General features: G+C 41.6%; 1 protein-coding gene and 1 pseudogene across 2 annotated transcripts; both read right to left on the minus strand.

The window, feature by feature from the left end:
* Positions 1-22,501: 22,501 nt before the first annotated feature.
* On the minus strand, positions 22,502-50,238 carry LOC148003441 (disks large homolog 5-like). 2 transcript variants are annotated; one of them, XM_087568753.1, is made up of 6 exons: positions 50,058-50,238; positions 32,332-32,548; positions 29,689-29,848; positions 28,228-28,359; positions 27,382-27,565; positions 22,502-23,284 (listed from the first exon to the last, which is right to left on the minus strand). In XM_087568753.1, exons 2-6 carry the CDS (start codon positions 32,390-32,392, stop codon positions 23,279-23,281), a joined length of 543 nt encoding a protein of 180 aa, XP_087424879.1. In that variant the 5' UTR covers positions 32,393-32,548; positions 50,058-50,238; the 3' UTR covers positions 22,502-23,278. The 2 variants fall into 2 exon arrangements, with proteins under 2 accessions (XP_087424879.1, XP_087424878.1); XM_087568752.1 differs by lacking the exons at positions 32,332-32,548; positions 50,058-50,238 and adding an exon at positions 30,565-30,785.
* LOC148003442 (reticulocalbin-1 pseudogene) lies at positions 38,420-39,311 on the minus strand (annotated as a pseudogene).
* Positions 50,239-72,089: the final 21,851 nt, after the last annotated feature.

Here is a 72,089-nt window from a genome sequence, read left to right on the forward strand (position 1 = left end):
GAGAGAGGAGTCAGCTTGGGCTTCGGCGCCCCGGCTGCCCGCACCTGCGGAAGGAAAACTCGCCCAGGCACACGCGCTGCTGCGGGCGCCAAATATAACGCGAGCGCCCCGCCCCCTCAGGCCCCGCGCTCACCCACGAGCTCCGCGTGCCCTGAGGCCCGGCTCGGGCGCGGTCGAGCTGCGGGGTGGGAAGGACACGTGTGCCCACTCCGTGGCGCAGACAACACCGGGAGGCAGGACACGGGGAGGCGTGTGGTGTGGAGCTCAGGGCTCTGCTCAGGCCCGTCAGTCCCCTCTCAGGGCTTGGCGGAGGCCGGGGCGGCTTCTTTGGGCCTCCAGGCCCACCGTGACCAACCCGCGGCCATCACCTCTGGAGCTTCCAGGTGCCCCAGGCTGGAGGCTTGGGCATGTCGATTGTGGTTGCCACTCTCCTAGGCTGGCTCAGCAGGGCACAAGCCACCACCTGCTGTCCTCACCTGAAGGCATCTTGATGGGGCTGAGAGCCCACATCCAGCAGGCGAGCCTCAGGGCAGGGGGCCATGGTCTTGGCTCTGCACCTTGTTGCCAGCCCCTCACACATATGGCAGCATCACACATATGGCTCCTTCTACCAACCGCCACTAATCACCATTTGGACATTCCATCACAGTGTTCTCAAGAAGAAAGATGCAAACAAACACGAAAAGAATGAAATTTAGAATCTTTTTTATCAGGCTGGAGAGATGGCTTGGTGGTTAAAGCGCTGCTTCTCCATTGCTCCCAAGTTCAATTCCCAGCAACCACATTGTGACCTACAACTATCTGTAGTGGGATCCAATGCCCTCTTCTGTCTGAAGCTCTCTTCTGACATGCAGGCACACTGGCAAACAGAGTGGTCATGCACATAAATAAATAAATCTTTAAAAATAAAACCTTCTAATCAGTTAATGTATCTACATCTAGAAGCTAGAAAAAGGGTCACAGCAATATTAAAAATTATTCAGAAATGGTAAAGGGATGTACGAGAGTCACAAAATTCACTGGGCAACATGGTGTATGCCTGGAATCCCAACACTCACAAGGCTGAGGTAGGTGGATTGCCTTGATTTCAAGACTAAAGTGTGAGACCTTATATTAGAAAACAAAACAGTTGTGGAGGGGATGGAGAGAGAGACAGAGAGACAGAGAGACAGAAGAGACAGAGAGGGAGACAGAGACAGAGAGGGAGACAGAGACAGAGATACAGAGATAGAGAGAGGCAGAAACAGAGAGAGAGAGACCTCGATGTCATTTCCTGCACTGATGACAAGCTACTGAAGAATGTGAATGTCTCCTACCAAGCACAGAGAGTGCTAATGACAGAATGGGTTTCTTATTAAGATATCATAAGGGGGTTGGGGATTTAGCTCAGTGGTAGGGCGCTTGCCTAGCAAGGGCAAGGCCCTGGGTTCAGTCCCCAGGTCCGAAAAAAAAAAAAAAAAGAAAAAAGAAAAAAAAGATATCATAAACTGTAGATGGAAAAGTAAAGGAATGTATAATAATTAAAAGAGAAATCAGACATTGGAAATCCTAAATTTAGAAGACTGTATATGTTGAAGTCATAGGGGAGGGGATGAGACGATGTGGGGGAGAGAATAATCAGAATAAATTATATATGCGTACAAAAATGTTAACTAAGAGCCACCAATTAAAAGAGAAAAGCAGGTTTATTTTACGATGAAATTGAGTTCCCATATGACACTATGTAACATTTTGTAAATTGATTATATGAATTATCTGCAATAAAAAATCAATTGTTTTTAAAGTTGTGGTTGTGTTCATATTAATTAGAAATGTTTTAAATTCTTTTTATTTATTTGCTTATTTATTGATTTTTTTTAAGATAGGGTTTTCCTATATAGACCAGGTTGACCTCAAAAAACAGATCCACCTTCTTATGCCTTCAAAGAGTTAGAATCAAAAGTGTATACTCCCACATGAAAGTTACATTCTTGAAGTGATAAAAAAGAAAGTACAGTTATCAACTTGGTACAATTATTGAACAGTGATCAAGTGAATGGAAATATCAGAAACACATTTAAGGCATTAGGTCACTGTTGTTAAAAGGATCTTAAGCAGCATATATAATTCAAATCATCCAGGAGACACATTTCGAAAAAAAACCAAGAAACTGGGTAAAGATGATTTAAATTTTTCAATCTATTAAAAATTTTAAAGTGCATTCGATATGAAAGCTGTAAGTGATATACTTCACATTTTTGCTTATATACCATCTTCAATTTTATGTGCATTCTGCAAATATTGTCCATGTTTATTCAGGCTCTTAATATTTCCCCATGACTGATAACATTCACAGAAATCATATTGAGTACACTGTATATGTTGACGTATAATAGAATTGTATTCTACACAGTATAGCATAGAAATATGTATATATAACTTCCCATATATGTGTGTATATACATATGTAAATGGCTCAAGAAAATGAGTATCACTTTATCATTGTAGTATTATTTTCATCAAAATCCTGAGAACATTGAAATGGCATCAAATACTGACCAGATTGGCAAAAAAAAAAAAAGAAAAAAAAAAAGAAAAAAAAAACTCCAAAAAATAAAACTCTTATAAAGAATCTAATGATACTAGCAAAAGATGCAAAAATATTAAAGTCTCAATGAAAAAAAAAAGCCCAGATGAAATACTGTATATTTTCTCAACTCTAGGATAATGTATTTTTGTACAACTATCAATAAAAGGCCTGAATTTTGAAGAATTCAAAAGTAGTGCAGTATAATTATGCAGTGCTCAATACTGTTGCATACCATTTTACATAACTGCATACACTCTCATTCTTTTGTTCCGTGGTCTAGCAACGAACTCGGGTAGATTTATGGGAAACTCGGGTAGATTTATGGGGAACCATTGCACTGCAGACTTAAACTGGATTAATTTGGGGATGAGTAAGTCATATTTTGTTAAAGTTGCTTTAAAAATAAACCTTTGGATATTAGTACGGCAAGTAATTCTCCCTGAAGGAAAAACCAGACACCAAGAACCTAGACCACTGCTGTCCAGAAGAAATTTCTAGATGATAGAAATATTCTGTATCTGCTGTGTTTCTGGCTATGGATTCTGGTTGGCTGTTTGCCTCCTGGTTTGCCTGCTGTGACTAAAGAGGCAGATTTTAGTTCTAAGTTTAGTTCATCTCAAATAGCCATGTGTGACCAGTGGGTGCTATTTGGACAGTGTAGCCACCGAAAACTGAAGCAGTGTAACCAAAGACTCACCTAGGAGTCAGTTGACCTCCTAGAAGATGACTTGGGAAAACGTTGGCAATGATAGCCTCTTGGGGAGCTCACCTTCACCAAAAGCAAACTGTGAATCCTTACTCTTCTGCAATAGTCATAATGCAACTGGTCTCAAACCCACCCCAACCCTCACCAAAGACACTTGAGAGTGAGCTGAACCCACTGTGTGCTTTAGATTTAGTGTAGAAAGCACTTCCTTCAAAGTGGAGCAGACTGAGATTGCCAAGTCCTTTGTGGGGCTCTAGGGACTTGGGCCTGACCTTGGGTGAGGAGGAAATGAAGAATGACATTGGACATACATACATGGGGAAGGCTGGGTCCGTGGGCTGGAGAAAATGCAGCATCCCAGAAGCTCAGCATGTTTATTATATAGAGTTGGCCAGGAAGCAGGGCTGTTGCACAGGGAAGCAAGGAGGTGGGCATTACATGCAGATAAACAAGGTGGGGAGGACTATGCATATGTAACTGACAAGGGGCAGATTTAGCTAATCTCAGTAGGAGCAGTCTCTGCAGGGAGCAGTCTTCAGGCTGTAAATATACAGATGGGGCCACAGAGAAAGGTCGAGTAGACTTTTTCTGCACACACTATCAATGCCATCCTGAGAAGGCGTTGTCATGTCTCTGAGCCTCAAGGGGTATGGGGGTCTTTGCCTTTTCCCCATGGATAAATAGCTTTGGTTCCATGGCATGGTCATATCATGTTTACAACACACATCCACTTAGGGCTGCACTTCCTCAGGGCTTCCTCTGCTCCCACAGTGAGTTCTCAAAAGAAAAACAGAAACAAAACAAACAAAAAATGTGCTCAGTGAACTGGCTAATTCCCTAAAGTATATGGATCCAGTGTCCTAAGTCTAGGACTTCCTCAAAGGCTACAGAAAATCCTGTGGACCTAAAATAAGCAAGAAAAAAAAAAAAAAGAAAAAAAGAAAAAAAAAAAAAACAAAACAAAGACCCTTGTCCCCAACACAAAAAATGAATGGGAGAAAAAATTATTAAAGGTTTTCATAGAAAATTGTTTAAGAAAAACACACGGGAATTGTACTTAATAGAATTAGTGTGCTGAGATGTGAGGCCCACTCACAGCATGCAGGATTTGGAATTCTCAGACAACTTAACAGAAGAGGACTCCTAATTATTCTTTGTGTCCACTCTCCACATACTACTCACAGCTTAATACTAACCTTCATAATTGAGTTGGGGACAGTATTCTCCATAGCAGATAATTGAAGCATTAGTGCACACAGACACAGACACACACACACACACACACACATGCACACAAAACACACACACTCACACACACACTCACACACATACACACAGACACACACATGCACACAAAACACACACACTCACACACACACATTCACACACAGACACACAGACATACACACATGCACACAAAACACACACACTCACACACACACTCACACACATACACACACACTCGCACATACACACACACAAAACATACACAAAACACACACACTCAGGAGCACACACAAGAGAAATGCATATTCTATAAAGTTTCTTTGCATATTTTTATTTGTAAGACTCAATGCTGGAGTATTCTTGGTTTTGCATAAAGTGGGGGGGAAAGTGTAGCTTCATTTTCCCCCTTTTGAAATGACAGGTATCTGTGTGTTAAACATACTCTCATGGCTGTCCAGGCTGCCTCGGCCTATTTGACAGCATCCAGGTCACCTTGATAAGGACAGTGGTTGCTCTTCTTATTGGTAACTGGTGTGCATCACAAGAGTTTTCCACATCCTTACCAATGTTAGAAGTTTGGTGACACAAGCAGCTTGAGAAACAGTAAAATTATAGTGGTTTTGCCTTTCTGGAGGACATTAAAATTTACATGTTTTGCATATGGCTTTTTTTCTTAGCATTTAGTCCTGCTTTAGTGCTGTTCAAATGTGGCCAGGCAGCCAGCATCCCTTTGCTCCAGGCAGTCAGAAGCCCATTCCTGTCACTGATCTGATGCATACTTGGTCCCAGAGATGGATAGCAGAGGGATTTGACACACAGCGTCCACTCTGCTCCACTGCTTTGCTTTTTGTAAATTCTTTACAATGGCTATTTCTTGATTTAGTATTACTATGACCAAGACTTGTCTTGATATTTTGAGATAGGATCTTATTACGCAGCCCAGCTTGGGCTTGATTTCCCAATTCTCTGGCCTTAGTCTTCCACCATTCCCTGATTCTCAGTTTGTTATTAGATGTAGTTGTATGGCCCCATTTCCAAATCAAATGTTCTTCTGGCTTTATTACTTTGCCCTTTCCACAGACTTTTATTAATTATGCAAAGTAGATGGTGTTTAATGTTTAAATAGTAGATATATTAACTCATCAGTCCCCAAGACAACCCTGTGAATTAAACACTCGTTATCATCCTCATTGTGCATATAAGGGAATTGAGTCACACAAAGGTACAATAACTTCTCCAGGGTTGAACATCCAATGGGTGTGAGAGCCAAGCTTTGAGTCCAACTACAAAGTAGATCGGCCTATAATGTGTCTGGTGCTGCTGTATATTCAAATGCTAAATTCTGTACCCTATGGTCTGGTTGCTCCAAGACAAGGAGATCCTCATGTATACCAGATTTTTTTGCCTCCTAAGTTATCCCTGATTGGTTAATAAAATCCCTACAACATGGGCTGGGCAGAAGAGAGGGGACAGAGCAAAGTTTCCCTGGGACTGGGGGCTCAGGCAGGGTCCATGAGGAGAGGGAAAGGACATGGGAGGAGAAGGAAGGAGACACCACCCCATAGGATAGGTGGATCGTGAGTGAATTGCCATGAGGGCGAGCCTGTCAGAACAGGAGTGACCCAGGCAGAGCATGGCAAGCAAAACCTCGTGGTTATTGACAGGGAAGCAGAAAAAATAGCACAGAGGGTTGATGTCTGCCCAGCTCTAGTACTTTAAGCCTTAATATAAATCTAAAAGTTTTGTGTCCTTTATTTGGGAACTAAATGGTCTAATGGTGGGGTAGAAACCCCCTAATAATATTTACTGTAGCAATGGCCACTCATTTATTGTGGTATTTTAAATATAACACACATTGAATTTCACAATTCAGATGCAAGGCTTTTTATATTTCCAATGTGACTGTACACCTGAGGGCATGTCTAGGTATAGAGACATAACATGGCAGAAATACCTAAAATATTTTAAGGTCATCACACTGACCACATGAAAGCCACAGGCTATACAGACTATGATGGATGAGGAGAAGGCTTAGTGCTCTCTGGGAGTCCCCTTCCCTAGTCTTGGGATAAGACTTCCAGTAAGTCAAGACCATATTCCTCTTTCATTTCTCAAGGAGCCAGGGGTAGACCCACATATATGATTTCTTTGCTTGCAGTGTTTTTTTATCCAAACGCTGCCCTGTTTGAGGACTAGTCAAGGGTAAGCACCATCAGAGGAAGGCCAGCATATGAATTCTGTGTAACTCTGCTCTGACAGCATGTAGCACATTCCTATCAAGTACTGGAAGGCTTGCTGGAAAGATTAATCAACCTCTAGGATCAAAAGGAAGCAACCCGAGGGCCACACGGCTGTAAATCAAGTCTGAAACCATAGCCCATTATGGAAGTTCATCCTTGGATCTTATGTCAAACAGCAGTAGCATCCAAAAAAAAAAACCAAAACTGAAATGGCAAGGTGACAGGTAATGACACCATGGCAAGGATATCTAAGTCATGTGGAAAGATCCCAGTGCAAAGACATCTAGCAAACATACATGTCCATGAAGCTTTCACCAAGAATCCCCATTCTGTGTTCTAAAACATTATACACACACACACACACACACACACACACACAAACACACACACACACACACACACACACACACACACACAGTGAATCCTCATTTATGGTCAGTTATAGGGATTGATTCTCTGGGAACCTGACTTTGAGATTGACATAGATGTATAAAAGTGTTTGACAAGTGCCCTTGGGGACAATGGCTGTGACTAAGAGGAGAGAAGGGGATTGGGCAGAGAGCACTCTGGCTCTAATGCAGTCACAAGGGTATGCAGGCAGTCCTGTGCGGGGCTCAGGAGCTGGCCTGACCCTGAAGTCTTAGCCTGCACTGGAACAAGCAGGAGGCCTGGCCTTGAAGTCCCCGTTGGCTAAGGACGAGGTTCCTGGTCAGAAACAAATTACCACATTGTAACCACATGGCCATCCCTTCTCCAATATCATTCTTCCTGAATTTCCACGTCCAATCATGAGGATATTTGGGGCTACACTCTGATCTTTTACTCAGAGCAAACATAAAACTCAGGCGGATGGGCAGGGTGTGGAATGGCCTAAGGTTAGGCTAAACCTCAATTTTAATGGGTCCATACGTTCAGGAGGGAGTCCATTTGGCATTGTCATCTGTGGCTTCTGTGTTCTTATCTTGGGTGTGGTGACTCTCTCCCGCGCTGTCTCTCGCCAGCAAGAATACACAGGAACCCTTCATGATAAAAGTCCTGGAAAGAATAGGAATTCAAGGCCCATACCTAAGCATAGTAAAAGCCATATACAGCAAACCAGTTGCTAACATTAAACTAAATGGAGAGAAACTTGAAGCAATCCCACTAAAATCAGGGACTAGACAAGGCTGCCTACTCTCTCCCTACTTATTCAATATAGTTCTTGAAGTTCTAGCCTGAGCAATCAGAAAACAAAAGGAGGTCAAAGGGATACAGATCGGAAAAGAAGAAGTCAAAATATCACTATTTGCAGATGATATGATAGTATATTTAAGTGATCCCAAAAGTTCCACCAGAGAACTACTAAAGCTGATAAACAACTTCAGCAAAGTGGCTGGGTATAAAATTAACTCAAATAAATCAGTAGCCTTCCTCTACACAAAAGAGAAACAAGCCGAGAAAGAAATCAGGGAAACGACACCCTTCATAATAGACCCAAATAATATAAAGTACCTCGCTGTGACTTTAACCAAACAAGTAAAAGATCTGTACAATAAGAACTTCAAGACTCTGAAGAAAGAAATTGAAGAAGACCTCAGAAGATGGAAAGATCTCCCATGCTCATGGATTGGGAGGATTAATATAGTAAAAATGGCCATTTTACCAAAAGCGATCTACAGATTCAATGCAATCCCCATCAAAATACCAATCCAATTCTTCAAAGAGTTAGACAGAACAATTTGCAAATTCATCTGGAATAACAAAAAACCCAGGATAGCTAAAACTATCCTCAGCAATAAAAGGACTTCAGGGGGAATCACTATCCCTGAACTTAAGCGGTATTACAGAGCAATAGTGATAAAAACTGCATTGTATTGGTACACAGACAGACAGACAGACCAATGGAACAGAATTGGACACCCAGAAATGAACCCACACACCTATGGGCACTTGATTTTTGACAAAGAAGCCAAAACCATCCAATGGAAAAAAGATAGCATTTTCAGCAAATGGTGCTGGTTCAACAGGAGGTCAACATGTAGAAGAATGCAGATCGATTCATGCTTATCACCCTGTACAAAGCTTAAGTCCAAGTGGATCAAGCATCTCCACATCAAACCAGACACACTCAAACTAATAGAAGAAAAACTAGGGAAGCATCTGGAACACATGGGCTCTGGAAAAAATTTCCTGAACAAAACACCAATGGCTTATGCTCTAAGATCAAGAATCGACAAATGGGATCTCATAAAACTGCAAAGCTTCTGTAAGGCAAAGGACACTGTGGTTAGGACAAAACGGCAACCAACAGATTCGGAAAAGGTCTTTACCAATCCTACAACAGATAGAGGGCTAATATCCAAAATATACAAAGAACTCATGAAGTTAGACCGCAGGGAGACAAGTAACCCTATTAAAAAATGGGGTTCGGAACTAAACAAAGAATTCACAGCTGAGGAATGCTGAATGGCTGAGAAACACCTAAAGAAATGTTCAACATCTTAGGCATAATGGAATTGCAAATCAAAACAACCCTGAGATTTCACCTCACACCAGTGAGAGTGGCTAAGATCAAAAACTCAGGTCACAGCAGATGCTGGTGAGGATGCGGAGAAAGAGGTACACTCCTCCATTGTTGGTGGGATTGCAGACTGGAAATCAGTCTGGAGGTTCCTCAGAAAATTGGACATTGAACTGCCTGAGGATCCAGCTATACCTCTCTTGGGCATATACCCAAAAGATGCCCCAACACATAAAAAAGACACGTGCTCCACTATGTTCATCGCAGTCTTATTTATAATAGCCAGAAGCTGGAAAGAACCCAGATGCCCTTCAACAGAGGAATGGATACAGAAAATGTGGTACATCTACACAATGGAATATTACTCAGCTATCAAACACAATGACTTTATGAAATTCGTAGGCAAATGGTCGGAACTGGAAAATATCATCCTGAGTGAGGTAACCCAATCACAGAAAAACACACATGGTATGTACTCATTGATAAGTGGCTATTAGCCCAAATGCTTGAATTACCCTAGATGCCTAGAACAAATGAAACTCAAGACGGTGATCAAAATGTGAATGCTTCACTCCTTCTTTAAAGGGGAACAAGAATACCCTTGGCAGGAAATAGAGAGGCAAAGATTAAAACAGACACAGAAGGAACACCCATTCAGAGCCTGCCCCACATGTGGCCCATACATATACAGCCATCCAATTAGACAAGATGGATGAAGCAAAGAAGTGCAGGCCGACAGGAGCAGGGTGTAGATCTCTCCCGAGAGACACAGCCAGAATACAGCAAACACAGAGGCGTATGCCAGCAGCAAACCCCTGAATTGAGAATAGGACCCCCGTTGAAGGAATCAGAGAAAGAACTGGAAGAGCTTGAAGGGGCTCGAGACCCCATATGTACAACAATGCCAAGCAACCAGAGCTTCCAGGGACTAAGCCACTACCTAAAGACTATACATGGACTGACCCTGGACTCTGACCTCATAGGTAGCAATGAATATCCTTGTAAGAGCACCAGTGGAAGGAGAAGCTCTGGGTCCTGCTAAGACTGAACCCCCAGTGAACTAGATTGTTGGGGGGAGGTCGGCAAGGGGGGGAGGATGGGGAGGGCCACACACGTAAAGAAGGGGAGGGAGGAGGGGGATGTTTGCCCGGAAACCGGGAAAGGGAGTAACACTCGAAATGTATATAAGAAATACTCAAGTTAATAAAAGAAAAAAAAAAAAGAATATGCAGGAACACACAAATCCTTCTGTAGCCAAAATGCTTATATTTATTAATAATAGAGGGCGGCGGGGTGCCAGCATGGCGCGGCTTATATATACCGTAGCGCGGCGCATCCACATCTGATTGGTTGCTTACCCATGATCTCACTAGGCACGCCCCAGAGTGGGCAAAGACCTGGCACAAAGGTACTCTTGCACATGAGCACACAGGTAACTTCCTGAAAGGAAGTCGGCTGGCGCCATCTTGTAATGGCGAAACTATCTCGGCCTTCCACATGGGGCACAGTGGAAGCCAACGCCATCTTGTGGTGGGGAATGTTATTGCGGCCCTCTACATCTACCCCTTATTATTTTATTAATTAATAATTAATTATTTTCTAGGCTGGTCTAGGTCTCTGCAGTTATGTCCATCTGCTGTGGCTCCTGTCTTAGGTTGTTCCTCTATGTCACAGCCTTATCTGTCGAAGGGTAACCCTATCGCCACCGGGCCCCGTGTACTGTGCATGAGGAACGTTGACCGTCTCTGGATACCATAGTGCTGTGTGACAGTAACTGTTAAGTGACCTAGGGCAAACTCTAAAAAGAGGCCAGCCAGAAAATGAGTTAGTGGGGAAGTCATGATCACCCTATCGCGTGCAATGAGGAAACCTCAGCGATGTGGAAGGGCTGATCAAAGAATCAATGAGTGTCTTTCATCCCAGTGCAATGGATCCACAGATCCATGGGGTGCAAGAGCAGAGAACTCAGATACCAACTAATTTTTGAAGATAGATAACCAAATTTCAGGTGGGGGGCCCTTGTTCAATGGCCACAAGTGCTTGAGTCGCAACGACCTTGTCACATTTCTGTTGAGATCTGAGTTTGCAAACCAACCATAGCATGAACACTAATCCACAGCATAGGGCTGCACCAAACAGAGCCACTTCAGATAAGTAGTGGGCACCTCATCTGGTTCACCTCAGCTGTTACCACCAAGGGCCGTAGTCAAGCCGCTCCTATAATAAAATTTAGAATTCCCAATTGTTAACAACTACTCCAGAAAGTTCACCCACTGTGCTTGTCTAACCATAGATTGGGGGAGGGTAACTCCAGACACTGTAGACACAATGGCTATAGCAATACATGGCTGCTACAATAGCAGCGAAAGTAACAAGGTCTTTCCTAGGACAGTTCAGGATCAGTCATTCTTCTCTGGAACAACCAGCAGGCAATGGAACCATGTCTGAGATCTGCAGAACCAGGACAGAGTTCCCCAGTCCACAGCAGCTTTACGCAGGTGGCATTCCTGTGAAGCTATAGACTGCAAGATGACAACACCAGTTAAGGCAGCAAGAGTCACCAGGGGAATGAGGGGGGCAGCAACGGCTGGAGTCCAGTCTTCTCCAGCAAGCAGCAGTGCACAGAGGGTCAGAGAGCAGGCCACAGTGGGACGGGACACACGCAGCGGTAACACTAACTGCAGCAACGCCAAAATCTCTGTGATGACAAATGATGAGGGGGAATCGTCCATCTTCTTCTCAGGGCAGAGGAATGACTCCAGGGACCCAAACCAGGAGAGCTGAATCTTTATGCAACCAGGATCAGCAAGTCTCACCAACCACCTCTGGCAGCTGGCACACTCTTGTAGCATCCTGTAGAAAAAACACAAACATTCCCTCTTCCCCATATAAAATATCTGGACAGGATCATGTCAATATGTGAATCTTCCTATTTCACCTAGGCAGAAGAATGCCTAGTTGTAGGGTGCCATAAAGTTTGGCATCCAAATTTTAAAATTGAAATAAAAGGAGCATTATTTAGCATACAGGGATAACTCCCCCTTTTTATTTATTAAGTTATAGTTAAGATATTATTTATTAAGGTAAGTCCTCGAGGATTGAATTGAGGACACTGAGCACTTGTATTTATAAATTGACTTGTATACCAAATTATTGTTTCTAGCATTTTTGTTTTGGATATATAAAGAATGAGATTTTTTGACTAATTGTTCCTATGTAAGGCCTATAATCTGTCTGGTATCATTGTCCTCCCTTGTTAAGGAGTCTAGGCAATCTAGTTTGAGTTCTTAAATGGTCTATTAAGGAACAGTACTTAGTGCTCTTAACCACTAAGCCATCTCTCCAGCCCCTCACCAGCTTTATTTACCTAAACATAAGCATTAATTAGAAATGTCAAAACCTGTAAATATTGTCTAGATTTAGTCGTACTAGTAATCCCTGAGCTGGCAGGGTGAGGCTGGAAATTGAAAGTAAGCAAATGGAGTCTTCTTCTTTTCATATTAACTCCATTACCATTTTCAAAGAGCTGGGTCTATGGTTTTGTTTAGTTGTCTGAGCCAGAGCACTGAAAGGACAGTGAGTTGTCAGACAATCACACTGAAATCACTCATTGATTTTATATAGAAAACCTGTCTCTAGTAAAGTATTAAGTAATTGAAATCAATTGTAAACCACAAGCCATACATTGGCTATCAGTATGTGAATTGAAAGCTTGATTTAAAAACAGTGGCTAAACCACGGAAATTAATAATCTGTGTTGAAGCAGCAGAAACTCAAGAGAATAAACAAGTGATCCAATCATACATGTAGCCTTTTCATTAGATGAACCACCTATAAACACAGTAAGCGCATTTCCTATGGGTTGTATGCACAAATATACATGAAGTACAAAAGCATGTAAAGAGTAAAATTATCAATTTTGCCTGAAAAATTTGTATATGTAATAGGCCAAATATCAGTATTTTGTAATAACCAATTTAACTGTTGTTTGGAATAAGATGTTTTACCAGGTTTCTTTTTAAAATACTTCCTTGACTCTAGCCTACAATTTTGTATTAACACAACTGAAGCTTTATCTCCAATGTGGATAACAAAGACCTAAGTCCTCTGGCAAGGTAAGGTACTTATCCAATTAACATATCCTTAGAAGCTTAAAATTAGTTTCAAATATTCTTTTCTGGAGGAGTGCAACAGCTACTCCCCAAATATTAAAGCTCATTTTGAGAGCAAAAGTTTGTAGTAAAAATTTCCATATACACTGAAAGATTTAAAGTTCTAACTTCTTACATTGAAGAAGCAACAAAATTACATAATATAAGGCTATTAGCCATTCTTTTGTAAAAATTTTTAATGATATCACTTTATGGGCTCTCTAAAATTATAAGCAAGCTCACGAAATGGAAACTCACAATCGCCAGGACGTAAATAAATTGCATAAAAACAATCCTCTGAATCAATCTTGAAATGGCAGTTGGAGTAAACAAACTGGCTGTAATGCTCTCACAAGTTTCAAAACCTCATCAATCCTTCGTAAATCTTGTAACAAGCTCTACCTGTTTGATTTTTTTCTTAATTACAAATAATTTTGAGTTAGTCAATGTAACACTGGCAATCCTTAATCACAATCTTTAAGTTCTCCTTGTAACACCAGAACACAGCCACAACTTTGGAAAGTCACCTGAGTCCTGAGTATGTGACTAGGCAGCTGTTCTTGGGGCAGTGGAATTAGCATCAAAATACAGATAACTTCAGGGCAAACCACAACTTTGGAAAGCAAAACTCAACTTCTAACAAACTAGCCTCTAAAATCCAGTCTCCAAAACACCGTTACAAAGTTTGACTGTCAATTCCTACAAATGAATGCACGATGGTGTGGTCTCCAATACCTGAACAAAGAGACATTGCCCTAAAATCTTTTAGAAGCCTGGTTTCTAGAATAAGAATTCCATAAAAATATTATCTCAATTTAGACCTGTTTCCCTAGGTTGGCCCATGTCACATGTGGTCTAGAATGACTTTATCCAAATTAGTTTTAAGCCAACTTTCTGTTACCAATGTTATACCTTTTTAACCATATCTAATAACTTGAAAGCCAATAGCCCATAACCAAGGCATGTAGAGCATATTTATACATTTAAAACCAATGAGAAACAAAATTGAAGTGGCTACACATATCTTAATATTTAGACCAAACACCATTTTTACCTTTTTAGCTATGATTTTAAGAGAAGCACCTTGTCACCTGTTGAGTCAAATAAGAAGTCAGGGATTTTTCTAAGAGAAACAGCTATCAGCTCTTGCACCAAAGAAGCTGAGGAGCTGCTGGCGCCTTTAAGATCAGCTAGTGCAGATGCTTAGCCCCTGGGCAGCTTCTCCAGCTGACCTAGACTCCTGGCTACAGGTGCAGGGCTTCAAAGGCCGATAGAAGCTGCTTTTTATTCATTTGTTCCTTTTTGAAACGAGTTAAAACCAAATCAAGATGTGAACGATTGACAGATAAAGTTTTCACCATTTTTTCCTTTGAACATGAAACATAAAACATTTAAGCAACAAGAAACAAAAACCACAGACATAAACTGACATACAGGGACAGCTTGGTGCACCAAGGACAGACAATACACAAAGAGGGAAAAAACCAGATGGTGTCAGCAGAGAGGTAGGATTTTCCCTTTCCCGCCACTTCCACGGTGACTATCCACTCGAGTGGAGTTGATATGGATGATGGATTGTCTCAATTCCTGGACTAGTCCATCAACGTGTTGAAACCAAATTCCGGTAAGATACTGAGATATATTACAGGATATCTAAGCAGCACGACTGACATTCACAAATGGTATGGAAGTGAAACACAGTCCTGAATATTTTTACTCACAACCCAATTACATTAACTCCATCAGTCTGTGCATGGGCGTTGAGATGTCCTTTTGTTTGATTCTCCTGAATAAATTTTCAGGCGGTCTACCTCTATCAAGTGTGATCAGTATGACTCTGTGAAGCTTCCAGAGCCTAATCACACTTTTTACAAGCACAAAGACAAAATTTTTCTCCCAAAATACTGTGTTCCTTTTATCTCCTCCTTTTTTCTCTCCCAGGGCGTTTTTTTCCCCAATCTCTCGCCTCCGCAGATCTGAAGTCTTCAGAGGGGACTGTCTGCTTATTATCTTTTTTCCTTGAGCTCTTTAAATTTTTTACCCAACCCTGTTTCTGACATGCCGCCTTGCACCTCCTCCAGCGCTCTCTGCTTTGCTATTACAGCTGGGCGGCTCCCATGCGACCTCTGACGCCATCTGGCAGTAGCTAGAAACTCAAAGGCCAATAAAGAAAGCCCGAGGGCTGCCAAAACGATAATAAAAACTTCCGCCCCATCTAGCAGGGGAGTGAAGTGGAACAAATCAAGACGCATGTCTCTCAGGGACTACCTTTTAAACACTACAGTTCTGGATTCCTTCCGCAGGCGGAAGACCCCCTCTTGGCGCCTGGCGATGGCGTGGCGTCCCGGGTTCTCGGCACCAAATGTCCCACGCTGTCTCTCACCAGCAAGAATACGCGGGAACACACGAATCCTTCTGTAGCCAAAATGCTTATATTTATTAATAATAGAGGGCGGCGGTGTGCCAGCATGGCGCGGCTTATATACACCCGAGCGCGGCGCATCCACACCTGATTGGTTGCTTACCCATGATCTCATTTGGCATGCCCTGGAGTGGGCAAAGAGCTGGCACGAAGGCACTCTTGCACATGCGCACACAGTTAACTTCCTGAAAGGAAGTCGGTTGGCGGGGCGGAGGCCAGCGCCATCTTATAATGGCGAAACTATCTCGGCCTTCCACGTGGGGCACAGTGGAAGCCAGCGCCATCTTGTGGTGGCGAATGTTATTGCGGCGCTCTACACTGACTCTGTGAAACGATGCCAACTAACCTCACATATGTCAGGGTGAAAATCATGTATGACTTTTCTGGGAAGAAATCTGCCTTTTCCTACCATCTGGAGTTATACAACATCACTATGTCAAGCTCAGAAGAGAGGGGTGGAGATTGTGGAGGCCATAGAAGTTGAGGATCTTTTCTGATTAAGGCACATATTTTTTCCTATGTAATTATTACTTTGCTCTTTCCCTAATGATGGTTGACTTCATTCCTGGCCTGAAGTAAACTGGATTCCAAGGTTTTGGATTAGGGAATCCCCTCTTTTTGAGATGACAGGCCCAGCAAGGGATCCCACTGCATACAGGTTCCTATTCCCAAGGAAGTTGTTGCTGCAGAATCACAGCCTGGGGGCAGCAGCACAGGATATCTCCCAGCTTTCTCTCCTGCAACTGCTGCAACTGTAATAAGGCTGTTTGTTTGTTTGTTTGTTTGTTTGTTTGCTTTTTATTGGAAATATCTACAAAGCTGAGCAGAGTCAATACATGCCTTTAATTTCAGGACCCACAAGGTATTTTTGTTATTGCTTTTGTTTTTGTTTTATTTCATTTGATTATCTGTAATTGTTTTTAGGATTCTTATTGTTTTCTTTGGTAATTCCCTCTAGCTCTTCACTCTGTACCTAGAATGTGAAGCCCATGCTCTGCATGGGCCTATTATTCATGTTAAGCATTTTATTCTTACCACCAACACCACAGATGATCACATTATTTACTTTCAAATCAGGAAAACAGGCAGAAAGAAGAGAACTATGTTGTTTGGTCTCAGGTAACCAGCCAATCAGGAGTGTAGGATGGCTTCCCAATGCTTTGGATTAGGTAAGCTTCTGTTATTGAGATGAAAGGCCTCTGCTGAAGCCTCCAGTTGAGTAACAGAGAGCCTGGAAAGACTGAAAGAGTGGTTGTGCCCTGAAGGTGAAGGCTGGCCCTTCAGTGCCTCTGCAGCCTGAGGCAGAGTTCTATTAAGAAAAGAAGAGCACTTGGCCAGAGATCATAGGGGACTGCATTTTGGTTGAGCCCTGAAACCTGGATGAGCAGAGGCCTCCACAGTCCTGATAAAGGGAAGCAGATCCACATAGATGTGAGGGAACAATGGATCTTTGAACTGCATGTTATCTACTTCATTTATCTTTGCTGTGTACATAGTATATGTAAATGACAAGGGCATCCTACTTTATCACATCTAGTCTCTCTAGATTTTCAAATGTGTGCAAGTTGAAACACAGTAGAGTTAGTTCAGCAATACATTGTGTCCCATTTTTTAAAGACTTTATTTTATTTCTATTTATATATTTTTTTCTTTTTCAATTTACATCTTGCTCACTGACTACTGATACCTAATTACTCTCTCCCACAATCCTTCCCCAATTCTCCTGGCACAGTCTTCTCTGACTGTATGTGGGCCAACTGTCTCAGTACCTCCCTTCTTTTAACAAAGCCTTTCCTGGGGGCATTGGTGAGGATGCTGGTTTTGAATGCCTTGGACTTGGCTTTCTTCATGCTCCAATTTGCTAGCTTTGGGAAATTTGTGAAGAACTGTCTGTGAACTTGGTACTTCATCCAGATGGTACACAGAGACAATGGTTTTGTTAATATTTCTGAGAGTATATTTCAATCAAACCTATCCTACTAATATCCTAACAATGACAAAGGTAATGGGAGGCTACACATCTATTCCATTAGTTTTCAGTTCTTCTCAGAGCAGCAGTGTAGAAGCCCACAAATCTGGCAAAGTAAAGTGAGGCCACGCAGGGGTCCTAAGAGCACAGTCCTACTATCTTAGAGTAACTCCTAGGAACTTACCAGATCCACACACCCAAAGCTCCATATTCACTGGACCCCAGGGAAGTGCTCAACATTCATTGCTTTTGTCACTCAGTTTGCCACAAATGTTAGAAATCTGAAAAGTTCAGGAAACTTGAAGGTGTGAATAAGTCCCAGTGACTGGAGTAGGCTCAAACAGTCTGTGACAACAAAGAAGTGATTGAGCATCCAAGAGACAAGATGCTCACCAGGATCATAGTTTTATTCCAGTAAGAAAAATTTAATATTAAGGCTTCAGGTGAAAAGATAAATTAGGAGGTCTAGGCCAAAAAGTTTTATCCTCTGGCCTCAGGGTTGCAGCCATTCTTTCAGCCTTTCCTGGCCCTCTGTCACAGGCTCAGATCCCAAATGGAAGCAGGAATATCTGGAAGGCACATAATACATATCCACAGACTACTCTTTAGGTACAATCTGATAGGCAATTTCAAGGCTTAACGTCATTCTCTCTGTCTCTCTCTCTCTCTCTCTCTCTCTCTCTCTCTCTCCCTCTCTCTGAATCTCTCTCTCTGAATCTCTCTCTGTCTCCCTCACTCTGTCTCTCTGTCTCTGTCTCTGTCTCTTTCTCTCTCTCTCTCTCTCTCTCTCTCACACACACACACACACACACACACACACACATTTTGTGGCTACACACACTCTGCATTCTTTTGTGCACTCTGCCTTTTTTATTGCAGTTTTCTTTTCTCAAACTCCCACAATCATGCACACGTCTGTTCATTACCCTTTCATTCTCACACACACTCTTCATACACACCTCATACATATCTCACACACACCACATGCACTCTCTTGTCACGCACACACACAGTCTTCATACACACCTCATACATATCTCACACACACCACATGCACTCTCCTGTCACGCACACACACAGTCTTCATACACACCTCACACATATCTCACACACACCACATGCACTCTCCTGTCACTCACACACACAATCTTCACACACCTCATACATATCTCACACACACCACATGCACTCTCCTGTCACGCACACACACAATCTTCATACACAACTCACATTCTCTCCTCACTCATTCTCACATGCTCTTCTCATGCTCTCTCCCTGGCTCTCACATTTGTTCTCACACTCGCTCTCTCATTAGCTCCCTCATTCACTCTTCACATTCTCTCTCCACTCACTCTTCACATGCTCTTCTCATGCTCTCTCATTCGCTCTCACATTTGTTCTTACATTAGCTCTGTCATTTACTCTCTCATTCACTCCCTCATGCTCTCTCTCATTTACTCTTCACATGTTCTGTAGCCTTTCTCTTGCCCCAGTCCTTTATTCATGATCCAAAAGCGGGTATAAAAAAGACATTTCATAATCATTGCCAAATCAAATGCAAAGAATGACTACATCCTACAAGGAACTAAGAATTACAACTGTTCCCCAAAGTTTCAGGCTTCCCCTATACTCAGGCCTGTAGCCAATATAATAATAATTGTAAACTTATCATTATTTAAACTTTAATTCCTTACTTTTATACTTCAGAGTCCAAAGCTCCGAGGTCAGCTAATTGCATTTTCCTGTGAAGCTCTAATGATAAATGACATAGGCAAAAGTGCCAGGCAGTGGCCAGAAAGAATCAAGGTTCTTTGCACACAATGACTCTCATAAGAGTTCCAGTAGTTTGACCTAGTTTACTTGTATATTATTTTACATATTCTATACTTCCTTAACCAGTCTGTAATATTATGTAAAACTTATTTCCTAAATTCAATAACTTTTTCCTTTCTTAGGGTCCCAATGTTGGCTCTAATTCATTTTCTCTTATTTTCTTCAAGCTGTCTTTGCAAGTCAAACCTTAATCTGGAACTACAATTGTGCAGTTATTACATTTTTTCCAAGATGAGAATACACAATATTCACCAGGGCAGTTAGAGCTGTGCTGTGCTGTGCCCCTATGCATCAATTTCCAATTGTCTAAAATCATAACATCAAGGAACATCTAGTTTCACAGAATTCACCAGAGCAGAAGGAGAAAGAAGTAGGAAAGTCAAATATAATAGAATAATTGTGCACACCAAGGCCAACTGATAGGCAGTCACACACTAATGAAATCTATACAGCCCTTGTCCAGTGATAAGGTTAGGGAAATGGAAACAACCAGTTTTTACAAAGAGCTACTGCGGGCTACTGAGATGTCTCCCTCCCGGACTGCTGCAGGCAGCCTCTTATTTCAGATGGTGGGTCCCGTGGAGAGATGTGTCTCCTGCTTCTCAGGGTTCCAGAAGTCACCCTACTTTACAAGGAGCTGCTGCAGGCTTCTGAGATGTCTCCATCCTGGCCCTCTGCTGGTTGTATGTTGTCCCCAGCATTAGCCAGAGCAATCAGACAACAAGAGGAGGTCAAAGGGATACAGATTGGAAAGGAAGAAGTCAAAATATCACTATTGCAGAGGATAGGATTGTATACATGAGACACCCCAAAAGTTACACCAGAGAACTCCTAAGCCTGATAAACAACTTCGACAAAGTGGCTGGGTATAAAATTAACTCACACAAATCAGTAGCCTTCCTCTACACAAAAGATAAACAAGCTGAGAAAGAAATTCGGGAAATGACACCTTTCATAATAGTCTCAAATTATATAAAAATACCTCAGTGTGACTTTTATGAAGCATGTGAAAGGTCTGTGTGACAAGAACTTCCAGTGTCTGAAGAAAGATATTGAAGGTCTCAGAAGATGGAAAGATCTCCCATGCTCATGGCTTGGCAGGATGAAGAGAGTAAAAATGGCCATTTTTCCAAAAGTGACGTACAGATTCAATGCAATCCCCATCAAAATACCAAATCAATTGTTCATAGTGTTAGAAGAAATTATTTGCAAATTCATTTGGAATAACAAGTAAGGCAGGATAGCTAAAACTATCCTCAACAATAAAGGACTTCCCTGGGAATCACCATCCCTGAACTCAAGCAGTTTACAGAGCATGAGTGATGAAAACTGTATGGTATTGGTATTGAGACAGGAAGATAGACCAGTGGAATAGAACTGCAGACCCAGAAATGAACCCACACACCTATGGGCACTTGATTTTCAACAAAGGAGACCAAAGCATCCAGTGGAAAAAAGATAGCATTTTCAGCAAATGGTGCTGGTTCCACAGGAGGTCAGCATATGGAGGAGTACAAATCATCCCCTGCTTATTGCCCTCTACAAAGCTTAAGTCCAGGTGGATCAAGGACTTCTACATAAAACCAGATACACTCAAACTAATAGAAGCTTCACTCTTTCCTTTAAAGGAGAAGAAGAATCCCTATTGAAGGGATAGGGAGGCAAAGTTTACAACAGAGCCTGGAGGAATGGCCATTCAGAGTCTACCCCACGAGTGGCCTATACACATACAGCCTTCAAACTAGATAAGGTGGATGAAGCTAAGAGGTGCAGGCTGACAGGAACTGGATGTAGATGTCTCCTGAGAGGCACAGCCAGATCATGTCAAATACAGTGGCGAATGTTAGCAGCAAACCATTGAACTGAGAACTGGACATCAGTTGGAGGAATTACAGAAAGATTGAAAGAGCTGAAGGGACCTGCAACCCCATAAGAACAACCATGGCTGCCAAGCAGAGATCCCAGAGACTAAACCACTACCCAATCACTATACAGGGACTGTGCCATGGCCCCATCTGCATGTGTATCAGAGGATGGTCTTCTTGGGCACAAATGGAGTGAGCAGCCCTTGGTCCTGCCTAGGCTGGGAAAGTGGATGGCTGGTGAAGGGAATACCTTTATAGAAGAGGGGGAGGGCGATGGTATTCAGACTTATTTCTGGAAAACAAGGAAGTAATAACATTTGAATTCGAAATGAAAAATATCCAATTAAAATTCAACAACAACAAAATGGTGTTTAGAGCTTCAAATAAAAAATGCCACAATAAGGAAACAGAATTGTATGCCTCTGATTTTCCTCAAATATGCTCAGGGCCCGGGTCGGTTCTGGGCCCAGGCTGGACCTAGCAGTTTCCTGCTGCTGACTGCTCCTCTATTCCTGTTTCCAGAGGCAGCATGCAGATTAATATTGGGCCAGAGATGTGGGCAGAGTTGGGCAGAAATGGCTTTCTGTCCTGTGGTCTCAGGATCATCTGCATTCCTGGGTATTCAGCAGTCTCCACCATGGGATTTGGGTGCAAGATTTCCAATTGCTTTAATCTCCCTTATACCATGTTTATATGTCCTGGGAGATATTACAGACAAATTAATGTTTATCCCATTAATTTGTTAAACACTCTTATCCACAGAGTATAATTTAGAGATAACTATATATTTGACAGCAAGCATTCACAGTGGGTAATATATGCATGATGAAGTTATAATTCACAGAATTGGAAATACAGGGAACAGTGAGTGTATAATTGCCTTTGAATCTCAGTCTTACTGGGAAGTAATTTGATGCCCAGTCCCCATGAGAATGGAGAGATCCATCCCTCCCTGATAGCTGTGGGACTTCAGATGTTGACACTTATGATCAATAAAGAAGGTTCTTAAGAGTGAAGGGTTTGAGATTACTCTTTTATTCACCAGAATACATCCAATTTACTTGATAGTAACCAGATGCAGGTAATCAATATATATAGTCTATATCCTTATCAAAATAGAAAGCAAATGAACAAAACAACACATAAATAACAAAATTTCAAATGAACAGAAGGAAAACCAAATAACCAAAATAATCAAAACTCAAGCAAACTTTAAATAGAGGAATTACGCTAAGCATTCTTTTGCTGCTCCTTTTGCAGAATAGACTTATAGTCTGTGGCTTGCCTTGGAGACATAATAGACAAGCAGTTACTGATGGTAATAATCTTTTCAAGAGGAGTGGAAGTAGGTCTGTTTTGTTGGAGTGGGGTATTAAGGAAAAAGCCATGCAATACTGAGTATAAATGATATTACAGTCTTTGTCTCAAGACTTTCCAATGTTGTGAACTGATCTCCATGAAACTCTTCTGGATGACCCATCAGGACAAGTAAAAATTTACACGTGCACAGTCTTTCTGGATGACCAGCAGCTCTTGATTGATGTGCATCAGCACTTCTCTGAGTTCCTCCAAAAGTGTACACTTGCTGGAGGGAGGGGTGGTGAAAGTACTGCCTATTCAATCCACAGATTTCAAACTAAAGGAGGAAAATGCAGTCCACAATTGCTATGGACATTACAGAAGGGATGTAATAGTGGTATATTTGCTGTGCACACTTAATTCTCCTCCTGTAGCACTTCTCACCAAGGGAGATCCTGTCCTGGTCTGTGTCATGTTCGAGTTTCTGCTGGAGACCTTCAGACCTAGCAGAGCAAGGGAAAAAAGGTTTAGTTAGTGGTTGTCAATTCAGGTCTCCCTCTTACATCAGCTCTATTCAGTTGGACAATCCAGCATGACCTGTCTGTTAGCTGAGGTCAGTCCCTGCATCCCCAAATGTCATAGAATACCTGGGCTTCGATTTATATCTCACCTTTTGAAACTGTTGAATTTGAACTGTGGACTATGCACTGTACTGGAATTTAGAGAAAAATGAGCATATTTTTCCACTGGTCCAGGTATATTATATTGACTAATAACCTTGTAGCTATGTCTGAATCTGAGTTCAAGAGAGGTATGAGCAACCTAGAATACCATATGGATGCCTTCTGGAGAACATGCCCAGAATTGAGGTGAAAGTTCTGATTATGTTTGCAGTGAAGGAACCTGCCGAGGTTCCATTTTTACCGCTGTACCTGCAAATACACAGAGAAGCCATCTCACATCAAATCCATGGGAAGTGCACAGATCCTGTAATCACTGAGAATGTGCTCCATGCAAATCTTCCCAGCGTACACACGGACATTAAAGGTGATTGTGATGTAGAAACAGAACAGCACCCCTGTAAGTCTATGGCTAGTGTAAGGCAATTTGTGAGAGAACAGAAGAGAAAATGTCCTCAGATCTTTCCGGAGAGATCACAGGAAGAAAGGAGTAGAAAATACCAAGAAATCCAGAGGATCATATATATTGTTTCATGGGCAAAATTCACATGAACTGTACCAGAACAATACTCTGAGTAGCTCCTTAGCTGCCTGAGGCTGAAATCCATGTGGGTGGTCATTCACCCAAAAAGGGAATTTATATAGGGAAAGGATATTCAAACGGCTTCTTCCAGCCTGTGTTCCTACCTGAACATTAATGCTTAATGTAAACATTCCCCAGGATACTCTGGAGGCATAAAAACAAATGTTGAGTGGTATATGTATGTACATAGTGACCGGAGCCTATAGACAGCTCAGTCAGTGATGTGCTGTGCCCCCATAAACCGTCATAGACTCAGGGATCTTTCCCTATTACCAGTCTTGCTTAGCAAATTCCCAAGGCTGTGTAGAGCAGTCTTGTTTCCCAGCAAAGGATCATATGTTGGTGGTGGACTAGACTCTTGTTCTAGTTCACTGTTTCAGACTTTCCCCAAACTGTGCAGCTTCTTCTAATCGGAGCTCTCTTTACCATAGCCCGAGTGACTTTATGCCCAAAGCTAGAATCATAGGAAATCTCTATAACCAGGATCCAAATTAACAAATTTTCTCCCTGTAATGTGATTGTGCCACAGTTATTTTGAGTAAGAAAGTAAAAGCTTGCATGGATTATCTCAGACTGAATCAGAATGTATGGAAGGGCTCTACCTATGGTACACTTTTACTCCTTGGCTGATGGACGTCTGGATAGATTCTCCTTCAAGGCTACTTTGGGACCACTACAACAGTGATGCTCCCTAGTTGCAATGGCAACACCTACTCCTTGTTGTGGAATCACTCGGTTAACTAAAACTTCTGTTCCACTTTCTGAACATGGTTTCTCATAGGGCTACCTGTTCTTACACTGCCAGACCCATTAGAAGCTCATCATTTCTCCTAAACCCATTGAGGCTGAAATTAACTGAGAGAAAATGATGTTGACCAACAGCACTTGCAGAATGCTACACAGATAACATAGGGGAGCGCTTTGGATTATCTGTGCACCTAAAGGGGCTCCTGAAACTGCCCTGTTCAGCATAGCTATGGGACTTTTGCTGGATGAAGATACAACTCCAAGCAACTCAAAATCTCAATGAATTAAATCCAAGCCAAACTCCCAGGGGAAGCTGTAGTTGCCAAGGTAGCTGGAAAGAAATGGTAGCAGGCAATGGGGAAAGCAACCTTGGAGAAGACACAGTGAGTGACACAACCTTCCAGTGGGCTTTGACAATTCACAAAGAACAGCGAAGGATCATAAACTCATGGATTTTATAGAGAAGCCTTGCCCTTACCTCCCTTAACTCCACTCCTATGATATGCTCCAAAGGATTTCAATGCAGATCAGTAGTTTTGCCCACAATCACTTGAAAATCTAACTTTACAGGTGTTTTTGTGTCCTCTTTTTGGGGGGTTGCATTTCTAAAGGACTTTATTGTCCTGCTTCTACACCATAACAAAAAGGGTCCTGCAAGCTCCAGGCCTGTACCATTTGTTACCCCTGTGAAACACGACTCACTTGATCGTATTTCCCACTCCTCCCCCACACTTCACAAGATAATTCTGTTGAGATTTTTTTGTAAACAGAATAAATTAATAACAGGTGTCCTTTTGCTGTACAGAGCTACATGGAGATGCCAAATGACTGGGCAGCTGTCTTTCGTGTTTCATGGATGTAATGTGAACTCTTAGAATTCTTTTCTTATGAAACTTGGAAATAGAGGGAAACACAGGTTCATTACTGAAAACACACACACACACACACACACACACACACAGACAGACATACACAGATACACACTCCCACGCACATTGAAAACTTTGCTCTTATGCAGCACATTTCCTGTTGAGTGAGGAATTAGTGGGAACAATGCTGTGTACAAGTCTCTTAGACTCCAGCAGGCTGTGCTGCCCTGGCCTATACTCATTTCCACTTCAGGAAACCTTTCTATGCACATACTTGCTGGTCCTACGAGTAAGTTACATGTTCTGCACAGATAGCCTAAACAACACAACATCAAATTCCAAAGAGAGAGATTTCTAGGAAAAGACTCCATCAAGCTCTATGCTGACTCATCATAGGCCCCTCACTAAAACTACCCTGTTTCCTTCATAGAAAACCTTGGAAGCATCAGAGAAGTCAGTGTCTCATGGTCAGTTCCCAGGAACTTTTCATCACATTAGAGTTCATGTGACATTAAAACAACCTCAATGTCAGTCAGAAGGAGGCTAAAGAAATAACATACAGTGACTTTTCTGAATTGCAGCACTATGTACAATATTGAGAGGGAATCTATCCTGAAAGAATGCCGTGCCCATGATATAGTCAGCAAAGCAATGTCAGCAGAGGGATGCACTCTAGGATTCCATGCAAGATCATGGTGAAGCCCATAAGACAAACCAGAATCTTCCTGGGGGATACCTCTGTCCAGGGAAAGTGAAGAAATCTAATCCTTATTTTTAAAATAGCTGAATGGTTTAAGAATGTGTTGAGACAAATAAGAGAGGGGGCTCTACCTGGAACTGGACCGGTGATGCAAAGACTGCTGGCCAGCACAAAGCAGGAAGCTTCAGGTTTGTTGAGAGACCTTGGCTTAAAGGCCTAATTTGGATAATGACTGGACAAAACTGCATGTCATGAACTGGCCTCCCCGCATGCTCCCTAAGATGCAGGTCAGCACAGCAATGCACCTTTCTTGAAAACTGGGGGTATGTACTGATAACTTTGTTCTTGAAGTCTCAAATCTCTCATGGCAACCCTCAGCCTTTGAGAAACCTTTTCCACATCCTTGCTCTTCTAACCAGCTTCAGACTGTAAGGCCCAGACATGAACTCTCCAGGAGCACTCAAATAAGACAGGACTGACATGCTGCTCCTCAGGCTCTGTAGTTACCCAAGATCTATGAAGCATGAAGTCACCATCTTCATATAGAGGGGAAGGGGGGAGGAATAACAAAAGCCACCACAAATGACAATGAGAACCATTTCTTTGCCATTTCCACGAGGGTCTCCTCCTTGAAAACTACTTACTTCCTGGAGTCTCACACAATCCCTGAAAAGAAAATGAGCTCCAGGCTTTTGTTTCATCCCTCAAAGCCCTGTTCTAGTCTAAAGAGGGGCTCCCACATAGCACCCTCCATACATAATGGCATGTAGTGCTGTGCTGTGTGATCAACCTATCTCCCTTAATGAAGTGCAGATTCTCGAAGAGCAGGAGCATTTGCTTTCCAAACATGCAGTTTCTTGAAAAGGGGCTATCTCCACAGAAAGCCTTGTAAACCATCACATGAATGAACACTTGGATGAGACCTAGGTCAGGACATGGATCAGTCAATAGACAGTTACATTGGTTTGGCTATGGTTATGGTAAGACATGAGGACACCCTGACCCTGAGTCCTAACCCTACCTGCTCTTGCTTGGCTCTGGGGTCACAGATGTTCATTCCGGCCTCTTCACAGAGCCTCTTTGCCTCCACAGAGGATGCTGGCAGTTCAGTCTGCTCGACCAGCAGTTCTCTCTTCTCACTCAGCAAAATCTGTATATTGTTCTCCAATTGAGCTTGTTCACGCAGGAGCTGGGAGTGCCTGATGCTGAACCACAAACAAAAAATGGTAAATCCCAGCCAGCTTCTATTTGCCTGTCACTCCTGCAAGTCCAATCATCCCTTCAAGGAATCCCTCATCCCCAGACATCCCCAGACTAGAGCAACATTATACAAGTTAGCACCAATTAGAGGAGGTAAAATCCAGAGGACACATTCCACATGAATCAAAGTATTTCTGAAAATCCTGACACTAATACGGTTTATATAAATCAAGGTAGAAAAATGGTCCATAAGGGAGCTCATATGTCCATAGTATGCTGAAATCATCTGCAAGTAGAGGTCAAATGCCCTCTGAGGGAGGATAGAAGACCCAATAGCTGTACAATCCTGCCATGTGTTTCTCATGGATCATAGACATCCTGTCAGAGTCCTAGAGATTCAGAGTTGATTGATATTCCCATCATGGTGCAAACCTTTTCTATCTAGAGGATCCTAAATGGGGAAAATAAGAATTGGAGGGTCTTCTACACCCTTCACATGTAGGACAACTGAGTCCAAGAGCTACAAATCCGAGACCCTTGCCACAAGGCAGGCTTCTTGTTAAGAGTCAGACACTACAGAACCAGAGCCCTGACTTTGGTTCAAAGTCATACAGGACAGAAGCATTCCCTGCCTAGTGCTGGGTTCTCATCTCTGACAGCGACTCACCGGTAGGAACTGTTCACTTGTATGAGCTCCTTGTACCTCTCCATGGCATCACTTATTGAGTTGGTCATCATTTGCATAGCCATCATTCTCATCTCATGTTCGGATTGAAGTACTGGCAATTCGACATCCAGCCTGGGTTAGGTCAAGGCCAAAGGAACAAATAACGTTTTGAACTCATGATTTCAGAATTAGGAGAAATGTAAATAAAAAATATATAATAAAAAACTTCAAATTCAAGGAATGGTGGAAGGGAAGATAGTGGCAAACTCAAAAACCAGACCAAAACCCAACAGTGAGACTCCATCCACAGAAAATATTTACAAGTAAATAAGCAAATATTTGTTTTGAAATAAGGACTCCTTGGAATCCTGGGAGATATGGTTCTGCAAAGACTCACTATATAGGACGGTGCACAGCCTGAGAGCTGCCTGTTTGGGAATAACAACAGTCAAGACCACAGTGACCATTTCTAGGTCACAATAAACAATCCCTGGATAGTTAAAAAAATAAAAAACTAAAGATCAAAGCAGGTGAAACAAATTAGGTAAAATCAGACTGTTCTCTCCATTACTTAATCTCAGTATGTACCACGTACTTGCTCCTTCAAATTATTTGTACTGGTTAAGTTTATTATCCTGGGCACAGGACAACAGAGCCACGGTACCAACCGGAGGGACCTGACCTTCAAGAGCTGGCCAGGTGAGCATGATGGAATTGACTAGTTCAGGAAGAAGATTCCTCCAGTCTGTGCCATAGCTTTGGGCCCAAGAGAAAGCTGTGATGACATTTCTCTTGTTTTGAAAGCAGGTATACTCAATCCTTGGTTTCTATCGTTACATGAATTCCCAGAGGGCATAACTAAGTTTGACAGGGAAGAGGATTTATAGCACCTCCTCCCCTCGGGAGAGTCCTGGGTGCCACCACGGTATACAGAAGGAGCAAAGTGCTCTGTTGATCAGTGTGGGCCTCCATGTACTCATCACTATCATGACCTGCAAAGTGTTGATCAAACAAATCCTCAGACCCCATCAAAGGTCCCAGACGTCCTGATCCTGAGTAAAACACCACATATACTTCCACATACACACATACCAACCCATATCCAAACACATTTAGAATGACAACTACATCCATGGAGGTGCCATAGAATCAGAGTATAATGAACAAATCCAGAGGAAAGAGTGATGACGTGCAGGCATTTCATTCACACACACAGTTGCAGCAAGTGTGACCAGGTCCTTCCAGCTGCTGACAGAACCAATGCTAATCCAAGGAGCTCAGGGTCAAGTACAAAAAGGTTGACCCTAAACACACAGCACCTAGCTTATCTCACAAGCTAATGCATGCCAAGGCTCCTTAAAATCCAGGATGAGAGGTGAAACTTGTCGTGCTATGAGGAAATCTTGGGTTAGCAGAGAGAGATCACAAGAATGTGAACAGGTTACTTGGCATAGTGACTACCTGTGGTCCCAATCATCATAGATATAAAGGTCCAGGATTTGGTAAAGTTCATCCCTCTCGAATTGACACTTCTGGATTTCAAATTTGAGTTCCTCCAGTTCCTTTAGACACTCCTCTTGCTGACTGATGTCAGTTTGGGATGATGCCTTCCTACCAAAACCTGTAGATAGATAAACCCAAGTGAATTTGCATATTTGGTGGCCCATGGGAGGAAAAGACCATTCTGAATACCAAAAGGCAGTTGAGGAAGAGGAAATGGTAGACTGGGTGAATCCCTGAAAGAGCAGAAAAGCTATTTTGAAGCTGGACTTTAAGCTATGACCCTCTTCCCAACCTCTAATGCCATACACGTGCTACACTCACTATTACAGGACCCCTGTCACTGAAAGTTATAACCTGACTGAGACATAAACATCTGGGATAATGTTATCTCATATCAGATGTGGTGCAGTTAATCCTGCAGTTCATAATGCTTAGCCCCATCAAGCTCTAATCATCTGTGTTCCAGCCCAAAGTGTCTGAGAACTCAATTCATGACTAGGGGTGCATCCTTCCTTTTTCTCACCATCAGAGACTTATGTAACCGACAGTAATCTAGAGGATGAAGTGCTTCAACTCCCAACCATGGATGGTCACATTGTTAATCTCACAGTGCCTCCTCCTGCCATTCATTGACACTCACAGTTAAAAAGCTTCAAGAAAAGACACTGAAGGCTTTCCACTTTATGTCTTTCTCTCAAATTTAAGATTAGGAACTCCTGACTCTTGGTTTGCCTTTGAGATATCCCAAGGCTCCTGCCTGTAAGGCCTAGTCTTAGAAGGCACATCTCATACCTACCTCCTTGAAGATGTTCCCCAACTCTGCCCTGGACTCACCAAGCCTTCCCCAGAATGATTTCCTCCTTCCTGTTTCACTAGAGAGGGGGTCGGCTTCCCTCTGACCTGGTGTGGTCTCTCCTTGATCTCCACTTTCCTTCCGAAATAGCCTGAGCAGCTGGCGAAACATGCCTGCTTGTGAACCCAAAGGGAACTGAAGAAAGATCCCAAAGGCAGTTGGTGTCACCACAACCCTGGTGACATCACTGAAGATTCTAGGGATCTCTTAGATACAATAGATTGCCCAGTGAAGTGCTTACTGGTGATGTCACTGGAAAGTTCTATGGACTACCTACTAACCAGCTCTCCCCAAACTAATGATTTTCTGTGGGGACCCTTTCCTCCAGTCTCTCATGTGTCGCTGGGAATACCATTTGGCAACCTCTATTTCAAAGCTAGATATTTGTCTCTGCTTCATTAGAAGTCAACAATGCTTTTGCTGGGGAGGGTTGCTTACAACCCTGAATTGGAGAACAAATTTTTCTTAGCACCCAAATCTCTAGGGACCAAGGAGGAGGGAGACTTTTCTTAAAAGTAAATAAACTACTTGAGACAATGCATGTGACACACATTTCCATTCCTAAGCTTTTCCCTTTTTCTGGAGGCCAATATATTTCTTCTATACCTCTGAGTGTATAAAACCTGGAAATATTTGCTTACTGTGCAGTCCTTGAAAGCCGACATTGTTTCCATTTACATATCCATGTATTCCACAAAATCAAAGGTCTATAATCCTATTTTTTTGCAATAAAAACTCCTTTTCCATGGGAACATAGGGATCAACTACAGGGCATATATAAAAGAATAAGTTTCTGTCCCTTTTATATGTTATGTAGGACATCTTCCCTTTCTCAAATATAACAAGACAATTAACTTGGACATCAGTGAGCAAATGTCAACCTGGACCTTGTGTTACTACATCATAACTACATAGCCATCACTTGTCCAATATCATTCTTCATGAATAGCCAAGTCCAGGCATGAGAATATTGGGGGCTGCACCATGATCTTTTACTTCTAGCAAACATAAGAATCAGGAGGACAGGAAGGGAGTGGAATGGCCTGAAGTCAGGTTGAAGCTCAATTTTAATGGGTCCATAAGTTCAGGAGGGAGTCCATTTGGCATTGTGATATGTGGATTCTGTCTTCTTATCCGTGGTGTTATAATCCCACCTGAATGTGTGCTATAATGCCACCCAACCGCACAGATGTAAGAGTGAAAATCATGTATGACGTTTCTGGGAAGATCTCTGCCTTTTCCTACCATCTGGAGTTATACAACATCACTATGCAAAGCTCAGAAGAGAGGGGTGCAGATGTACGTGCCTTAGAAGTTGAGGATCTTTTCTTCTGATTAGGGCACTTGTTTTTCCTATGTAATTTTTCCCTTGCTCTTTTACTAATGGTGGTTGACTTCTTTCCTGGTCTGAGGTAAACTGGACTCCAATCTTGTGGATTACTGAACCTTCTATTTTTGAGATGACAGGCCCACCAAGGGTCCTACTGCATACAGAAGGTATAAGTAAGTCTCATGGGCTGGAGTAAGTTAAAAAGGTCCGTGACAACAAAGAACTAATTAAGAAAACAAGAGACCAGCTGCTCATCAAGATCACAGTTGTATGATAGTAAGAAAATGTGAATAGGGCATCAGGTGAAAAGATAAATTAATTAGGAGGTCATAGGCCTAGAAGGGGTAGCCTTTGCTCTCAGTGGAGCTGCCATTCTTTCTGCCATTCCTCGCCCTCTGCCACAGGACCAGCGACTTACCCAAACAACTGGCTGGCCTTGCCAAAGACCTGGCAGTGCTTCTCCCTGTAGAATAGGACATGTAGAGTCCTTGAGGACTCACCAAGAGGTCTCCTCCACACAGGTTCCTTGTTGTCAAAGGGAAATGTTCCTGCAGAATCCTGCCATGGCAGCAGGAATTTCAACCTGGCTGCTCTTGGTCCAGCTCACTGGGTGCAGGCCTGAGGCCCAGGGGTATCTGGGGAAAGAAGCAGCACGCACTACCTCACAGCTCTCTCTTTGTTGGATGCAACTGCAAGGACTGTGATAGGATTTTTGTTTCTTTGTGTGCTTATTAGAAATACCTACAAAGCTGATTAATGTTGTAACATGCCTTCACACCCAGCATGCAGAATGTTTTTAAATCATCGTTGTTCCTGTTTTAGGTTTGGATTTTGTTCTTTAATCCCCTCAGGAAATTTCCCTGTGCTTAGAATATTAAGCACATGCTCAGGAGGGATCGATTATTCAAGTTAGCCAAAGCTTTTGTTCTCACCACCCACTCCACAGATGATGCCATTACATACTTTCAAATAAGAAAACAGTTATAGAGAAGTAAATTAACCTGTAAGCTGTCACAGAAGAAACACATCATGATTGTGGAGTGGCACCCCAGTATTTTGTATTTCCTAAGTTATTTTTATTTTAAACTTTTTTATTGGATTTTTTGTGTACATTTCATTTTTTTTAAATCCTTAAAGGTATCTTTTATTCCTCTCCTCCCATTTACAAGGTGGAATTTCACCTGTGATTGTTAGTCCAGATAGTTTGGTCAATGGCTTAGATATCACCTTGGCCTAGTTTCCTTGGCATGAGCTGTGTTAGAAGCAGGCTCAAAGGTTCAGGACTCAACAAATAATGAATTCCACTACATCTGGATACCTAGCCTCATACCCAGGAAGGGACTGGATTTCCAATCACTATTTAAAAAAATATGCAGTTCATTAACATGTAAAAAAATTTCTCATGTATATTAAAGTGTTTACCATTGTCATACAGTTTTTCAAATACCTGGCATTCATCTTTTTCCAAATCCTAAAATTTCTTTCTTATTCACATTTTCTTCTTTTGATTATTTCTGAGTATTATTATCATTTTTTAAAATTTTAGTGTTTTTAAATAGATATATACTTTTTATTCAAACCTTATTCCCGGGGTTGGGGATTTAGCTCAGCAGTAGAGCGCTTGCCTAGCAACCGCAAGGACCTGGGTTCGGTCCCCAGCTCTGAAAAACAAAAAGAAAAACAAACAAAAAAAAAAAACAAAAACAAAAAAAACAAACCTTATTCCCTTTCCCAGCTTTTGGTCCATAATTTCTTTCTTATTCAAATTTTCTTTTTCGATTATTTCTTACTATTATTATCTTATTTTTAAATTTTATTTTTTAATAGATATATACTTTTTATTTACATTTCAAACCTATTCCCTTTCCCAGCTTTTGGTCCATAAGCCCCCCTGCCGTGCCCTCTCCCATATGTATGGTCCTTCAATCCACGCCACTTAGAAACCCCTTCCTGGACATTCCCCTGCACTGGGATCCAACCTTGTTAAGAACAAGGGCTTCACTTCCACAGGTGCCCCATCAAGGCTATTCTCTCCTACATATGCTGTTGGACCCCTGGGTCAGTCCATGTATAGTCTTTTGCTAGTGGTTTATTTGGTTGGCATTGCTGTTCATATGGGGTTGCAAGCCCTTCAGCTCTTGGAATCCTTCCTCTAATTCCCATAAAGGGCGTCCTGTTCTCAGTTCAGTAGTTTACTGCTAGCTCTGACCTCTTTATTTGACATGCCCTGGATGTGTCTCTTAGGGGAGATGTATATCCGTTCCCTTTCAGTAAGCACTTTTTAGCTTCATCAATCTTACCTAGTTTTGGTGGTTGTATATATATGGGCCACATGTGTGGCAGACTCTGAATGGCTGTTCCTTCAGTCTCTGCTTTAGATTTGGCCTCCATATCCCCTCCTATGGATATTTTTGTTCCCCATTTTAAGAACGAATGGGAGCATCTGCACTTTGGTCATCCCTCTTCTTGAGTTTCCTGAGATCTATAGATTGAATCTTGGGTAATTCGAGGTTTTGATCAATATCCACTTATCAATGAGTACATACTGTCAACGAGGGGTGCTGAGTACCTGGAAGAGAATGAGGGACAAGAGACGCGAAGAAGGACTCCAAGACAAGAGTCTGATCAAGGCGACAATTTTATTTTTCCCCAAGGCTGAATTTGTACCATAAAATGGGTAACAGAGAGAGGGGGAAGTAATAAACATTTACCCATGCCAAGGACACAATATTCATGTGGTCAGGGAATCGGCTGATGTTGACAGGTTGTCAGAAAGGTCACAGGTTTGTCATATCTATTAATCAACAAGATGTTGGTTTTTCAGAAAGGTTACAGGTCATGACATTGTGTATCTTAACGTCACACGTTATCATATGATTATTCATCTTGACCACCACATTTGTATTAGTCTTCTGCAGCTGGCTGGGGATTTTCCATGAACCCAGTCATACTTAATGCTAACCATAATAATAACATCAATAATGGAGGGCTTCAAGGCCATTGCTCCCATGAGCATACCACGTGTGTTTTTCTGTGATTGGATTACCTCACTGTGGATGATATTTTCTAGTTCTTTCCATTTGCCTATGAATTGAACGTAGTCATTGTTTTTGATAGTTGAGTGGTACTCCATTGTGTAGATGTACCACATTTTTCGAATCCATTCCTCTGTTGAAGGACATCTGAGTTCATTCCAGCTTCTGGCTATTATAAATAAGCCTGCTATGAACATAGTGCAGCATGCGTGTTATTGTATGTTGGAGCATCTTTTGGGTATATGCCCAGGACAGGTATAGCTGTGTGCTCAGGTAGTGGAATGTCCAATTTTCTGAGGAACCTTCAGACTGATTTCCAGAGTGCTTGAACCAGTTTGCCATCCCAGCAACAATGGACAAGTGTTTCTCTTTCTCCACGTCCTCCCCAGCCTCTGTTGTCACCTGAGTTTTTGATCTTAGCCATCCTGACTGGTGTGAGGTGGATTCTTAGGTTGTTTTGATTTGCATTTCCCTGATGACTAAGGATGTTGAGCATTTCTTTAGGTGCATTTCAGCTATTCGATATTCCTCAGCTGAGAATGTTTTCTTCAGCTCCGTACCCCATTTATAAACAGGGGTGTTTGGCTCTCTGTACTCTAACTTCTTGTGTTTTGTGTATACTTTGGATATTAGTCCTCTATCAGATGCAGGATTGGTAAAGATTCTTTCCCAATCTGTTGGTTGCCTTTTTGTCCTAATGACACTGTCCTTTGCCTTACAGAAGCTTTTCAGTTTTATGAGGTCCCGCCATTTGTCGATTCTTGATCTTAAAGCATAAGCCATTGGTATTCTGTTCAGGAAATTTTCCTTAGTGCTCATGTCTTTGAGACACTTCCCTACTTTTTATCTATTACTTTTAGTGTATCTGGTTTGATGTGGAGGTCCTTGATCCACTTGGACTTAAGCTTTGTACAGGGTAATAAGAATGGGTCAACTTACATTCTTTTACATGTTGACCTCCAGTTGAATCAGCACCATTTGTTAAAACTGCTATCTTTCTTCCATTGGATGTTTTACCTCCTTTGTCAAAGATCAAATGACCATAGGTGTGTGGGTTCATTTCTGTGTCTTCAATTATGTTCCACTGAGCTGCCTGTCTGTATGCCAATACCATACAAACTATTGCTCTGTAATACTGCTTGAGGTCAGAGATGGTGATTCCCCCAGAAGGTCTTTTATTGTTGAGTATAGTTTTGCTATCCTGGGTTTTATGTTATACCAAATGACGGCAAACTGCACTTTCTACCTTTATAAAGAATTGAGTGGGAATATTGTTGGTGATGGCATTGAATCTGTAGATTGCCTTTGGCAAAATGGCCATTTTTTACCATATTCATCCTGCCCATCTATGAGCATGGGAGATCTTTCCATCTGAGATCTTCTTCAATTTCTTTCTTCAGAGATTTGAAGTTCTTGTCCTACAGATTTTTTTACTTGCTTGGTTCAAGTAACAGCAAGTTATATTATAGTATTTGGGACTATTGTGAAGGGTGTCATTTCCTTAATTTCTTTCTCAGCCTGTTTACCCTTTGAGTAGAGGAAGGCTACTGAATTGTTTGAGTTAATTTTATACTCGGACAGTTTGCAAAGTTGTTGATCAGGTTAAGTAGTTCTCTGGCAAAATTTTGGTGTTGCTTATGTAGACTATCTTATCATCTTCAAATATTAGTCTTTTGATTTCATCCCTTCTAATTTTTATCCCTTTGACCTACTTTCATTGTTTGATTTCTATGGCTAGGACTTTAAGTACCATATTGAAAAGTAGGGAGAGAGTGGGTAGCCTTGTCTAGTCCCTGATTTTAGTGGGATTCCTTACATTTTCTCAGTTTCGTTTGATATTAGCTACTGGTTAGATGTATTTTGCATTTTCCTATATTTAGATATGGGCCTTTAATTCCTGATCTCTCCAGGACTTTATTAGTAAAAGGGTACTGAATTTTGTCAAATGATTTCTCTGCATCTAATGAAATGATCATGTGGGTTTTTTCCTTTGAGTTTGTTTATATGATGAATTTCGTTGATGGATTTCTGTATATTAGACCATCCCTGCATCCTTGCCATGAGGTCTACTTGATCATGATGGATGATTGTTTGGATGTGTTCTTGGATTCAGTTTGCAAGAATTTTATTGAGCATTTTTGCATCAATATTCATAAAGGAAATTGGTCTGAATTTCTCTATCTTTGTTGTATCTTTGTGTGGTTCAGGTATAAGAGTAATTGTGGCTTCATGGAAGGAATTTGGTAGTGCTCTGTCTGTTTGTATTTTGCGGAATAGTTTGGACAATATTGGTATGAAGTCTTCTATGAAGATCTGATAGAATTCTGCAGTAAATCCATCTGGTCCTGGGCTCTTTTTGGATGAAAGATGTTTAATAACAGTTTCTATTTCTTTATGAGTTATGGGGTTGTTTCGATGGTTTATTTGTTCCTGATTTAACTGTGGTACCTAGTATCTGTATAGAAAATTGTCCATTGTCTTCACATTTTCCAGTTTTGTTGAATATATGTTTTTGTAGTAGGATCTGATGATCTTCTTAATTTCTTCAGATTTTGTTGTTATGTCTCCCTTTTATTTCTGATTTTATTAATTTGGATGCACTTTCTGTAACCTCTGGTTAGTATGGCTAAGTGTTTATTTATCTTGTTGATTTTCTCAAAGAACCAGCTCCTGGGTTTGCTGATTCTTTTAATACTCGGTTTTGTTTCTTCTTGTTTGATTTCAGCCCTGAGTTTGATTATTTCCTGCCTTCTACTCCTCTAGGGTTTATTTAATTTTTTTTCTAGAGCTTTGAGGTGTGCTGTCAAGCTGCTGACATATGATCTCTCCTGTTTCTTTTTGCAGGCACTCGGAGCTGTGAGTTTTCCTCTTAGCGTTGCTTTTATTGTGTCCCATAAGTTTGGGTATGTTGTATCTTAATTTTCATTAAATTCTAAGAAGTCTTTAATTTCTTTCTTATGTCTCCAATGACCAAGTTGTCATTGACTTCAACTTCCATGTGTATGTGTGCTTTCTGTCCTATTTGTTGTTATTGATCAGCAGCCTTAGTCCGTGGTTTTTGAAAGGATGCATGGGATTATTTCTATCTTCCTGTACCTGTTGAGGCTTGTTTTGTGACCGATTATATGGTCAATTTTGGAGAAGTTACCATGAGATGCTGAGAAGAAGGTATATCCTTTGGTTTTAGGGTGGAATTTTCTATAAATATATGTTAAATCCATTTGTTTCATAACTTCTGATAGTCTTTCTATGTCTCTGTTTAATTTCTGTTTCCCTGATCTGTTCATTGATGAAAGTGGGGTGTTTAAATCTCCTACTATTATTGTTTGGTGCAATGTATGATTTTTTTGAGCTTTAGAAAGGTTTCTCATTGTTTAGGGACACAACTGCTATATACTTGACAAATATAGCAATAACCCAGAACATCCACAGGAAGCCTGTGACCGTTGGCCACAGGAGGATGAGTGTCTTTCAAAATTCATCATGATTTTTGATAAAATCTTCCGCATAATTGGTGGCTTGGCTTCCCTCAAACATGGTCCAGTTGTCTAGAATCTCCTCCTTGGACAGCATCTCATGCTTGTTTTTGTCTGACTCATACACCAGATGCTGGCCCTCAGCCTTCACATGGTCATAGTCCTGAGGGAGGATCCAGTGGTGAATCTCATCCTAGTCCAGCTTCCCATCCTTGTTCAGATCTGGGAAATCATTGAACTGCTCCCCAGACAAAACCCAGTCTGTCTCAGGGCAATTGTCCTCATGGGAAAAAGATGTCCACAATGTACTCATCCTAGTCCACAAAACCATCCCCGTTCTTGTTGATATCCTTCAGGGTTTCCAGAACTACAATCTCCTCATATGTTCTAAATCCTCTTAGTGTAGAAAAGCAATGAACCCGACCTGAGTAGCTGTCAGGTCACCGTCAAGGCCTTAAACCTCCTCTCATCTCGTGGAGGCAACTTTTTAAAGTTGTGATGATCAGAGCTATCTTGGAATTCAGCAAGGTTTCCCAGGTAGTAGCCATAGGTGGCCTGCTTGTATTCTTCCCAGGAGATCTTTTCCTCTATGTCCCTATCATAATCCTTTCAGAGTTTAGTCACATTTTGTTAGATTTATCTTTTCTGTACATGTTTGATCCAAACTTTCAGGACTTCAGTAGTAACAAGGCCACCTCCATCATTGTCAATTGGATCAACAATTTTCCCCAGCCTCTCCTGCTCTCGTCCAGGCTTAGCTGATCAAAGGTCTTGGAGTCCTCCTTGCCCAGGAAGACCTCATGATCGTATAGGAAGCTGTGCTTGTCCTCTGGAGGCCACTGGCCCTGCTCTGAATCGGGACAAACCATTTGCTCCTTGCTCATCATGCTCTTGGCCCTGAATGCCAGGACCAGTTCCAGCAGCACCCCATGGGGAGTCCCAGGCTGACACCATGCACCACAATCGCGATCAAAGGGAGGCAGCAGGGAAGTAGGGGTTCAGAGCACCTTAGCTGCTGTCCATCCCCAGAGAGGGCTTTTGTTACATTTCAAATATTATCCCTTTTCCTGGTTTCCCATCCAAAAAAACCCTTATAACACGCCTCCCCCTTCTACTATAAGGGTCTTACCACACCCACCGAAACATCCAGGTCTACCTGCCTCCCTGTTCTGGATTCCCCTACACTGGGGCATCAAGCCTTGACAAGACCAAGGGCTTCTCCTCCCATTTGTGCCCAAGAAGGCCATCCTCTTCTACATATGCAGCTGTAGCCACGGGTCTGTCCATGTGTACTCTTTCAATGGTGGTTTCAGCCCTGGGAGCTCTGGGTGTTTTTTAGTGTTGTTCTTATGGGGCTGTAAACCCCTTCAGCTCCCTCAATCCTTTCTCTTACTCCTCCATTGGGGACCCTGCTCTCAGATGAATGGTTGGCTGCAAGCATCTGCCTCTGTATTTGTCATGCTCTTTACCCCACTCTTTTGAGCAGATCACCACAGAGCAACAAAGATGTATTGTCTTGGAGTGATGATGTATATACAAATAGATGATTTCTTATTTCCTAATGATGGTTCTATAAGAATTCCTAAAATTAGATTAGTAATTTTAAGCTTTTATAATAGGACTGCTATTATGTTCTTTCTGGTAATCAAAATTGCATTGAGAACCCTGCCATTCTTAAAGTGTCATGAGTGAATTGCTTCTGCAATACCAAGCAGGCATCTACAAATTAGAGCCCATTCTAAGAGAGTATAAACCAATTAACCAAGGTTCATAAAAAGAGAACTAATTATTTACTATAGGTACAAGGACTGAACATAAATAATTGACTAAATTTGCCTATAGGTAATTTTGCTTATTCTTTTCTCATAAAAATTACAGTTTTTAACTCTCCATGAACGTGCAGAGCCAGTGACAGATGGTGATGGTTTATCCTGATGTTTACTCTTCATGGATGTGCATGTAAACATTCTCTGTCGTAAACTGATTATCCAACTTATGATTTGAATTCCTGTGCAAACTTGTGGTGAACTTTTCACCATGTGATGCTGTGTTCAGAAAGATATACAAATGCTGAGGACAAAGAGAGAGAATCTTTTTAGACAGAACTGAACTGAAGAGAACAGAACTCAAGAAGAACTTAGAAGTAAAGGCATAGCGTTGAGAGTAAGGCATTGAGAGTAAGGAAATTATTGTGCCATAAGAGCAAGAGGAAAGGAGATAAGAAGAAGAGAGCAAGGAGAACCTTTTAAACCAAACTTTATGGAGGCAAACTTTTGTAGAAATTTTAGGAAAACTGAAGAACTTAAAAATAAAGGTTAAAATCACTGCTCTTCAGCCTTCAGCCTGGCTCACTGGCTAGCCTCAGCTCTTCAGTCAGGTTCACTGGCTAGCCTCTACTCTTCAGTAAGGCTCACTGGCTAGCCTGTGCTCTACAGTCAGGCTCACTGGCTAGCCTGTGCTCTTCAGTCAGGCTCACTGGCTAGCCTCTGCTCTTCAGTCAGGCTCACTGGCTAGCCTGTGCTCTTCAGTCAGGCTCACTGCCTGGCCTCTGCTCTTCAGTCAGGCTCATTGCCTAGTGTGTCCTCTTCAGCTGGGCTCACTGGCCTATGGGGCCCTAGCACATCACTTAACCATCTGCTCATGACTGCCTGACCACAATGACAACCTGGCTGCACTGACTTCTTAAAGTTGTCCTCTAGAAAGAGCACAAGAAACCAAAGAGAAACACCATAGGGACCTTTTCCAATGGGCTTTTTTCAACCTTAAGTACTTTCGTTATTTCTTTTAAAAAGTGAAATATAATTTCTGTAATTCATATGGCCAAGAGAGCTGTGCAGTAGTCATTGCTTTATGGAATTTGGTGCTAAATCAAAAGATTCCTTTATTCTATTACGATGTTATGTGTATGTTATAAGATGTATCTTTGGAAAACACAACACCAAATTCCTAAAATCTAAATGTTTTAAGATGTCAGCTCATGGAGAAACATAACTGCTTAACTATCTAGACTGGCCTTTTTTGCTATTCTGCAGGTAGTATCAATTTTCCACATTACTTCCATGATTTTCAAGAATGATTAAGAGAAAAAGAAGTTGAACATAATGGCCAGAGAGGGGATTCTGTCAAGTTGTCTTGTGTGGGACAAGATACCAAGCTTTGACTGGTATGCCTAAAACCACCTGTTCCCGAAACTGACAGAACTTACAGAAAATACATACTTTCTTATCATTCCTCTGCCCCGATGGTCAGAGATTTATTGAGCACCTACTACGATCCTAGCACTGTGCATCTAAGGGAGTAATGGTGAATCAAAAACTTAATAAAAAGCTTAATTAAGGAATAAAGAAAAATGAACCATAATTTTGAAACTCAGAATTCAATATAGGCAAAACCACCATTTCTTTTTTTTTTTAACTTGAGTATTTCTTATATACATTTTGAGTATTATTCCCTTTCTTGGTTTCCGGGCAAACATCCCCCTCCCCCTTCCCCTTCTTCATGGGTGTTCCCCTCCCCACCCTCCCCCCATTGCCGCCCTCCCCACAACAATCTAGTTCACTGGGGGTTCAGTCTTAGCAGGATCAAGGGCTTCCCCTTCCACTGGTTTTCTTACTAGGATATCCATTGCTACCTATGAGGTCAGAGTCCAGGGTCAGTCCATGTATAGTCTTTAGGTAGTGGCTTAGTCCCTGGAAGCTCTGGTTGCTTGGCATTGTTGTACATATGGGGTCTCGAGCCCCTTCAAGCTCTTCCAGTTCTTTCTCTGATTCCTTCAACGAGGGTCCTATTCTCAATTCAGTGGTTTGCTGCTGGCATACGCCTCTGTGTTTGCTGTATTCTGACTGTGTCTCTTGGGAGAGATCTACATCTGGCTCCTGTCAGCCAGCACTTCTTTGCTTCATCCATCTTGTCTAATTGGATGGCTGTATATGTATGGGCCACATGTGGGGCAGGCTCTGAATGGGTGTTCCTTCTGTGTCTGTTTTAATCTTTGCCTCTCTATTCCCTGCCAAGGGTATTCTTGTTCCCCTTTTAAAGAAGGAGTGAAGCATTCACATTTTGATCATCTGTCTTGAGTTTCATTTGTTCTAGGCATCTAGGGTAATTCAAGCATTTGGGCTAATAGCTAATAGCCACTTATCAATGAGTGCATACCATGTGTGTTTTTCTGTGAGTGGGTTACCTCACTCAGGATGATACTTTCCAGTTCCAACCATTTGCCTACGAATTTCATAAAGTCATTGTTTTTGATAGCTGAGTAATATTCCATTGTGTAGATGTACCACATTTTCTGTATCCATTCCTCTGTTGAAGGGTATCTGGGTTCTTTCTAGCTTCTGGCATTTATAAATAAGGCTGCAATGAACATAGTGGAGCACGTGTCTTTTTTATATGTTGGGGCATCTTTTGGGTATATGCCCAAGAGAGGTGTAGCTGGATCCTCAGGCAGTTCAATGTCCAATTTTCTGAGGAACCTCCAGACTGATTTCCAGAATGGTTGTACCAGTCTGCAATCCCACCAACAATGGAGGAGTGTTCCTCTTTCTCTGCATCCTCGCCAGCATCTGCTGTCACCTGAGTTTTTGATCTTAGCCATTCTCACTGGTGTGAGGTGAAATCTCAGGGTTGTTTTGATTTGCATTTCCCTTATGACTAAAGATGTTGAACATTTCTTTAGGTGTTTCTCAGACATTCGGCATTCCTCAGCTGTGAATTCTTTGTTTAGCTCTGAACCCCATTTTTTAATAGGGTTATTTGTCTCCCTGCGGTCTAACTTCTTGAGTTCTTTGTATATTTTGGATATAAGGCCTCTATCTGTTGTAGGATTGGTAAAGACCTTTTCCGAATCTGTTGGTTGCCGTTTTGTCCTAACCACAGTGTCCTTTGCCTTACAGAAGCTTTGCAGTTTTATGAGATCCCATTTGTCGATTCTTGATCTTAGAGCATAAGCCATTGGTGTTTTGTTCAGGAAATTTTTTCCAGAGCCCATGTGTTCCAGATGCTTCCCTAGTTTTTCTTCTATTAGTTTGAGTGTGTCTGGTTTGATGTGGAGATGCTTGATCCACTTGGACTTAAGCTTTGTACAGGGTGATAAGCATGAATCGATCTGCATTCTTCTACATGTTGACCTCCTGTTGAACCAGCACCATTTGCTGAAAATGCTATCTTTTTTCCATTGGATGGTTTTGGCTCCTTTGTCAAAAATCAAGTGCCCATAGGTGTGTGGGTTCATTTCTGGGTCTTCAATTCTGTTCCATTGTTGTATCTGTCTGTCTCTGTACCAATACCATGCAGTTTTTATCACTATTACTCTGTTATACTGCTTGAGTTCAGGGATAGTGATTCCCCCTGAAGTCCTTTTATTGTTGAGGATAGTTTTAGCTATCCTGGGTTTTTGAATTGGATTGGTATTTTGATGGGGATTGCATTGAATCTGTAGATCGCTTTTGGTAAAATGGCCATTTTTACTACATTAATCCTGCCAATCCATGAGCATGGGAGATCTTTCCATCTTCTGAGGACTTCTTCAATTTCTTTCTTCAGAGTCTTGAAGTTCTTATTGTACAAATCTTTTACTTGCTTGGTTAAAGTCACACCGAGGTACTTTATATTATTTGGGTCTTTATATTATTTGGGTCTATTAGGAAGGGTGTCGTTTCCCTAATTTCTTTCTCGGCTTGTTTCTCTTTTGTGTAGAGGAAGGCTACTGATTTATTTGAGTTAATTTTATACCCAGCCACTTTGCTGAAGTTGTTTATCAGCTTTAGTAGTTCTCTGGTGGAACTTTTGATATCACTTAAATATACTATCATATCATCTGCAAATAGTGATATTTTGACTTCTTCTTTTCTGATCTGTATCCCCTTGACCTCCTTTTGTTGTCTGATTGCTCAGGCTAGAACTTCAAGAACTATATTGAATGAGTAGGGAGAGAGTGGGCAGCCTTGTCCAGTCCCTGATTTTAGTGGGATTAGTTCAAGTTTCTCTCCATTTAGTTTAATGTTAGCAACTGGTTTGCTGTATATGTCTTTTACTATGTTTAGGTATGGGCCTTGAATTCCTATTCTTTCCAGGACTTTTATCATGAAGGGGTGTTGAATTTTGTCAAATGCTTTCTCAGCATCTAATGAAATGATCATGTGGTTTTGTTCTTTCAGTTTGTTTATATAATGGATCACGTTGATGGTTTTTCGTATATTAAACCATCCCTGCATGCCTGGGATGAAGCCTACTTGATCATGGTGGATGATTGTTTTGATGTGCTCTTGGATTCGGTTTGCCAGAATTTTATTGAGTATTTTTGCGTCGATATTCATAAGGGAAATTGGTCTGAAGTTCTCTTTCTTTGTTGGGTCTTTGTGTGCTTTAGGTTTAAGAGTAATTGTGGCTTCATAGAAGGAATTCGGTAGGGCTCCATCTGTTTCAATTTTGTGGAATAGTTTGGATAATATTGGTATGAGGTCTTCTATGAAGGTCTGATAGAATTCTGCACTAAACCCGTCTGGACCTGGGCTCTTTTTGGTTGGGAGACCTTTAATGACTGCTTCTATATCCTTAGGAGTTATGGGGTTGTTGAACTGGTTTATCTGTTCCTGATTTAACTTCGGTACCTGGTATCTGTCTAGGAAATTATCCATTTCCTGCAGATTTTCAAGTTTTGTTGAATATAGGCTTTTATAGTAAGATCTGATGATTTTTTGAATTTCCTCTGAATCTGTAGTTATGTCTCCCTTTTCATTTCTGATTTTGTTAATTTGGATACACTCTCTGTGTCCTCTCGTTAGTCTGGCTAATGGGTTATCTATATTGTTGATTTTCTCAAAGAATCAACTTTTGGTTCTGTTGATTCTTTCTATTGTCCTTTTTGTTTCTACTTGGTTGATTTCAGCTCTGAGTTTGATTATTTCCTGCCTTCTACTCCTCCTGGGTGTATTTGCTCCTTTTTGTTCTAGAGCTTCTGGATGTGCTGTCAAGCTGCTGACATATGCTCTTTCCTGTTCCTTTCTGCAGGCACTCAGCGCTATGAGTTTTCCTCTTAGCACAGCTTTCATTGTGTCCCATAAGTTTGGGTATGTTGTACCTTCATTTTCATTAAATTCTAAACAGTCTTTAATTTCTTTCTTTATTTCTTCCTTGACCAGGTTATCATTGAGTAGAGCATTGTTCAATTTCCACGTATATGTGTGCATTCTTCCCTTATTGTTATTGAAGACTAGTTTTAGGCCGTGGTGGTCCGATAGCACGCATGGGATTATTTCTATCTTTCTGTACCTGTTGAGGCCCGTTTTTTGACCAATTATATGGTCAATTTTGGAGAAAGTACCATGAGGAGCTGAGAAGAAGGTATATCCTTTTGCTTTAGGATAGAATGTTCTATAAATATCTGTTAAGTCCATTTGGCTCATGACTTCTCTTAGTCTGTCTACGTCTCTGTTTAATTTCTGTTTCCATGATCTGTCCATTGATGAGAATGGGGTGTTGAAGTCTCCTACTATTATTGTGTGGTGCAATGTATGTTTTGAGCTTTAGTAAGCTCATACATTTACGTATGTAGGTGCCCTTGTATTTGGGGCATAGATATTTAGGATTGAGAGTTCATCTTGGTGGATTTTTCCTTTGATGAATATGAAGTGTCCTTCCTTATCTTTTTTGATGACTTTTAGTTGAAAATAGATTTTATTTGATATTAGAATGGCTACTCCAGCTTGCTTCTTCTGACCATTTGCTTGGAAAGTTGTTTTCCAGCCTTTCACTCTGAGGTAGTGTCTGTCTTTGTCTCTGAAGTGTGTTTCCTGTAGGCAGCAGAATGCAGGGTCCTCATTGCGTATCCAGTTTGTTAACCTATGTCTTTTTATTGGGGAGTTGAGGCCATTGATGTTGAGAGATATTAAGGAATAGTGATTATTGCTTCCTGTTATATTCATATTTGGATGTGAGGTTATGTTTGTGTGCTTTTCTTCTCTTTGTTTTGTTGCCAAGAAGATTAGTTTCTTGCTTCTTCTAGGGTATAGCTTGCCTCCTTGTGTTGGGCTTTACCATTTATTATCCTTTGTAGTGCTGGATTTGTAGAAAGATATTGTGTAAATTTGGTTTTGTTATGGAATATCTTGGTTTCTCCATCTATGCTAATTGAGAGTTTTCTAGGATACAGTAACCTGGGTTTGCATTTGTGTTCTCTTAGTGTCTGTGTGACGTCTGTCCAGGATCTTCTGGCTTTCATAGTTTCTGGCGAAAAGTCTGGTGTAATTCTGATAGGTCTGCCTTTATATGTTACTTGACCTTTTTCCCTTACTGCTTTTAATATTCTTTCTTTATTTTGTGCGTTTGGTGTTTTGACTATTATGTGACGGGTGGTGTTTTTTTTCTGGTCCAAACTATTTGGAGTTCTGTAGACTTCTTATATGCCTATGGGTATCTCCTTTGTTAGGTTAGGGAAGTTTTCTTCTATGATTTTGTTGAAGATATTTACTGGTCCTTTGAGCTGGGAGTCTTCACTCTCTTCTATACCCATTATCCTTAGGTTTGATCTTCTCATTGAGTCCTGGATTTCCTGTATGTTTTGGACCAGAAGGTTTTTCCGCTTTACATTATCTTTGACAGTTGAGTCAATGATTTCTATGGAATCTTCTGCTCCTGAGATTCTCTCTTCCATCTCTTGTATTCTGTTGGTGAAGCTCGTATTTACAGCTCCTTGTCTCTTCTTTTGGTTTTCTATATCCAGGGTTGTTTCCATGTGTTCTTTCTTGATTCCTTCTATTTCCATTTTTAATTCCTTCAACTGTTTGTGTTTTCCTGGAACTCTTTCAGGGATTTTTGTGACTCCTCTCTATGGGCTTCTACTTGTTTATTTATGATTTCCTGGAATCCTTTCAGGGATTTTTGTGACTCCTCTCTATGGGCTTCTACTTGTTTATTTATGTTTTCCTGGAATTCTTACAGGGATTTTTGCAATTCCTCTCTGTAGGCTTCTACTTGTTCTCTAAGGGAGTTCTTCATGTCTTTCTTGAAGTCCTCCAGCATCATGATCAAATATGATTTTGAAACTAGTTCTTGCTTTTCTGGTGTGTTTGGATATTCCGTATTTGCTTTGGTGGGAGAATTGGGCTCCGATGATGCCATGTAGTCTTGGTTTCTGTTGCTTGGGTTCCTGCGCTTGCCTCTCGCCATCAGATTATCTCTAGTGTTACTTTGTTCTGCTATATCTGACAGTGGCTAGACTGTCCTATAAGCCTGTGTGTCAGGAGTGCTGTAGACCTGTTTTCCTGTTTTCTTTCAGCCAGTTATGTGGACAGAGTGTTCTGCTTTCGGGCGTGTAGTTTTCCCTATCTACAGGCCTTCAGCTGTTCCTGTGGGCCTGTGTCTGGTGTTCACCACGCAGGTCACTTGCAGTGGAAAATTTGGCATTACCTGTGGTCCCGAGGCTCAAGTTTGCTCATGGGGTGCAGACTACGAGCTCTCCGCGGGGCAGCAACCAGGGAGATCTGTGCCGCCCTTTCCGGGAGCCTCTGTGCACCAGGGTTCCAGATGGCTTTTGGTGTTTTCCTCTGGCATCAGAGATGTGTGCAGAGTGTAGTCTCTTCTGGTTTCCCAGGTGTGTCTGCCTCTCTGAAGGTTTAGCTCTCCCTCCCACGGGATTTGGGTGCAGAGAACTGTTTATCCGGTCTGTCCCTTCAGGTTCCGGCAGTGTCTCAGGCGCAGAGGTCCTGCCGCTCCTGGGCCCTCCCCCACCAATACCACCATTTCTTTAACTGGTGATTTCTGAAAACTTCATCATTTTTTCCATGGGCTTCTACAGTAATGATACTCAGTCTCAGTTTTGTAAGACACAAACAGGCAACTCACACTTCTTTCTTGGCTCCCACAACTGTCAAAGGGAACAACACTGTTGCTGTCCATTGTGCTTCCCTATCAATCCTGCTATGGATGGTAATAAATTCCAGTCCTTTAAATATGTAAACAGGCCACCACTTGAGGGGAAAGTTGTTATAATTACCCAAACCGGTATACTCTCTAAAATTTTCACGTACATTTTACTGATATCACAAAGCAAATTCACCACAAATATTTAACCAATGAAAACAGAAATATTGAATGGCTCTGCAAATAGGATCAATAATCACATTCACTTGAAAACAACTATCATGGAAACAAACGACGTAATAGGAGAAAAGATACATCACTGAAAGATACAGAAGCAGCAAAAAAGACACTACATTTCTTGGTTTAAAAGTTAGGTGATACACTTGATCTTTAAAGACAGGCAATGTACTTGATCTTTAAGCCCTTCAACTGTGCCCTCTCTACGTAGAAACTGCAGTAATGACAATCTTTTGTAAGATTTATTTATTTATATGTGAGACAATGCAGCTGTCTTCAGACACACAAGAAGAGGGCATCAGTACTCCTTACAGATGGTTGTGAGCCACCATGTGGTTGATGGGATTTGAATTCAGGACCTCTGGAGGAACACTTGGTGCTCTTACCCACTGAGCCATCTCTCCAGCCCTCACAATGGCCTCTTACACAGCATCACAGTGGTCTATTTCACTAGATGGCTCCAGGGTGATAACAGAGAAACTTTCACAGTTCCTGAGCACTTCTGAGTTCAAATACCACCAGTGCCAACTCTGTGCTGTTGGCACATTCTGACCTGTCTCCTAAGGGATGTCAGCCACAAAAGGGACGGGTTAGCACCACACAGCATTCACTGCCCAATCGTAAAAACCCCCTCGATTCTGAAAAAGCCACATTCCATGCTTGCTCCATATTTGAGGAAGCCAAATGGCTGATCTGGCTCAAGGCTCTACTTTTCTTAGCTCATCAACTTTCTTTTTCCTGTTCTTGTCACATTTTTTATGCTGCAACTACACTGCAATGTGTGAAGGAAACCACCATAAACTCTGGGTGCCACCTCTTGAAATTTAAAATTCACAAAACAATTCATGGCTTTCTAATCAGCACCATGGAAAATAAACAAAAACAAGCAAAACCATTCCAAAGGAACTTGCTGATCTGGAGGTCTGCTTATAGCAGGCAGGAAAGAATTAAATCATGCAGAACTGTAATCTCTCAGAGCTTTGGAGGCTAAAAAAGAGGAAATCTCTGTTTATGTTCCCTTTTTCCGCGTAATTGAAGAAGGGTATTTTACATCCTCCAAATACAATCTCTTGCAAGGGGCAACCAATTACAAAGTAGATCAGAAGAAATCTATTAAATAAAAATTCATTGCCTGAGGTTTTAAGGAAATATTTTCTCATGATCCCTGTCCTTTAACATACAATAGAAACATTACAGGGAGTGTGCCACCAGGCTAAGCTGCCTCTGAAAAGCCTGTCCTGCCCTGGCAGGTACAGGCCATTTAATTCCACATCAACTGGAGAGGTGTGACAGCCCCAAGTTGCTCTGGGGATGTCAGAGCACAGCTCTCATGCACACTCCAGAGCACCTCTCCACTCTTTCCCAATGCCATAGGCTTTCCAATCCCTGCTTCAGCTCTCCATACATCCCTGAACACTCCCTTCCCCTACCCAATGGGCTCACTTTGCATTGCCTCCTTCTGCCACTGCTTTCCCAGGGCTGGAGTGGGGGCTGCCCAGAAGGAGCCTAAGGAGGGACGCGGGTCTCCTACCTACCTTGATGATGCTGCTCTTAGGGTGCAGCCCGCCCTGCTTGAGGCTTGCTGTCCCTGGGGAGCAGACCGGAGGTCGGCAGGGGTCCGCGCGGGCGCCAGGCCTCCAGGTCCCCTGGCAGGACTAGCCTTGGGTTCTTCCCTGGAAACTGCAGGGTGGAGTCGCCATTGGAAACCCCGCCACTGTCTTAGCGCGCCCTCCCGTGGCCGAGGTGACCCCCAACCCCGTTACCGCCCCCTTCTCTGTCAGCTTCTTCTGATTTTTCTTTTCTTTTTTTTCTTTTCTCTTTTTGTTCGCGACGTGGCGCCTGCGAAGAGCTCGTCTCCAGGAAGGAGGACATCGTGCAGGCAGAATCACCTCTGGGCCCTGCTGGGGTCGGAGAGGGAGAGAGAGGAGTCAGCTTGGGCGGAGGCGCCCCGGCTGCTGGCACCCGCGGAAGGAAAACTCGCCCAGGCACACGCGCTGCTGCGGGCGCGAAATATAACGCGCGCCCGGTCCCCTCAGGCCCCGCGCTCACCCACGAGCTCCGCGTGCCCTGAGGCCCGGCTCGGGCGCGGTCGAGCTGCGGGGTGGGAAGGACACGTGTGCCCACTCCGTGGCGCAGACAACACCGGGAGGCAGGACACGGGGAGGCGTGTGGTGTGGAGCTCCGGGCTCTGCTCTGGCCAGTCAGTCCCCTCTCAGGGCTTGGCGGAGGCCGGGGCGGCTTCTTCGGGCCTCCAGGCCCACCGTGACCAACCCGAGGCCATCACAGCCAGAGCTTCCTGGTGCCCCAGGCTGGAGGCTTGGGCATGGTGATTGTGGTTGCCACTCTCCTAGGCCGGTTCAGCAGGGCACAAGCCACCACCTGCTATCCTCACCTGAAGGCATCCTGATGGGGCTGAGAGCCCAAGTCCAGCAGGCGAGCCTCAGGGCACAGGGCCCTGGTCTTGTGTCTGCACCTTGTTGCCAGCCCCTCACACATATGGCAGCATCACACATATGGCTCCTTCTACCAACCGCCACTAATCACCATTTGGACATTCCATCACAGTGTTCTCAAGAAGAAAGATGCAAACAAACACGAAAAGAATGAAATTTAAAATCTTTTTTATCAGGCTGGAGAGATGGCTTGGTGGTTAAAGCGCTGCTTCTCCATTGCTCCCAAGTTCAATTCCCAGCAACCGCATGGTGACCCACAACTATCTGTAGTGGGATCCAATGCCCTCTTCTGTCTGAAGCTCTCTTCTGACATGCAGGCACACTCGCAGAGTGTTCATGTACATAAATAAATAAATCTTTAAAAATAAAACCTTCTAATCAGTTAACGTATCTACATCTAGAAGCTAGAAAAGGGTCACAGCAATATTAAAAGTAATTCAGAAATGGTAAAGGGGTGTATGAGAGTCACAAAATTCACTGGGCAACATGGTGTATGCCTGGAATCCCAACACTCACAAGGCTGAGGTAGGTGGATTGCCTTGACTTCAAGGCTAGACTAAAGTGTGAGACCTTATATTAGAAAACAAAACAGTTGCGGGGGGGATGGAGAGAGAGACAGAGAGACAGAGAGACAGAAGAGACAGAGAGGGAGACAGAGACAGAGAGGGAGACAGAGACAGAGAGACAGAGATAGAGAGAGACAGAAACAGAGAGAGAGCTCGATGTCATTTCCTGCACTGATGGCAAGCTACTGAAGACTGTGAATGTCTCCTACCAAGCACAGAGAGTGCTAATGACAGAATGGGTTTCTTATTAAGATATCATAAACTATAGATGGAAAAGTAAAGGAATGTATAATAATTAAAAGAGAAATCAGACATTGGAAATCCTAAATTTAGAAGACTGTATATGTTGAAGTCATAGGGGAGGGGATGAGACAATGTGGGGAGAGAAAAATCAGAATAAATTATATATGCATATAAAATGTTAACTAAGAGCAACCAATTAAAAGAGAAAAGCAGGTTTATTTTACAATGAAATTGAGTTCCCATATGACATTATGTAACATTTTGTAAATTGATTATATGAATTATCTGCAATAAAAAATCAATTGTTATTAAAGATGTGGTTGTGTTCATATTAATTAGAAATGTTTTAAATTCTTTTTATTTATTTGCTTATTTATTGATTGAATTTTTTTAAGATAGGGTTTTCCTATATAGACCAGGTTGACCTCAAAAAACAGATCCACCTGCTTATGCCTTCAAAGAGTTAGGATCAAAAGTATATACTCACACATGAAAGTTACATTCTTGAAGTGATAAAAAAGAAAGTACAGTTATCAACTTGGTACAATTATTGAACAGTGATCAAGTGAATGGAAATATCAGAAACACATTTAAGGCATTAGGTCACTGTTGTTAAAAGGATCTTGAGCGGCATATATAATTCAAATCATCCAGGAGACACATTTCGAAAAAAAACAAGAAACTGGGTAAAGATGGATTGAATTTTTTAATCTATTAAAAATTTTAAAGTGCATTCGATATGAAAGCTGTAAGTGATATACTTCACATTTTTGCTTATATACCATCTTCAATTTTATGTGCATTCTGCAAATATTGTCCATGTTTATACAGGCTCTTAATATTTCCCCATGACTGATAACATTCACAGAAATCATATTGAGCAAAATGTATATGTTGACGTATAATAGAATTGTATTCTACACAGTATAGCATAGAAATATGTATATATAACTTCCCATATATGTGTGTATATACATATGTAAATGGCTCAAGAAAATGAGTATCACTTTATCATTGTAGTATTATTTTCATCAAAATCCTGAGAACATTGAAATGGCATCAAATACTGACCAGATTGGCAAAAAAAAAAAAAAAAAAAAAAAAGAAAAGAAAAAAAACTCCAAAAAATAAAACTCTTATAAAGAATCTAACAATACTAGGAAAAGATGCAAAAATATTAAAGTCTCAATGAAAAAAAAAACCCAGATGAAATACTGTATATTTTCTCAACTCTAGGATAATGTATTTTTGTACAACTATCAATAAAAGGCCTGAATTTTGAAGAATTCAAAAGTAGTGCAGTATAATTATGCAGTGGTCAGTACTGTTGCATACCATTTTACATAACTGCATACACTGTCATTCTTTTGTTCCGTGGTCTAGCAACGAACTCGGGTAGATTTAAAAATAAACCTTTGGATATTAGTACAGTAAGTAATTCTCCCTGAAGGAAAAACCAGACACCAAGAACCTAGACCACTGCTGTTCAGGAGAAATTTCTAGATGATAGAAATATTCTATATCTGCTGTGTTTCTGGCTATGGATTCTGGCTGGCTGTTTGCCTCCTGGTTTGCCTGCTGTGACTAAAGAGGCAGATTTTAGTTCTAAGTTCAGTTCATCTCAAATAGCCATGTGTGACCAGTGGGTGCCATTTGGACAGTGTAGCCACAGAAAACTGAAGCAGTGTAACCAAAGACTCACCTAGGAGTCAGTTGACCTCCTAGAAGGTGACTAGGGAAAACGTTGGCAATGATAGCCTCTTGGGGAGCTTACCTTCACCAAAAGCAAACTGTGAATCCATTACCTATGGGGAAGGGGAGGGGGGAGGGGGATGTTTGCCTGGAAACCGGAAAGGGAATAACACTCGAAATGTATATAAGAAATACTCAAGTTAACAAAAAAAAAAAAAAAAAGAAAATATCATCCTGAGTGAGTTAACCCAATCACAGAAACACACACATGGTATGCACTCATTGATAAGTGGATATTAGCCCAAATGCTGGAATTCCCCAAGATTCACAGACCAAATCAAATTCAGGAAGGATGATCAAAATACTGATGCTTCACTCCTTCCTTTAAAGGAGAAGAAGAATCACTATTGAAGGGATAGGGAGGCAAAGTTCAGAACAGAGCCTGGAGGAATGGCCATTCAGAGTCTACTCCACGAGTGGCCTATACACATACAGTCTTCAAACTAGATAAGGTGGATGAAGCTGAGAGGTGCAGGCTGACAGGAACTGGATATAGATGTCTCCTGAGAGGCACAGCCAGATCATGTCAAATACAGTGGCAAATGCTAGCAGCAAACCATTGAACTGAGAACTGGATATCAGTTGGAGGAATTACAGAAAGATTGAAAGAGCTGAAGGGACTTGCAACCCCATAAGAACAACCATGCCTGCCAAGCAGAGATCCCAGAGACTAAACCACTACCCAATCACTATACAGGGACTGTGCCATGGCCTCATCTGCATGTGTATCAGAGGATGGTCTTCTTGGGCACAAATGGAATGAGCAGCCCTTGGTCCTGCCTAGGCTGGGAAAGTGGATGGCTGGTGAAGGGAATACCTTATAGAAGAGGGGGAGGGCGATGGTATTCAGACTTATTTCTGGAAAACAAGGAAGGAATAACATTTGAATTCAAAATGAAAAACTATCCAATTAAAATTCAACAACAACAAAATGGTGTTTAGAGCTTCAAAAAAAAAAAGCCACAATCAGGAAACAGAGAATTGTATGCTTCTGGTTTTCTTCAAATATGCTCAGGGCCCGGGTCAGTACTGGGCCCAGGCTGGACCAAGCAGGTTCCTGCAGCTGACTGCTCCTCTATTCTTGTTTCCAGAGGCATCATGCAGATTAATATAGGGCCAGAGATGTGGGCAGAGCTGGGCAGAAGTGGCTTTCTGTCCTGTGGTCTCAGGATTATCTGCATTCCTGGGTGTTCAGCACTCTCTGCCACAGAATTTGGGTGCAGGCTTCCCGATTGCTTTCAACTCAATTATACCATGTTTATATTTCTTGGGAGATATTACAGAAAAATTAATGTATATCCCATTAATTTGTTCAACACTCTCATCCACAGAGTATAATTTAGATGTAAGTATATATTTGACAGCAAGCATAAACATTGGGTAATCTATGCATGATGAACTTGAAATTCATAGAGTTGGAAACACAGTGAACAGTGACTGCGTAACTGCCTTTGAATCTCTTTCTTACTGGGAAGTAAGACTGATGCCCAGTCCCCATGAGAATGCACAGATCCCTCCCTCCCTGACAGCTGTGGGACTTCAGATATAGACACTAATGATCAATAAAGAAGGTTCTTAAGAGCGAAGAGTTTGAGATTACCCCTTTATTCACCAGAATACATCCAATTTACTGGATAGTAACCAGATGCAGGTAGTCAATATATACAGTCTATATCCTTATCAAAATAGAAACGCAAATGAACAAAACAACAACAGATAAATAACAAATCTTCAAATGAATAGAAGGAAAACAAAATAACCAAAACAATTAAAAATTAACCAAACTTTAAATAGAGGAATTGCACTAAGCATTTTTTTGCTGCTCCTTTTGCAGAATAGACTTATGGCCTGTGGCTTGCCTTGGAGACATAGTAGACAAGCAGTTAGTGATGGCAATAATCTTTTGAAGAGGAGTGGAAGTAGGTCTGTTTTGTTGGAGTGGGGGAATTAAGGAAAAAGCCTACCAATACTGAGTATAAATGATATTACAGACTTTGTCACAAAGTCTTTCCAATATTGTGAACTGATCTCCATGAAACTCTTCTGGATGACCCATCAGGACAAGTATAAATTTACATGTGCACAGTCTTTCTGGATGACCAGCAGCTCTTGATTGATGTGCATCAGCCCTTCTCTGGGTCCCTCCAAAAGTGCACACATACTGGAGAGCGGGGAGGTGAAAGGACGGCCTATTCAATCCAAAGAAGTTAAACTAAAGGAGGAAAATGCAGCCCACAATTGCTATGGACATTACAGATGAGACGCAATAGTGGTGTATTTGCTGTGCACACTTAGTTCTCCTCCTGTAGCTCTTCTCTCCAAGGGCGATGTTGTCCTGGTCTGTGTCTTGTTCAAGTTTCTGCTGGAGAATTTCAGACCTAGCAGAGCAAGGGAAAACGATTTAGTGAGTGGTTGTCAATTCAGCTCTCCCTCTTACATCAGCTCTATTCAGTTGGACAATCCAGCATGACCTGTCAGCTGAGGTCAGTCCCTACATCCCCAAGTGTCATAGAGTACCTGGGCTTGGATTTATATCTCACCTTTTGAAACTGCTAGAATTTGAACTGTGGACTATGCACTGTGCTGGAATTTAGAGAAAAATGAGCATATTTTGTCACTGGTCCAGGTTTATTATATTGAATAATAACATTGTAGCTGGGTCTGAATCTGAGTTCAAGAATGGTATGAGCAACCTAGAATACCATGTGGATTCCTTCTGGAGAATATGCCCAGAATTGTGGTGAAAGTTCTGATTATGTTAGCACTGAAGGAACCTGCCTAGGTTCAATTTGTAACCACTGAATCTGCAAATACACAGAGAAGCCATCTCACTTCAAATTCATGCTCACTGCACAGATCCTGTAATCACTGAGAATGTGCACCATGCAAATCCTCATAGCACACACAAGGAACAGTAAAGTTTATTGTGATGGAGATACATAACAGCACCCCTGTAAGACTATGGTTATTGTATGCAATTCGTGAGAGGACAGAAGAGAAAATGTCCTCAGATCTTATCAGAGAGTTAACAGGAAAAAAGAAGTACAAAATACAAAGAAATCCTGAGGATTATACATATTGTGTCATGGACAAAATTCACATAAACTGTACCAGAACAATACTCTGGGTAGTTCTTTAGGTGACTGATGGGGAAAACCTTGTCAGTGGTCAGCCATCCAAAAAGGATAGTTATATAGGGACAGGAAATCCAATTGGCTTCTACCAGTCTGTGTTCCTACCTGATCTCAAAGATATCAGAATGCTTCTACAATGTTCCTCCCAAGCCACTTTCCTGGGTGATCGGTTCTTTCTGCTTCAGAATGTCCTGCATTCTTTCCTCTAATCCTTCTTTATCCTGGTCATCAGATGAGTGTACTGTCAATGGAAGCATGCATGCATGTGTGCACACACAAATACACACACAGACACACAGACACACTAATACTAACTCGCAAACACACAAGCCACACATAGCACCCTCCACACATAATGGCATGTAGTGCTGTGCTGTGTGATCAACCTATCTCCCTTAATAAAGTGCAGATTCTCCAAGAGCAGGAGCATTTGTTTTCCAAACATGCAGTTTCTTGAAAAAGGGCTATCTCCACGGAAACCCATGTAAACCATGACATACATGAACACTTGGATGAGACAGAAGACAGTACATGGATCAGCCAATAGACAGTTTGTCTATGTTTATGGTAAGACATGAGGACAACCTGACCATGAGGCCTAACCATACCTGCTGTTGCTTGGCACTGGGGACACAGATGTTCATTCCGGGCTCTTCACAGAGCCTCTTTGCCTCCACAGAGGATGCTGACCGTTCAGTCTGCTCCACCAGCAGTTCTCTCTTCTCATTCAGCAAAATCTATATATTGTTCTTCAATTGAGTTTGTTCACGCAGGAGCTGGGAGTGCCTGATGCTGAACCACAAACAAAAACTGGTAAATCCCAACCAGTTTCTATTTGCCTGTCAGTCCTGCAAGTCCAATCATCCCTTCAAGGGTCCTCATCCCCAGACATCCCCAGAATAGAGCCACACTATACAAGTTAGCACCAATTAGAGGAGGTCAAATCCAGAATCCACATTCCACATGAATCAAAGTAATTCTGATAATCCTGACACTAAGACGGTTTATATAAATCAAGTAAGAAGAAATGGTCCATAAGGGAGCTCATATGTCCATAGTATGCTGAAGTCATCTACAAGTAGAGGTCATATGCCCCCTGAGGGAGGATAGAAGATCCAATAGCTATACAATCTTTCCATGTGTTTCTCATGGATCATAGACATCCTGTCAGAGTCCTAGAGATTCAGAGTTGATTGATATTCTGATCATAGTGCAAATCTTTTCTATCTAGAGGAACCTTAATGCGGAAAATAACGAATGGCGGGTCTTCTACACCCTTCACATGTATGACAACTGAGTCCAAGAGCTACAAATCCAAGACCCTTGCCACGAAGCAGGTTTCTTGTTAAGAGTCAGACACTACAGAACCAGAGCCCTGACTTTTGTTCAAAGTCATACAGAACAGAAGCATTTCCTGCCTAGTGCTGGGTTCTCATCTCTGTCAGCGACTCACCGGTAGGAACTGTTCACTTGTATGAGCTCCTTGTACCTCTCCATGGCATCACTTATTGAGTTGGTCATCATTTGCATAGCCATCATTCTCATCTCATCTTCAGATTGAAGTATTGGCAATTCGACATCCAGCCTGGGTTAGGTCATGGCCCAAGGAACAAATAATGTTTTGAAGTCATGATTTCAGAATTAGGTGAAATGTAAATAAAAAATATACAATAAAAAGTTCAAATTCAAGGAATGGTGGAAGGGAAGAAAGTGGCAAAGTCAAAAACCAGACCAAAACCCAACAGTGAGACTCAATCCACAGAAAATATTTCCATGTAAATAAGCAAACACTTGTTTTGAAATAAGGACTCCTTGGAATCCTGAGGAGATATGATTCTGCAAAGACTCACTATATAGGAGTGGGCAGAGCCTGAGTGCTGCCTGTTTGAGAATAACAATGGTCAAGACCACAGTGACCATTTCTAGGTCACAATAAACAATCCCTGGATAGTTAAAAAAATAAAAAACTAAAGATCAAAGCAGGTGAAACAAATTAGGTAAAATCAGACTGTTCTCTCAATTACTTAAACCCAGTATATAGCACATACTTGCTCCTTTGAAGTAGTTGTACTGATTAAACTTATTATCCTGGGCACAGGACAACAGAGCTGCGGTACCAATTGGAGGGACCTGACCTTCAAGAGCTGGCCAGGTGAGCATGATGGAATTGACTAGTTTAGGAAGAAGATTCCTCCAGTCTGTGCCACAGCTTTGGGCCCAAGAGAAAGCTGTGATGACATTTCTCTTGTTTTGAAAGCAGGTATACTCAATCCTTGGTTTCTATTGTTACATGAATTCTCAGGGGGCATAACTATGTTTGACAGGGAAGAGGATTTATAGCATCTCCTCCCGTCAGGAGAGTCCTGGGTGCCACCAAGGTATACAGAAGGAGCAAAGTGCTCTGTTGATCAATGTGGGCCTCCACGTACTCATCACTATCATGACCTGCTAACTGTCCATCACACAAATCCTCAGACCCCATCAAAGGTCCCAGACGTCCTGATCCTGAGTAAAACACCAACAAATACATCCACATATATACATACCAACCCATATCCAAACACATTTAGAATGCCAACTACATCCATGGAGGTGCCATAGAATCAGTGTATAATGAACAAATTCAGAGGAAAAGAGTGATGAACTGCAGGCATTTCATTCACACACACACTTGCAGTAAGTGTGACCAGGTCCATCCAGCTGTTGACAGAACCAATGCATCTCCAACCACCTCAGGCTCAACTACAAAACAGGTTAACCCTAAACACACAGCACCTAGCTTACCTCACAAGCTAATGCATGCCAAGTCTCCTTAAAATCCAGGATGAGAGGTGAAACTCTCACATGCTATGAGGAAATCTCAGGTTAGAAGAGAGAGAGCACAAGACAGTGAACAGGTTACTGGGCATAATGATTACCTGTGGTCCCAAGCATCATAGATATAAAGATCCAGGATTTGGTAAAGTTCATCCCTCTCGAATTGACACTTCTGGATTTCAAATTTGAGTTCCTCCAGTTCCTTTAGACACTCCGTTTGCTGACTGATGACACTTTGGGATGATGCCTTCCTACCGAAACCTGTAGATAGATAAACCCAAGTTAATTTGCATATTTGATGGCCCATGGGAGGAAAAGACCATTCTGAATACCAAAAGGCTGTTGAGGAAGATGAAATGGTAGACTGGGTGAATCCCTGAAAGAGCAGAAAAGCTATTTTGAAGCTGGACTTTAAGCTATGACCCTCTTCCCAACCTCTAATGCCATACACGTGCTACACTCACTATTACAGGACCCCTGGCACTGAAAGTTATAACCTGACTGAGACATAAACATCTGGGATAATGTTATCTCATATCAGATGTGGTGCAGTTAATCCTGGAGTTCATAATGCTTAGCCCCATCAAGCTCTAATCATCTGTGTTCCAGCCCAAAGTGTCTGAGAACTCAATTCATGACTAGGGGTGCATCCTTCCTTGTTCTCGCCATCAGACACTTATGTAACCTACAGTAACCTAGAGGATGAAGTGCTTCAACTCCCAACCATGGATGGTTACATTGTTAATCTCACAGTGCCTCCTCCTGCCATTCATTGACACTCACAGTTAAAAAGCTTCAAGAAAAGACACTGAAGGCTTACCACTTTATGGCTTTCTCTCAAATTAAAGATTAGGAACTCCTGACTCTTGGTTTGCCTTTGAAAAATCCCAACTCTCCTGCTTGTAAGGCCTAGCCTTAGAAGGCACATCTCAAACCTACCTCCTTGAGGATGTTCCCCAACTCTGCCCAGGACTCACCAAGCCTTCCCCAGAATGATTTCCTTCCTTCCTGTGTCACTAGAGAGGGTGTCAGCTTCCCTCTGACCTGGTATGGTCTCTCCTTGATCTCCCCTTTCCTTCCGAAATAGCCTGAGCAGCTGGCGAAACATGCCTGCTTGTGAACCCAAAGTGAACTGAAGAAAGATCCCAAAGGCAGTTGGTGTCACCACAACACTGGTGACATCACAGAAGATTCTAGGGATCTCTTAGATACAATAGATTGCCCAGTGAAGTGCTTACTGGTGATGTCACTGGAAAGTTCTATGGTCTACCTACTAACCAGCTCTCCCCAAACTAATGATTTTCTGTTTGGACCCTTTCCTCCAGTCTCTCATGTGTCGCTGGGAATACCATTTAGCAACCTCTATTTCAAAGCTAGATATTTCTCTCTGCTTCATTAGACGTCAACAATGCTTTTGCTGGGGAGGGTTGCTTACAACCCTGAATTGGAGAACAGATTTTTCTTAGCACCCAAATCTCTAGGGACCAGGGAGGAGGGAGACTTTTCTTAAAAGTAAATCTACTACTTGTGACAATGCATGTGACACACATTTCCATTCCTAAGCTTTTCCCTTTTTCTGGAGGCCAATATATTTCTTCTATACCTCTGAGTGTATAAAACCTGGAAATATTTGCTTACTGTGCAGTCCTTGAAAGCCAACATTGTTTCCATTTACATATCCATGTATTTCACAAAATCAATGGTCTATAATCATATTTTTTTTGCAATAAAAACTCCTTTTCCATGGGAACATAGGGATCAACTACAGGGCATATATAAAAGAATAAGTTTCTGTCCCTTTTATATATTATGTAGGACATCTTCCCTTTCTCAAATATAACAAGACAATTAAATTGGACATCAGTGAGCAAATGTCAACGTGGACCTTGTGTTACTACATTGTAACTACGTAGCCATCACTTTTACAATATCATTCTTCCTGAATAGCAAAGTCCAGGCATGAGAATATTGGGGGCTGCACCATGATCTTTTACTTCTAGCAAACATAAGAATCAGGAGGACAGGAAGGGAGTGGAATGGCCTGAGGTTAGGTTGAAGCTCAATTTTAATGGGTCCATAAGTTCAGGAGGGTGTCCATTTGGCATTGTGATATGTGGATTCTTTCTTCTTATCCTAGGTTTTATAATTCCACCTGAATGTGTGCTATAATGCCACCCAACCTCACAGATGTAAGAGTGAAAATCATATATGACGTTTCTGGGAAGATCTCTGCCTTTTCCTACCATCTGGAGTTATACAACATCACTATGCAAAGCTCAGAAGAGAGGGGTGCAGATGTGCGTGCCTTAGAAGTTGAGGATCTTTTCTTCTGATTAGGGCACTTGTTTTTCCTATGTAATTTTTCCCTTGCTCTTTTACTAATGGTGGCTGACTTCTTTTCTGGCCTGAGGTAAACTGGAGTCCAATCTTGTGGATTACTGAACCTTCTATTTTTGAGATGACAGGCCCACCAAGGGTCCTACTGCATACAGAAGGTATAAGTAAGTCTCATGGCTGGAGTAAGTTAAAAAGGTCTGTGACAACAAAGAACTAATTAGGAAAACAAGAGCCCAGCTACTCATCAAGATCACAGTTGTATGATAGTAAGAAAATGTGAATAGGGCATCAGGTGAAAAGATAAATTAATTAGGAGGTCATAGGCCTAGATGGGTTATCCTTTGCTCTCAGTGGAGCTGCCATTCTTTCTGCCATTCCTCGCCCTCTGCCACATGACCAGAGACTTCCCCAAACAACTGGCTGACCTTGCCAAAGACCTGGCAGGGCTTCTCCCTGTAGAATAGGAAATGCAGAGTCCTTGACGACTCACCAAGAGGTCTCCTCCACACAGGTTCCTTGTTGTCAAAGGGAAATGTTCCTGCAGAATCCTGCCATGGCAGCAGGAATTTCAACCTGGCTGCCCTTGGTCCAGCTCACTGGGTGCAGGCCTGAGGCCCAAGGGTATCTGGGGAAAGAAGCAGCACGCACTACCTCACAGCTCTCTCTTTGTTGGATGCAACTGCAAGGACTGTGATAGGATTTTTGTTTCTTTGTGTGCTTATTAGAAATACCTACAAAGCTGATTAATGTTGTAACATGCCTTCACACCCAGCATGCAGAATGTTTTTAAATCATCGTTGTTCCTGTTTTAGGTTTGGATTTTGTTCTTTAATCCCCTCAGGAAATTTCCCTGTGCTTAGAATATTAAGCACATGCTCAGGAGGGATCGATTATTCAAGTTAGCCAAAGCTTTTGTTCTCACCATCACTCCACAGATGATGCCCTTATTTACTTTCAAATAAGAAAACAGTCATAGAGAAGTAAATTAACCTGTAAGCTATCAAAGAAGAAACACATCATGATTGTGGAGTGGCACCCCAGTATTTTGTATTTCCTAAGTTATTTTTATTTTAAACTTTTTTATTGGATTTTTTGTGTACATTTCATTTTTTTAAATCCTTAACGGTATCTTTTATTCCTCTCCTCCCATTTACAAGGTGGAATTTCACCTGTGATTGTTAGTCCAGATGGTTTGGTCAATGGCTTAGACATCACCTTGGCCTAGTTTCCTTGGCATAAGCTGAGTTAGAAGCAGACTCAAAGGTTCAGGACTCAACAAATAATGAATTCCACTACATCTGGATCCCTAGACTCACACCCAGGAAGGGACTGGATTTCCATTCACTATTTAAAAAAAAGATGCAGTTCATTAACATGTAAAAACTTTCTCAAGTATATTAAAGTGTTTACCATGGTCATACAGTTTTTCAAATACCTGGCATTCATCTTTTTCCAAATCCTAAAATTTCTTTCTTATTCACATTTTCTTTTTTTGATTATCTAAGTATTATTATCATTTTTTAAAATTTTAGTTTTTTAATAGATATATATTTTTTATTCAAACTTTATTCCCTTTCCCAGCTTTTGGTCCATAAGCCCCCCTGCCGTGCCCTCTCCCATATCTATGGTCCCCCAATCCACGCCACTTAGAAACCCCTTCCTGGACATTCCCTTGCACTGAGGGTCCCACCTTGTTAAGAATATGGGCTTCCCCTTCCACAGGTGCCCCAACAAGGCTATTCTCTCCTACATATGCAGTTGGACCCCTGGATCAGTCCATGTATAGTCTTTAGCTAGTGGTTTATTTGGTTGGCATGACTGTTCTTATGGGGTTGCAAGTCCTTCAGCTCTTTGAATCCTTCTTTTAATTCCCATAAAGGGCGTCCTGTTCTCAGTTCAGTAGTTTATTGCTAGCACTGACCTCTTTATTTGACATGCTCTGGATGTGTCTCTCAGGGGAGATGTATATCCGGTCCCTTTAAGTAAGCACTTTTTAGCTTCATCAATCTTACCTATTTTTGGTGGTTGTATATATATGGGCCACATGTGCACAGGCTCTGAATGGCTGTTCCTTCAGTCTCTGCTTTAGATTTAGCCTCCATATCCCCTCGTATGGATATTTTTGTTCCCCATTTTAAGAAGGAGTGGGAGCATCTGAAGTTTGGTCATCATTCTTCTTGAGCTCCCTGAGATCTGTAGATTGCATCTTCGGTAATTCGAGGTTTTGGTCAATATCCACCTATCAATGAGTGCATACTGTCAATGAGGGGTGCTGAGAATCTGGAAGAGAATGGGGGACAAGAGACGTGACGAAGGACTCCAAGACAAGAGTCTGATCAAGGCGACAATTTTATTTTTCCCAAGGCTGAATTTGTACCATAAAATGGGTAACAGAGAGAGGAGAGAAGTAAGAAACATTTACCCACGCCAAGGACACAATATTCGTGTGGTCAGGGAATCGGCTGATGTTGACAGGTTGTCAGAAAGGTCACAGGTTTGTCATATCTATTAATCAACAGGATGTTGGTTTTTCAGTAAGGTTACAGGTCATGACATTGGGTATCTTAACGTCACACGTTATCATATGATTATTCATCTTGACCACCACATTTGTATTAGTCTTCTGCAGCTGGCTGGGGATTTTCCATGAACCCAGTCATACTTAATGCTAACCATAATAATAACATCAATAATGGAGGGCTTCAAGGCCATCGCTCCCAACAGCATACCAAGTGTGTTTTTCTGTGATTGGATTACCTCACTGTGGATGATATTTTCTAGTTCTTTCCATTTGCCTATGAATTGAACGTAGTCATTGTTTTTGATAGCTGAGTGGTACTCCATTGTGTAGATGTACCACATTTTTCAAATCCATTCCTCTGTTGAAGGGCATCTGGGTTCATTCCAGCTTCTGGCTATTATGAATAAGGCTGCTATGAACATAGTAGAGCATGTGTGTTTGTTGTATGTTGGAGAATCTTTTGGGTATATGCCCAGGACAGTTATAGCTGGGTCCTCAGGTAGTGGAATATTCAATTTTCTGAGGAACCTTCAGACTGATTTCCAGAGTGCTTGAACCAGTTTGCCATCCCAGCAACAATGGACAAGTGTTCCTCTTTCTCCACATTCTTGCCAGCATCTGTTGTCACCTGAGTTTTTGATCTTAGCCATCCTGACTGGTGTGAGGTGGATTCTTAGGGTTGTTTTGATTGGCATTTCCGTGATGACTAAGGATGGTGAGCATTTCTTTATGTGCTTTTCAGCTGTTCAATATTCCTCAGCTAAGAATGTTTTCTTTAGCTCTGAACCCCATTTATTAACAGGGGTGTTTGGCCCACTGTATTCTAAATTCTTGTGTTTTGTGTATACTTTGGATATTACCCTCCATCAGAAGCAGGATTGGTAAAGATTCTTTCCCAATCTGTTGGTTGCCTTTTTGTCCTAATGACACTGTCCTTTGCCTTACAGAAGCTTTTCTGTTTTATGAGGTCCCATTTGTCGATTCTTGATCTTAAAGCATAAGCCATTGATATTTGTTCAGGAAATTTTCCTTAGTGCTCATGTTTTTGAGACTCTTCCCTACTTTTTTTCTATTAATTTTAGTGTATCTGGTTTGATGTGGAGGCCCTTGATCCACTTGGATTTAAGCTTTGTACAGGGTAATAAGAATGGGTCAACTTGCATTCTTCTACATGCTGACCTCCAGTTGAACCAGCATCATTTGTTACAATTCCTATCTTTGTTCCATTGGATGTTTTAACTCCTTTGTCAAAGATCAAATGACCATAGGTGTGTGGGTTCTTTTCTGTGTCTTCAATTATGTTCCACTGAGCTGCCTGTCTGTATGCCAATACCATACAAACTATTGCTCTGTAATACTGCTTGAGGTCAGAGATGGTGATTCCCCCAGAAGTTCTTTTATTGTTGAGTATAGTTTTTGCTATCCTGGGTTTCATGTTATACCAAATGACGGCAAATTGCACTCACTACCTTTATAAAGAATTGAGTAGGAATACTGATGGTGATGGCATTGAATCTGTAGATTGCTTTTGGCAAAATGGCCATTTTTTACCATATTCATCCTGCCAATCTATGAGCATGGGAGATCTTTCCATCTTCTGAGACCTTCTTCAACTTCTTCAGAGACTTGAAGTTCTTGTCATACAGTTTTTTTACTTGCTTGGTTCAAGTAACAGCAAGTTATTTTATATTATTTGGGACTATTGTGAAGGGTGTCATTTCCCTAATTTCTTTCTCAGCCTGTTTACCCTTTGAGTAGAGGAATACTACTGAATTGTTTGAGTTAATTTTATACTCGGACAGTTTGTTGAAATTGTTGATCAGCTTAAGTAGTTCTCTGGTGGAATTTTGGTGTTGCTTAAGTAGACTATCATATCATCTTCAAATTTTAGTATTTTGACTTCATCCCTTCTAATTTTTATCCCTTTGACCTACTTTCATTGTTTGATTGCTATGGCTAGGGCTTTAAGTACCACATTGAAAAAGTAAGGAAAGAGTCGGCAGCCTTGTCTAGTCTCTGATTTTAGTGGGATTCCTTCAATTTTCTCAGTTTAGTTTGATATTAGCTACTGGTTGGATGTATTTTGCCTTTTTCTATATTTAGATATGGGCCTTGAATTCCTGATCTTTCCAGGACTTTATTAATGAAAGGGTAATGAATTTTGTCAAATGATTTCTCAGCATCTAATGAAATGATCATGTGGGTTTTTTTCCTTTGAGTTTGTTTATATGGTGAATTTTGTTGATGGATTTCTGTATATTAAACCATCCCTGCATCCTTGCCATGAGGCCTACTTGATCATGATGGATGATTGTTTGGATGTGTTCTTGGACTCAGTTTGCAAGAATTTTATTGAGCATTTTTCATCAATATTCATAAATCAAATTGGTCTGAATTACTCTATCTTTGTTGTATCTTTGTGTTGTTTAGGTATAAGAGTAATTGTGGCTTTATAGAAGGAATTTGGTAGTGCTCTGTCTGTTTCTATTTTCCGGAATAATTTGGGCAGTATTGGTATGAAGTCTTCTATGAAGGTCTGATAGAATTCTGCACTAAATCCATCTGGTTCTGGGCTCCTTTTGGATGAAAGATGTTTAATAACAGTTTCTATTTCTTTAGGAGTTATTGGGTTGTTTAGATGGTTTATTTGTTCCTGATTTCACTGTGGTACCTGGTATCTGTATAGAAAATTGTCCATTTCCTCCACATTTTCCAGTTTTGTTGAATATATGTTTTTGTAGTAGGATCTGATGATCTTTTTAATTTCTTCAGAATTTGTTGTTATGTCTCCCTTTTATTTCTGATTTTATTAATTTAGATATATTCTCTGTGACCTCTGGTTAATATGGCTAAGTGTTTATTTATCTTGTTGATTTTCTCAAAGAACCAGTTCCTGGGTTTGCTGATTCATTTGATACTCGGTTTTGTTTCTTCTTGTTTGATTTCAGCCCTGAGTTTGATTATTTCCTGCCTTCTACTCCTCTAGGGTTTATTTAATTGTTTTCTAGAGCTTTGAGGTGTGCTGTCAAGCTGCTGAGATATGCTCTCTCTTGTTTCTTTTTGCAGGCACTCAGAGCTATGAGTTTTCCTCTTAGCACTGCTTTTATTGTGTCCCATAAGTTTGGGTATGTTGTATCTTCATTTTCATTAAATTCTAAGAAATCTTTAATTTCTTTCTTATGTCTCCAATGACCAAGTTGTCATTGACTTCAACTTCCACGTATATGTGGGCTTTCTGTCCTATTTGTTGTTATTGATCAGCAGCCTTAGTCCGTGGTTTTTTGAAAGGATGCATGGGATTATTTCTATCTTCCTGTACATGTTGAGGCTTCTTTTGTGACCGATAATATGGTCAATTTTGGAGAAGGTACCATGAGATGCTGAGAAGAAGGTATATCCTTTTGTTTAAGGGTGGAATGTTCTATAAATATATGTTAAATCCATTTGTTTCATAACTTCTGTTAGTCTTTCTATGTCTCTGTTTAATTTCTGTTTCCCTGATCTGTCCATTGATGAAAGTAGGGTTTTTAAATCTCCTACTATTATTGTTTGGTGCAATTTATGATTTTTTAGAAAGGTTTCTCATTGTTTAGGGACACAACTGCTATATACTTGACAAATACAGCAATAACCCAGAACATCCGCAGGAAGCCTATGACCGTTGGCCACATGAGGATGAGTTTCTTTCAAAATTCATCATGATTTTTGGTAAGATCTTCCCTGTAATTGGTGGCTTAGCTTCCCACAAACATGGTCCAGTTGTCTATCTACTCCATGGACAGCATCTCATGCTTGTTTTTGTCTGACTCATACACCAGATGCCAGGCCTCAGCCTGTGCATGGTCATAGTCCTGAGGAAGGATCCAGTGGTGAATCTCATCCTAGTCCAGCTTCCCATCCTTGTTCAGATCTGGGAAATCATTGAACTGCTCCCCAGACAAAACCCAGTCTGTCTTAGGGCAATTGTCCTAATGAGAAAAAGATGTCCACAATGTACTCATCCTGGTCCACAAAACAATCCCCGTTCTTGTCGATATCCTCCAGGGTTTCCAGAACTACAATCTCCTTCATATGTTCTAAATCCTCTTAGTGCAGAAAAGCAATGAACCTGTCCTGAGTAGCTGTCAGGTCACCGTCAAGGCCTTAAACCTCCTCTCATCTCGTGGAGGCATCTTTTTAAAGTTGTGATCATCACAGTCGTCTTGGAAATCAACAAGGTGTCCCAGGTAGTAGCCATAGGTGGCCTGCTTGTATTCTTCCCAGGAGATTTTACAACTATGTCCCTATCATAATCCTTCCAGGGTTTAGCCACATTATGGTAGATGTATCTTTTTTGTACCTGTTTGATCCAAACTTTCAGGTCTTCAGTAGTAACAAGGCCACGTCCATCATGGTCAATTGGGTCAACAATTTTCCCCAGCCTCTCCTGCTCTCGTCCAGGCTTAGCTATCAAAGGTCTTGGAGTCCTCCTTGCCCAGGAAGACCTCATGATCGTACAGGATGCTGTGCTTGTCATCTGGTGGCCACTGGCCCAGCTCTGAATCCGGACAAACCATGTGCTCCTTGCTCATCATACTCTTGGCCCTGAACGCCAAGTCCAGTGCCAGGAGCAGCCCATGGAGAGTCCCAGGCTGACACCATGCACCACTGTCTGGATCAAAGGGAGGCAGCAGGGAAGTAGGGACTCAGAGCACCTTAGAACTGTCCATCCCCAGAGAGGGCTTTTGTTACATTTCAAATGTTATCCCTTTTCCTGGTTTCCCATCCACAAAACCCCTTATAATACCTCCTCCCCCTTCTACTATGAGGGTGTTACCACCCACCCAACCACCCAGGCCTACCTGCCTCCCTGTTCTGGTTTCCCCTACACTGGGGCATCAAGCCTTGACAAGACCAAGGGCTTCTCCTCCCATTTGTGCCCAAGAAGGCCATCCTCTTCTACATATGCAGCTGTAGCCATGGGTCTGTCTGTCCATGTGTACTCTTTGGATGGTGATTTCAGCCCTGGGAGCTCTGGTTGTTTCTTATTGTTGTTCTTATGGGGCTGTAAAGCCCTTCAGCTCCCTCAATTCTTTCTCTTACTTCTCCATTGGGGACCCTGATCTCAGCTGAATTGTTGGCTGCAAGCATCTGCCTCTGTATTTGTCATGCTCTTTACCCCACTCTTTTGAGCAGATCACCACAGAGCAACGAAGATGTATTGTCTTGGAGTGATGATCTGTAGACAAATAGATGATTTCTTATTTCCTAATGATGGTTCTATAAGAATTCCTAAAATTAGATTAGTAATTTTAAGCTCCTTTATAATGGGACTGCTATTATGTTTTCTCTGGTAATCAAAATTGCATTGAGAACTCTGCCATTCTTAAAGTGTCACGAGTGAATTGCTTCTGCCAAACCAAGCAGGCATCTACAAATTAGAGCCCATCCTAAGAGGGTATAAACCAATTAACCAAAGTTCATAAAGAGAACTAATGATTTACTATAGGTACAAGGACTGAACATAAATAATTGACTGGATTTGCCTATAGGTAATTTCACTTATTCTTTTCTCATAAAAATTACAGCTTTTAACTCTCCATGAACGTGCAGAACTAGTGACAGATGGTGATAGTTTATCCTGATGATTACTCTTCATGGATATGCATGTAAACATTCCCTGTCATAAACTGATTATCCAACTTATGATTTGAATTCCTGTGCAAACTTGTGGTGAACTTTTCACCATGTGATGCTGTGTTCAGAAAGATATACAAATGCTGAGGACAAAGAGAGAGAAGCTTTTTAGACAGAACTGAGCTGAAGAGAACAGAACTCAAGAAGAACTTAGAAGTAAAGGCATAGCATTGAGAGTAAGGCATTGAGAGTAAGGAAATTATTGTGTCATAAGAGCAAGAGGAAAGGAGATAAGAAGAAGAGAGCAAGGAGAACTTTTTAAGCCAAAATTTATGGAGGCAAACCTTTGTAGAAACTTTTAGGAAAACTGAAGAACTTAGAAATAAAGGTTAAAATCACTGCTCTTCAGCCTTCAGCCTGGCTCACTGGCTAGCCTGTGCTCTTCAGTCAGGCTCACTGGCTAGCCTCTGCTCTTCAGTCAGGCTCAGTGGCTAGCCTCTGCTCTTCAGTCAGGCTCACTGGCTAGCCTCTGCTCTTCATTCAGGCTCAGTGGCTAGCCTCTGCTCTTCAGTCAGGCTCACTGGCTAGCCTGTGCTCTTCAGTCAGGCTCACTGGCTAGCCTCTGCTCTTCAGTCAGGTTCACTGGCTAGCCTCTGCTCTTCAGTCAGGCTCACTGGCTAGCCTGTGCTCTTCAGTCCAGTTCACAGGCTAGCCTCTGCTCTTCAGTCAGGCTCACTGGCTAGCCTCTGCTCTTCAGCTGGGCTCACTGGCTAGCCTCTGCTCTTCAGACTGGCTCACTGGCTAGCCTCTGCTCTTCAGTCAGGCTCACTGGCTAGCCTCTGCTCTTCAGTCAGGCTCACTGGCTAGCCTCTGTTCTTCAGACTGGCTCACTGGCTAGCCTCTGCTCTTCAGTGAGGCTCACTGGCCTATGGGGCCCTAGCACATCGCTTAACCATCTGCTCATGACTGCCTGACCACACTGACCACCTGACTGCCCTGACTTCGTAAAGTTGTCCTCTAGAAAGAGGACAAGAAACAAAGAGAAACACCACAGGGACCTTTTCCAATGGGCTTTTTTCAACCTTTAGTACTTTCGTTATTTCTTTAAAAAAGTGAAATATAATTTCTGCTATTCATATGGCCAAGAGAGCTGTGCAGTAGTCATTGCTTTATGGAATTTGGTGCTAAATCAAAAGATTCCTTTATTCTATTACGATGTTATCTGTTTGCTGTACGATGTATGTTTAGAAAACACAACACTAAAATCCTAAAATCTAGATGTTTTAAGACATCGGCTCATGGACAATCATAACTGCTTACCTATCTAGACTGGACTTTTTTGCTATACTGTAGGTACAATCAATTTTCCACACTACTTCCATGATTTTCAAAAATGATTAAGAGTAAAATAAGTCGAACATAATGGCCAGAAAGGGGGTTCTGTCAAGTTGTCTTATATTGGACAAGATACCAAACTTTGACTGGTAAGCCTAAAACCACCTGTTCCCAAAACTAACAGAACTTACAGAAAATACATACTTTCTTATCATTCCTCCTCCCCAATGGTCAGTGATTTAATGAGCACCTACTACAATCCTAGCACTGTGCATCTAAGGGTGTAATGGTGAATAAAAACTTAATAAAAAGCCTCAGTAAGGAATAAAGAAAAATGAAACATAACTTTGAAACTCAGAATTCAATATAAGCAAAACCACCATTTCTTTAACTGGTGATTTCTGAAAACTTCATCATTTTTTCCATGGGCTTCTACAGTAATGATACTCAGTCTTGATTTTGTAAGTCACAGAAAGCAAGTCACACTTCTTTCTTGGCTCCCACAACTGTCAAAGAGAACAGAACTGTCACTGTCCATTTTGCTTCCCTATCAATCCTGCTATGGATGGTAATAAATTCCAGTCTTTTCAATGTGAAAACAGGCCACCACTTGACGGCAAAGGTTATTAAAATTACCCAAACCGGTATATTCTCTAAAATTTTCACATAGCATTTTACTGATATCACAATGCAAATTCACCACAAATATTTAACCAATGAAAATATTGAATAGCTCTGCAAATAGGAGCGATAATCATATATACTTGAAAACAACTATTATGGAAACAAAGGA

The sequence above is a fragment of the Rattus norvegicus genome, chromosome 9, assembly GCF_021556685.1.
Source record: "Rattus norvegicus strain SHRSP/BbbUtx chromosome 9, alternate assembly SHRSP_T2T, whole genome shotgun sequence".
Lineage (NCBI taxonomy): Eukaryota > Metazoa > Chordata > Mammalia > Rodentia > Muridae > Rattus > Rattus norvegicus.

Bases quoted from the DNA above. Each gene is read 5' to 3' on its own strand.
- LOC148003441 (XM_087568752.1), bottom strand. From the start codon at position 30,694: ATGTTTCGCCAGCTGCTCAGGCTATTTCGGAAGGAAAGTGGAGATCAA. The intron at 29,849-30,564 runs GTGAGTCCAGGG...ATCTATCTACAG, and splicing joins ATCATTCTGGGGAAGGCTTG to GTTTTGGTAGGAAGGCATCA. The intron at 28,360-29,688 runs GTAGTCACTATG...GACCTAACCCAG, and splicing joins TATGATGATTGGGACCACAG to GCTGGATGTCGAATTGCCAG.